This window comes from Ceratotherium simum, chromosome 33 (genome assembly GCF_057802395.1).
Source record: "Ceratotherium simum simum isolate JZ-2026a chromosome 33, ASM5780239v1, whole genome shotgun sequence".
NCBI lineage: Eukaryota > Metazoa > Chordata > Mammalia > Perissodactyla > Rhinocerotidae > Ceratotherium > Ceratotherium simum.
Window position 1 is genome coordinate 2,856,861 of NC_141932.1, and position 72,089 is coordinate 2,928,949.

A 72,089-nucleotide genomic window follows, 5' to 3' on the forward strand; every position below is an offset into this window, starting at 1 on the left:
AGTATCCATGCAGCAGTGCCAGGCCCTCTCTGGGTCTCTCTCACTGTGGCTGGAGTCAGGTCACCCATCAGGCACCCAGGGCTTTCTGCCCCTCTCCTAGGGGAACAACATGGGATCTAGAATATGGAAATTGTAAAGGAAACACAGGGCAGATGAGTGGCCCAGGCAGACCCACCCCACAGAGAAGAAAACAAAAAGTTAATAAAAGAACCTGAAAGGAAAATTTGGCAGAACAGCCCTGTGACCTCCACAAGCAGTGACACGTCAGTACCTGCAATTCCTGGCCCAGTCAGCCCAGGAAATGCCAGCTGGAGGATGAGGGCAGAACTTGGGACACAGAGGTATCATGGATCTGGACAGTCATCTGGCCCAAACCATCTAGAGCCTGTTGAGCAGACTGAAAAAGCCCTGAACCCCTAACCTTGGGCAGCAAGTCTTGGGACTGCTCAGCAAGGGAGGGCTCACTGCACATGGCCCAGCCCCGGTACCCATAGCACCTACTCTGGGAACCAAAGAAGTGAGGGAGAAGAGTCACTGATCTGGCAGAAGAGAAAGAGCTGCCCCAAGGGAACAGGGGAATAACCAAGCCCCAAGGACACTGGAGTGGGCATGAGGGCCTATGGAAGGCAGCTTCTAAGATGGCCCCTGGAATGCCTCCCTCCCAGTATTCTTGCCCTTTCTGTAAACCTCTTCCCTTGATTGTAGGCTGCACTGACTGGCCCCTTTCCAAGGAAAAGAATATGTCAAAAGTGATGGGATGTCACTTTCGAGGTCAGGTTAGAAAAAGACTGGCTTCCACCCATCTCTCTTGCCCACTTGCTCAGAGAGAAGGCAGCTGCCATGTTGTGAGGTACACTACAGAAAGGCCAACAGGACAAGGAACTGAAGGAGACCTTGGGCCAATAGCCAGAGAGGAACTAATACTCACAGTTAAACAAGCTGCAAGAAACTAAAGCTTGAAAACAACCACAAGAGTGAGTTTGTAAGTGGATTCTTCCCAAGACTGGCCTTCAGATGAGAACACAGCTCTCACTCACAGCTCAACTGAAACCTCAGGAGATACCCTAGGCCAAAAGCACCCAGGTAAACTGTGACCAGATTCCTGATGCAGCGAAACTGAGATAATTAATCTTTATAGTTTGAAGCCACTAAATGTTGGCGTAACTTGCTATCTAGCAAAAGATGACTAAAACAGAGACTTACCAAGTGAGGCCACAAGTGCGAAGTTCTCCAGCATCACATCACGGTACAGGAGTCTCTGAGCCTCCTCAAGGAGCTCCCACTCCTCCCGGGAGAAGTACACGAACACATCCTCAAAGGTCACACAGCCCTGCCACGATGGGGACAGTTGAGCCCACAGGCAAAAGGACTCTCCAGTGTGTCTGCTCACATACCCACTCCCAGATCCCTCCCCTCCCGAGTCTCCCAACTCAGAGGAGATACCAGGCTTGACACAACTAGTGCCTACTCTCTCCTCGTGTCCCTTTGATCACCGTGTGCAGCCGAAAGCAGAACCTGTAAGCTACGGGTCTCGCATGAAGGGCACGAAACAGTCTCCTGCCTGCCAGTTCTCTTGTCATCCAGACCACACCTCCCAGACACAACCTGAAGGCGGTCAGGTCACACTCCTCCCAACATGCACATCACTCTGTGAACCACATCTTCTTCATGTCTGGGACCCCCACTACCACTGACAACCTTCTAGTCCAGAGCATATGCACCTACAAGGCACCTCCCGCCATGCCACTCTGCACATGGTGTCCAGGAAGTGCTCACATGATTATGACAGGCACCACTGCCTTCAGGTGCCTAAGCAAGAGACCCAGTCCTCAGTCCCCAGTTTCCACTTTCTTGTTATCAACGGCATTGCCACAATGAACTGAAGATACTCCCTCCTAAACTTAACCCACAGCTCTACTCCATTCCACACATTGGCTGCCACCTTTTGAACTTCAACCAGAAGCCCTCCCTGAACTAAAAACCCGTGTCCAGCTTGACGCCTCAATTAAGGGGTCCCTGGGACTTCTTAAACTAAACATAACTCCCGATAGAGCCACTGAAATCTACTCCTGCCACCACGCGCCCTATCTCAGTTGATGGCACTTCCATCATCCTACCCTCTAAAGCCAAAAATACCCCTGGGGTCATTCGTGACTCTTCCCTTTCTCTCATTCACACTTCACATCAGAAAATCCAGTGACTCTACTTAAAAAACAAACACAAAATCTACCAACTTCTCTCACTTCCACAGCCACCCCTCTGGGCCAGCCACCATCCACACTCATGTGGACTACTGCAGTAGGCTCCTCCCTCATGCCCGTACTCTGTACTCAACCAGAGAGCAGCCAGAGGGAGCCTGTTAAGATCTGAGTCAGATCACCTCTCTCTTCTGCTCCAAATCTTCCATGTCTTTCACCATCCCCAGAATAGAGGCGCAGCTCCTCAGCCTGCCATTCCTGCCTGACTCCTGGCCCTGTTCCCAACAGACATAATTAAGACCTGTGGTTCCTTGAGGACTCCCAACTCAATCTTACCTCCAAGCATTTGCACATGCTGCACCTGAGCCGAATATAACCTTCCAGTCCTCATCCTACTGGCTGTCAGAAGAAGGAATCTTTCCAATAACTCCTGGCCTAGATTCAGGATGCCGGGCTACAAGTGACCCACTGTGAGGGCCCCCACACTCCAATGCTGAGGGAGTGACAGGTGAAGAGTCACAGAAAATCACTGTGTCTCATCAGGAAATCTAGTCCCCCCTACTTTAAAAACATATACAAAATCCATACACTCACTTCTCTAACCTCCACAGCCACCACTCTGGTCCACCCACCATCAACACTCACCTGCACTATTGCAGTCTGCTCCATCATGGTCTCCCTGCCCCCTCCCATGTCCCCCAATCTTTCTTTCCACTCTGGAGGCAGACGGAGCCTATTAACACCTAACTCAGATCACCTCCCTTCTCTGTTCCAAACCTTCTCACCAGACAGAACAGAGACCCGCGGCTCCCGGGTCTCACTTCCAAGTATTTGGACCAGCCGGCTCCTGCGCCTTGGAAACCCTTTCACACCTCATCCCATCGCATCCCATCGATCCTGGGAATGGGAACCTCGCCATCTATCCGCCGGGAGTGACCGCACTCCACCGCCTTTATACTCAAGAGGAGGCAGCGATGAAGGCGAAGTGATGAAGGTCCGACAACACACCATCCCCTACACGCGAGTCGGTGAGGGCTGGAGGGACCCTCCACTCACCCGAGCCCGGTCCATCAGCGCCGCGGCCGCCATGGGATCCTGTGAGCAGAACGCGGCCCGCGAGAAGCGGGCGAACGGGGCGGGCCCGGCGGCCTCAGCCGAAACACCCCACCTCCACTGGGCCGGGTGCCGTCGGGCTGACTGTCGCCTCCGAGCCCCAGCCTCCCGTGTAAAAACCCGCGCAAGGCTCAGGAGGCCGCCTCCGGGGCCCCCGAGGACGGAGGGCGGGCGCGAATGCCTGGGAAAGAGCGTAGCCCCGGCGGACAGCTCCGCGCAGGGCCGCCCGTCCCACGACGGGGATCAAGGGTCGGAACAAACGCGCGGAGAGACGGCCCGTCCTTCTCCCCGTCGTGTGGGACACCGACCCGGCCCAAGACTCGGAGCCGCCTCAGCCAAGCTGGACAGTCCTGGCACAGGCAAAGGACGTCACGACGGCGACGCCGGAAGTCCCGCCTCTGCCGCCCCGGGCAGCAGGAAACGCCCATCCACCGGGCTGTCATTGGCCTAACATGGACGCGCCGGGCACAGACTTCTGGGTAATGTAGTTTTTGCTCTGCAGTCGACCCCGCGACGGTCAGGTTTCCGGTTCTCCATGACAACCGCGAAGGCGACACTGCGCGGAGGCCGGTAGGGGGAGAAAGTTCCGGGAGAAATAGTGTCCTAAGTGTCAAAGTTCCTCTTAAAGGCGACGCGCCCAGATATCCGTGGTCACCTGGGAGAATGACACGTCCTCAGAGGTCTCGGGCAGGTGATCCATTGTTTAATCCTGGGAGAGCTGCTTCACCTTTCTGAGCTTTGGGGACTGAGATTTAAATTGAACAATGAATATACCTCGCTCGTGGGGGCCTTTGTCTAGTAACATTAAATGCTCCTCTAATTCGTTGATTCCCAAATTTGAGTCTCTGATTTACCACTACCAGCATCACCTGTGAACTTATTTAAATGCAAGTCCTCGGACCCAACCTACACGTTCTGCCATGAAACCCTGGGATGGGGCCCTGGCTCAAGTTTGAGAATCGGCGCTCTCTTTCAAAGTCATGACCACCGTCCTCCCCAAAAGTGCAATACCTAAAATGGGAAAATACTACAACCTACCTCATGGGAAGTGAGATGCAAAGTGCTTAACACAGGGCCTAGTGCTAAACACATACAAGCTATTATTTTTATTACTCTTGTCCCCACAGGGTTCTCACATATACTGCTATAGGAGGATGTCAGAGACCCTCTTTGCAGAATCGCTGCTGATATTTTTTAAAATATAAATTACAGTCACTCCCTGACTCAGCGAGTAGCCTCAAAGGTAAGGGTTAAAATTTTTGCATAAAGCACACCTGCATACCTTTAGGCTCATGCAAATTTTTTTTAAACATCACATGCAGGAGAGTTTCCTAAATTACAAGTAGATCTGTTGTCCAAGGCACACATTCTTACAGGCCATAAGATTCAAAAGGTAGGACTATTAAGACTAATTGCCCTTAGGCTTAAGTGGACCGTGGAGTTAACATGGTTTCATATCATGGTTTATTTCATAAGATGACATAGTAATAATTCTATGTAATTATTACATATTAGTAATGTCTAATTCACAGGAACCAAGACTCAAAGGCCTCCTGCCTTCCCCCCTGGCTCTCAGGGCAGGCAGACCCAGGTACAAAGGTATGATCACGAGATGGCCCAGCCTGACACCCAGCAGCTCAAGGTCACCAGGTCTGGTCCTCCTCCTCCTCAAGACACCATCTTCCCATCATGTGAACTTGCAGCTCCCAAGGGAGCAATAATTCCTGGGGAGGTGTGAACACTGGAACCACTGAGCCCCAAGGAGGTGACCCCAGGAAGGGGCACAAATGAGAACATAAAATAAAGAAGCATTTTCACAATCACTCCTGCCCATATTTCCTTGGCCAGAGTTCATTTGCATGATACCAAATTAAGTGTAAGGGAAGCTGGGACAAGCCTGGGAGTCCAGAAGGGGAAAATAGTATTGGTGAACACCTAGCCAGTTTCTAGCACAATCCATTGATATGACCACCAGATACCCATTTTATTATTCATCATCTACATTCTACCCTCTTACACCCTTGTTAATTTGACAACCAAAATCCTATCCATTCATTGACTGCATCTCAATGTTAGGATCTCTGGGTGACGTCTTCTGCAACTCAGGTCCTAATATTGATTCTCAAAGCACAGGAAGCAATATACATATATATATTCTTTACACACACACACAATGTCTCTACTCACACTCACATAACTAAAGTAAAAGTTATGTGTCAGGGACACAGTGGAAGGACACACTGAAACTCTTGAAGAAATAACTGCCAATAGGTTTCTACACACAACAAATGCATCTTTGAAGAAGGAGTGTAAATAAGACTATTTGAGACCCAAAATGAGAAATTTGATGGAAAAAAAATAACAGACACAAATAGCACTAACTTCTGTTGAAGGTTGGAGGAAAGTGATCCCGGGTGATTGGTCTGCAACGATAGAAGGCATTAGGATCTGTGAGAGGGGTGCGTTTGCGGATTAGTACAAGCACTCCTTATCTGTATAAAACATTAGTATTTCCTTTTCGGAGACAGAAGGATGGAATTACCACATGCATATCCTCAATAGCACATAAACTGAGATGAGCAAATTAATGTTTAAATCTCATATATTTTCCAGAAGGAGAACAAAGATATTAATAACTTTATACAGTTGTTACCAGCACTGGTCAGATTGGTGTGGTGGGGTCCCAGGTTCTTGGTCCACAGACACAAAAGAATTTGAGTGGACACACAGCAGAAGTTTTGAAGATCTATTAGCACAGCGAAAGTACACCCCCAAAGGGAGGGGCGGGCAGGCTCGAGGGAGCAACTGCACCAAATTTGTGGTGGTCAGTGGTTTTGGTCTGGACCCTGGTTTGGGTCCAGGGGTGGGTGAGGGTCTTGGAATATGTGCCTATTGGGGCATTGTCTCTACCTTCACATCCTGAGGGGGAGATTTTTTCCTTACATAGGCATCTTCGGATGCCGTGCTGGTGATCCCCCATGGGGGTGGGGGGGGGGAGGGATGTCAAAACCACAATGCAAATGAGGGTATAATGAGGCTTGGGGCTACTCTAGGTCAGGGTTGGGGGGAGTGCTGCACATCCAAAGAGCTGCTGCCTGGCAATTAGGATGCTGCACCTGGTGGAGTAACCTTGCTCCCAGCTCAGATCTAGCTTCCTGCCTCTCTCACTCTAATGTTTTAAATAAGTGTGTTGCCATGTTCAGCCTAAACACTAATGAACAGAATCAGAGTATATACTCTACAAATATACAGAAGAAAAATTTGAAATGTAAAGAAATAATCAATAGAAAGTCTTTAAAAAGAGAGTGTACAGAACTAGTGAAGCAAAGAAAAGCACACCCTCACCCACAGGGGATGTATTGAAACCCAAATATATCAGCTATCTCATGAAATACATATGGAGTAAATGCTGACATTAGCAGTCAGTAATATTTTTTAATGAGGTAACATTGGATCAGTAATTTTTGACATTAAAAATATTCAACAATAGTATGGATACAAGAGACACATCTAAAATACAACATTATAGAAATATATCAAAAAGGTTTTGGAAAAGATACTTGTTACAATTATTTTAAAAATAACACATGAAAAGTGAAATATGTATTTACATCAGAAAAAAATAATTTTAAAAGAGAAAGCATCACCTAGAGGATATACTATTTTAGAGTTTGTATGTAATTTATAACGATGACTCAAATTACAGAAAGCAACAATTTCTAAATAAAAACAAGGATAAAGATACAAATCCATGAATATATCAGGCATTTTTACATCAGCCATCTCAGTAATTAGTAGAAACAGCCAATATCAAATTGTTAAAGCTCTAGTGGATTCACACACCAAGAATGATAAATCTGGCCTGACAGATACTACCCGTACAAATACAGAATGTTCATATCTAGTACAGACTGAATATTGACAGAACCGTCCATATACGTGACCATAAAAAGCATCTTCAATTTAACAGGATGAAATAAGACAAAGAATGCAATCAACAGAGATTAGTGGAAAATATAAAAAGATGTGTTTGGAAATTAGGTTACAAAATACTAAATAACCCATGCATCATGAAAGTAAAGATAATAAAAAATATAAATTATTTTTTTGCCAAATAATTACACCCCCTATTCTTTAGAGATGTGTTTAATAAAATTCTATAGAGACTTTAATAGGTTTAAATACATATATTATAAATTTAAAAAGCATGATAAATAGGAAGTGACACATTCATCTCAAAATTACTAAAAAAAAGAAGAAACAAAAACCCACTGAGAAAAGCACACTGATTCCATTCATATAAATTTCAAAATCAGGCAATAATGTATCTACTATTAGTGATACATATATAAGGTGCCAAACTATGAATTACAAAAGAGAGAGTGAGTAAAACAAAATTCTGGTAAAGTATTCCTCTGAAGTGAAAATGGGATTTGCAGTCTGTGAGGTTCATAAAGGAAGTCTCATCTTGCTATGCTCTTTGTGTTCTGTGGGGCGCACGTTGGTATTTTATTTATCTTTTTTCTATACGTGTAATTTCAATAAGATAAATTGGACAAGTCTTAAGTGCACGGCTTGATGAATATGTGCCTGTCAACACTCACATAAACCCTGCTCATACAAAGTCACAAAACATTCCCAACAGCTCTGCACGAAGGTGACCATTATTCTGTCCTTTCTCCCTAAGGTTTTTAACTTTTCTACAGAACTCTACAGTAGGTACTGCTTTGTCCCTGACTCACATCCCTGTCACTCAATGTCTTTTTCTATGAGCTTCATCCCCAAGGTTGCATGAAGCAGCAGTTTTCATTGCTTGTTTTCTTCCATTTTGTGACTATGTCATCATTTATTTAGGCGTGTTCCCATGGATGCCTATGTGGGTTGCTTCAAGTTCTTGGTTATTTCAATACGGTTGCTATAAACCTTCATGTTGTTAAAGGAAAATGACTGAGGTCAGAGATATCCAGGCAACTGCTAACCTGTTATGGGGTCGCCCCTGCAAAGGCTCATGGAAGTAGGCCAGAAGCCACTGAGGAAGTAAGACACCTGCACGAATACAGCTCTTGCAGACACTGTGCTTCCCGAATTGCTTGCAGACACTGTGCTTCCCAAACTGCTGACTGAATCCTGGAACAAAGCCACATCCTGGAGCAAAACAACTTATGCGGACTTGTGGGTTTTGCCTTCATAACCCCCTGCCTCTTCTGCCTCAGAAGGGTACATCTGAATTTTTCCTCAGATCTGTGTTCCCTGAATTGCAATTCTAAATAAAAGCATCTTTTTCTTTAAAATTTCATTATGCCTCCTAAAGCTGCTCTTTTCAGTTAACATTTCTGGCTACGAGGATGGGATGTGATAAGGCCACCTGATCTCCTCCTGGGGGTAGACTGGACACTGCCTGCCAGCACAACCCAGAGCTCCTTGACTGCTCATCTACAGCTCCAATGGCCTGGGGAGGCTCAAGGTAAGGCCCTCCCACATCCTCATCTCCTATGCTTGGTTGAGGTCTTGAGGATCTTTGCAGAGGGGTTTCCCTCAAAATTCCAGGGAGGAGTTTGCTCCTCGGAGGAGTTTCCCTCAAGTTTCCAGGAAGGAGTTTTCCTCAGAGAATTCAACAGGTATTCACAGGGAGAGATTTCTCCATTCATAATAGGTGCCTCCGATTCAAAGGAGGCAACAAAAGGCTAACCCCCCACCACTACTCCCACGGCTTTTATGTGTAAACATTATGGGCCAAATACTTGCAAGTTTCTTACTATCTGGGTCCAAATTACTAGAGATGATCTAAAATGACATTAGCCACAATGGAGCTCCTTTGATATTCCCAAATTGGTTTATTTGCACACTCAACTGGAAAAGAGAAGATACAAAACCTCTCAGAAATAATGGAATGCATTCTTTGATTAACATACAAAACCTTCTAAAAGACACAATGACTTCAAAAACAGCTTTTAAAAGGATCCTTACAACAAAAAGAAAAGAATTTTTAATAAAAATCTTTGGCTATCTGAGCAGGTCCATCTGCCAGAGAACAATTTGGTTCCAACTATTCTTTTGAATTTTGTGCCTGAGACATGGCTAAAATTTTAAAGATCTCTGTTTGTGTCTATATGTGTATGTTTATGTATGTAAGTATATCTATATTTGTCTGCCTTTGGATGGTAAAATTTCTAAAGGAGCTCCATTTAATTGGCTTAAAGTAAGTGCTATATAAATTATTTCTAAATGTAGTAGAAACTAGCCCAGATGTCTTTCAAGTTAACATGACATAAAAATGATCTTTGGTAAATAAAAACTTGTTTAAATTTGCTGGTTTAGTAAAAACAGACATGTCTTCAAAGTTATCAATATTGAATATAATGCAAACATACAACTTTTTCTACCTGCGTTTACTGGGCAAATGTGCTCAGACTGTTTCTGTTGTGGAAGTTGTCAACAGGGAAAATAACTTGGGATGATGGTTAACTATTTAATGTCCAATCCAAACATAACTGTTAAAAAGAAATGTTTAAATAAATGTAATTAAGATAAGAGCTTATACTAAGTTAAATAATGGATATTGATTACATATCTAAATCATTTCTGGATAGGATGGCATACTAAGACATTGATTGCTAAACATGTTTGTTTAGTTTTGGCTTTCTAACTTATTTTACAAAGACAAACAATACTTGGGTCTGTCAATAGACATGTTTTGTGTCATATTAAAAAGTTTTCTGTAAAGAAAAATATACTTCTAAAAAATATAAAATGTGTTTATGGGCTTGCTAATCTACTACAGGATGCTAATATATGATAGACAGTTCACAACTGCTTGCTTCTTAGTTTTCATTGGATAGCAAAGATTACAAATAATTTTAAAAATGTATTGGAGGGGCCGGCCCAGTGGTGCAAGTGGTTAAGTGCGCATGCTCTGCCGCAGTGGCCCGGGGTTCGCTGGTGCGGATCCTGGGCATGCACCGACGCACCGCTTGTCAAGACATGCTGTGGCGGCGTCCCATATAAAGCAGAGGAAGATAGGCATGGATGTTAGCCCAGGGCCAGTCTTCCTCAGCAAAAAGAGGAGGATTGGCAGATGTTAGCTCAGGGCCGATCTTCCTCACCAAAAAAAAAAAAAAAAAGATAGGCAAAAAAAAAAAATGTATTGGAAAAAGAGCTAAAATGCAAAAAGAATCAAAGAAAAAAATGTCAGAACACTTAGAGTAATAAACATAAATTAACTCTATGCAAACTGAGTGCATTAATACTGAGAAAATGCAGGCGAAACAACACGAGCCCCTTTGAAAGATAAGAAACAATGAAACTCTCATGAGAGCTTTCTCCTGCTATAGAAGGATTTAGTGTAACTTCTTATTTTTCAAACTATGGTCACAGACCATTGATAAATTATAAATAACATTTATTTAAATAAAAAATGTACATGACATCCATATTTATCAATATAGATAAATGGATAACATATATTTTCAATTTTATTTATAATACATAAGTAAATTTATTATAAAATCTGTGTATTTGAAAAATAATAATTTCATAAAATACAGAATAAAATACATGTATGGCATATACTGAAAATAAAAAATACATGTCAGTTTATTAAATTTTTATTTCTGTTACTTACATGATTTTATATATATATATATGGTGGACCATAATATACAGTATATTTCTTGCTATTGAATGATCCAGCAAGTTTAAAGGCTACTGCTCTTATACCACAATAAAATGAACAACAGAAGGGTCTATACAGCCAGATAGAAAAACCAATACAAGGACAATCAGCCTTCCCATCCTGTACACACACAATGATAACTCCTCAAGTCCAAGCTGTAATCACTCTCTGATAGGCTCAAACTCTGTTGCCTTGTCTTTTCAGATTTAGAGCCAAGAAACAATCTTTGTTTAAAAGAACATCTCCCATTTCTTATAACTGCTTGCAGAGCCAAAACTTCTGCTGGTGGATTCCCAGATATTTACAGCTCTGCCATCAGTTTAAAAGTTGTTGTTCCATCTTTCAAATCTTTATTTTGCTTACTCAACCTAGAGAAACCCTCTTCGACAATAATGTGGGGATATTATTGCCTCTCCCTGTTCTATCATCCCTGGTTTGACAAAGCAATGGCAGGATGAACACATAGACACAAGAGAATCTCATACTGTAATTTCCAAAAAGTGTGTAGTTTATTGTAACTATATTATATAAAAGGAGTTTATATTCTTTTAATATAATACATAGACAATTATGTTATTCTCTAAGAGTAAAATCTGTAATTATTCTGTAACAACTGCCTTGCATCATTTCCTTTCTAGATAAACTCTGTAAGTATTAAAATTGAGAAAATAACTGTATATAAAAAATAGACAATAGGATGTATGTTTTCAGTAAAGAAGGTATAAAAATAGAGATATTTCTGTTCATTTTGTTAAGAAAGATAAATTTGTCCTAAAGTACTAGGGGAAAAAAAAAGGAAAAAGACATGGGACAGATTCTGAATGTAAAAAGCAAGTGACAGGTTTGTGGAAGTAAAACCCTGAGGAAAGAGTTTTGTACATGGTCAAGCTGGCTAAGACTGAAATGAATTTAATTAAGTAAATAAATTTCAATATCAAAAATAAGCTGGTACGGGGCCGGCCCTGTGGCTTAGCAGTTAAGTGTGTGCACTCTGCTACTGGCAGCCCGGGTTCGGATCCCAGGCACACACCCACGCACCACTTCTCCGGCCATGCTGAGGCCGCGTCCCACACACAGCAACTAGAAGGATGTGCAACTATGACATACAACTATCTACTGGGGCTTTGGGGAAAAAAAAAGGAGGAGGATTGGCAATAGATGTTAGCTCAGGGCTGATCTTCCTCACAAAAAAAAAAAAATAAGCTGGTACAAAATTAGAATTTGGGTTTCTCTCTCTTAAAAAGGTAATTTTCTTAAACTTTTGCCTGCTCTTGATAAAGAGGTTATAAAAGGTTTTTCTTTACCTTTGAGTAAGTCTACCTGAAAGGCAGAAATGTTATGTTTTGTCAATATAATTTCCTGTGTTCAAAAGCTGAGGTCTCTCTATTAAGCAAATGAAGTCTTTTTCAAATTTGTTTAATTCTCTTTGTTTGCCCTAACATCTTCCATTGTCACTTTGATTAAATGGATAACTACCAAGTGCTTTAAAAGATTTTGATATTTTTGACAAGCTTCCACCCCACCCCCCACCCCCACCCCCCCAAATTTTCCAGATTTAAGGAAATCTTTTTCTCCTTTCTCTTAAGCTAACTATAACTTCTAGCAATTTGGTAAACTATACCTTTGTAAACAGAATTAAAACATTTATCTTTTTCTCCCTACCTGACCCCTCCAGAATTTGGAAACTCTTGATGAGTCAGTATTCTTGTTTTCATGGCAATATAGTTATTTGCATAAGTTCAATGAGAATCTGATCTCCTCATAGCAGGACACAATTGGAAACACTGGTTATATTACCAAGGCTTTGACTGGAAAGTCATATTTGAGAGAAACATGCATAGTCTCAGATGACCAGACAGCTTTGAGGAAGAAAGATTGGCCCTTATGAAATAAAGCCACTTGGAAATATCAGCCTGGTACCTTGCTTACAGGGTTCTCAACAACTTTATTAGGCGAGTAAAGAAGGTCATTTACCTGGCAGATGCAAGTACCTCAGGATATTTTGGGGACCTCAAGAGGAGAGGAATTCACCCCAATCTGTAAGTATTACAGGCAGAGTTTAATGACAAGTCCTCAAGAGGCCTTTAAAGTTCAATCTGAGATTCCTTATAAAAAGTTCCAGCAAAGCAGATTTAAAAGAGCTCATATGATCAATTACTATTCTTGCTGTACTTATGCAAATAATTGGACCACATTTATTAAAACTAAACTTATTTTACAAATTTGGGTATTTTGGGTAAAAAAATGAGGGTAATTATAGACAGAAAAACTGTTTCAGTAAAAGCTACAATAAATAATGGATTCTAGTTCTAGTAATTGTCTTTGAAGGTTTTTTTCTACCCGTAAACTGGACTGGATCCTGAATTCTTCTAGTTTCCTCAAATATCTGGTACAAATCTCAAACTAATGTTTTCCATTTTTTCCATCCTTTTCATTTGAATTCACTGAAAACTGAGGCCACTCTTTTTTTTTCCCCCCTGAGGCCCTGCAAATTAAAATTGGATAACTTGGTATAAACTTAAGAGAGATCACCATAGTGGCCCATAGTTAGACATTCTTCACACCTGTTGCTATATAAGCCACACAAAAGGTTTACCTGGACAGCTGGTTACATCATCAGAGACACTTAAAACTACAAACAATGCTTCAACCCTGACATCTAGAAATCTTGACTGGCTGTCCCCTGGGCTCAAGAATTAATTTATAATTTGCTCCAACCATTAACCTTTTCTATTTGTTTCATCAGATTTCACTTAAATTTCCAGGCTCTAAGCTTGATTGGCTTACCAGCCTCTCCTCCTGGATTCCTCAAGGATTGAGGTCCATTATGGAGGGGATTCTAAAATTTGGGCTGTCTTGCTCCTCCCTCTCCCCCACCTGATACCCAAGATATTTTTAAATAAACGTAGAACAATTTCATTCCTCTAACCCTGATCTTTGCCCTTTCACAGAAGAAAGTAGCTCAAGAGATCTTCCCCAAGACTGAAAAATGATCATAAAACAGTGGGATTAAAACTGAAAATGAAGGAGTTAAAATTTTCCCTGGATTAGGGGTGAAACCACGCCTCATACCCACAAGGTTGACATGGGGAACAAAGTAATCAAAGTTTCTGAGCTTATTTTACAGAACAACAGGAGGACCACTGATAAGAGAACAACTCGCTGCCAGTTCCCCCCTCACCTGATTAAACATCATGCAGTGATATCTGGATGCCACCCCGCCACTGGCAACCCACATCATGCTGCTTCAAGCCACCACCCACATTCATCTGATGCCACCATTTGATGCCTCCTACGTGGGACTAGATGGAACCCAAGCAGCCAAAGATGCACTTGAGCTGTGAGGGACCTAAATTCTTCTTAAATTGATCAAAGGTGCTGCACTGGTGGACCTATAATGAATGGGGGGAAATATTAAAGGAAAATGACTGAGGTCAGAGATAACCAGGTGGCTGCTAAGCTGTTGTGGGGTCACTCCAGCCAAGGCTCATGGAACTAGGTCAGAAGTCATTGAGGAAGTAAGGAACCCACACGAATGCAGCTCTTGCAGACCCTGTGCTTCCCAAACTGCTGACCGAATCCTGGAACAAAGCCACATCCCGGAGCAAAACAATTTATGCAGGCTTGTGGCTTTTGCCTTCATAACTCCATGCTTCTTCTGCCTCAGGAGAGCACATCTGAGTTTTCCTCTCCGATCTGTGTTCCTCTAATTGCAATTCTAAATAAAAGCCTCTTTTTCTTTAAAATTTAATTTTGCCTCATAAACTTGCTCTTTTTGGTCAACAATGTATATATATTTTGGAGGAAAAATGCCCTCATTTCTAATGGGTATACACTCAGAATTGGATTTGCTTTGTTATAATAATATAAATATGTTGGAATTTAGTACAAATCTTGACACATAAAAGAGTTAAAGCAAAAATTAATGAAAGCATTCTGAGAATCAATTGGCTATGTGGAGCTGACAATAGAGACCATTGTATATATTATCATTTGCAAAGTGTGTGCTACACATCCTTTATATCAGTAAAATTTGTAGTGAATTTATGTAATCTATATGCACTTTTTTCTCAAGAGCAGATATTAACCATTTACCACCACATCCCTGTGAGTACAGAGCTGATTAACTGCATTAGGGAATGTTTCCATGATTGTCCGTGTGTGTATGTGTGAGATCTTGTGTGTGTATCTCTCTCTGGATGGCCATATCTCTACATGTCTGACCATTTGTACATCCGTATCTGTCAGTGTGGCTGTATACATGTGTCTACCTTTGGGAATGTACATGTGCACCTCACTCTCAATGTCCCTGCCTCTACGTTGTCGTGATGTTCTCCTGTGTTGCCCCTTTGTCTTTCCAGGAGCTTTACTGTGGATGTCTCCATACTCTTCTGTACGTGTGCTCCAGTGTGTTCCTGTGTGTCTGCATGTACACGGTTGTGTCAATGGGTGCATCTGCCTGTCAGCACTGTTCTTGACATGTGTGAGACTTCTGTGCATAGGTGTCTGGGTGTCCTTCTATGTCTGTGTCTATCTGTCTTCATGGGTGTGTGCATCTCCAGGCAATACAAATATACCCTCTCTACTCTTGTGTCTGTGTCCTGATGGGTATCTGTGTGTGCATCTGCATAAGATTTTGTGTTCCACATGTGTCTGAGTGTGCACATCTGCTGGTACATTTTTGTATAGTCCTGTGTGTGCTGGTGACGTAGAGTATCCTCCTGGCCTGTATGTGCCCCACAGCGTGTCTGGGTCCCCTGCCTGTATCCGTCTCTGGGTGCCCCTGATCATCATGACCACACTTGACCCAAGTCCCTTGCTCTGCACCAGTGCAGTCATCCCTAAGGAGATCTCTGAGTGCCACTCAGGTTCTATTGTGACCAGGGAACCAGGCAAAGAAAGGGTTACTAAGGACCTGGTCAAACTAATATGGTCTGTCAAAAAAACTGTGTGTTCTGTTTTTCAGAAGTTGATGTCCCTGTTTTGCAGATGTTGCTGCCTTGCAGGGAAACTTACATGCTTGCAGCAAGACTCCTGCAAAATGCTCCAGCTCCAAGTGTCCAAAAGTTACCTGAAACTCATTATGTAATGGCATGTTTACCTGCTATGCATGCGCCCTGGTTAAGCACAGTTGTAAAAATAAACCTGTTATCCCGTGCTCTCTTGTGTATAAAGTTTCCACCAGCACTGAGCTCAGAGAGACACTGCTTTTAGGAAATAGCTCAGGTGTTGTCCATTGCTTGTGCAAGGAATAAAGCTTTTCTTCTCCTACTTCTGCCTTGGTTGTGCTTTTCGGCTCCACACTCACTAAGACACGAACCCACTGAGTGTGGTTACACTGCCAGCAGCTGGGCACTCCTGGAACAGGGTCGCTGCAGGGATATCTGTGCCCTCAGGGGAAAGAGGAGATCAGCAGTATCCTGAGGGCCAGGCCATGGGGTTCTCAGCAGCTGCTCTGGCACTCACCTCCAAGCTCTGGGATTCTCCTGTTGAATGTTAGTTCACAGAACACCAACCTCAGTCAAGGTCACTCTGTGACCATGCTAGAGTGAGACAAAGATACCCTATCAAAGACAACGACCACCCTATCATCACGTCAGAGTACAGACCAAAACAAGAACCCTGTGCAAATAACAGAAATGACGAGATAGCCCCCTCTCCTGGGTTAACATGAGTGATGGCTACATCTTCTACCAGCTGCTACTTTAGGGCTGCTTCCTTCCCCTGCCTTGTAGATAACACACTTTGGGATTTTTTGATCATAGAATCAACGCTACTTCCTGACACCATCCAATTCAGACCAAACCTCCATTTCCTTCAACTTTTCTCCGAATCACCAAACACCAGCCCTAAAATCTTTTTACTGAGCGCCCTGTATTTCCCACAGTGTGCAGTACCCCACATGGCACGCAGTGCACTGATAAGCCTCACTGTTCCACTATAGCTGTCAGGGGTGTTCCTGGTGCCAGAGGGCACTGGCACCACAGACCTGCAGACCTGAACGCTCCCCTGAACTTCAGACTTGCACATTTACCTGGATATCAATTTCCTCTTAGACGTCTGGTAGACCTCTCAAACCGAATGAGTACAAAACCTAATTCTCATCTCGCCCTGCCCTGCTCCATCTCAATGCCCACCACTCTCCCCGCTATAGCCATAGTAGCCTTCCTCTGGTGCCTGCACCAGACCACACTCTCATCAGTCTCTGCTTCTTGACACACGCTGTTAACCTTTGCTGGAGATGTTCTTCTCCAACTCTGACCCTGCCTGGGGATCCTGCATCCTTCAGAGGGCTGCATGATATCACCTGTTGCTTCTGTCTGCTCTGTTTTCTGTGCTTTAGTTCAAAGTCCATCTTTCAATTTTACACACGACACTGAACTTCAGTGATAAGTGACATGACCAAGGTTATGTTGTTACTAAGCAAGGGCTCATCTGCTCGCTGCAAGACAAAAGCCAATCCGTCAAGAAGCAAGGTGGTGGAGAGAAAGAACTTAAGAGATGAGCTAGCCGATTGGAAGGTGGCAGACTATTGTCCTAAAAAAAACATCTTAAAGGGGAACTAATTTGGAAATGACTTATATAAGGCAAACGGGGTTGAGGAGGGGGCTCAGGAGTGTCAGGTGATGGATGACCGCAGACCTTTGGGATCCTCTCCGCAGACAAAGTTTTGGATCTGCTGAATGCAACATTCCTGAGGAACCTAAGAAAACATCAGTCACTTCCTTATCTGGCCCAGAAAAAACATTTTTGGGCAGAGAACATATATTTTCTGCTCATAAGTTATTCTTTCTACTGGTTACTTACGAGCTTGCCTACATGCAGTTCAAAGTGTTTTTCCAAAGCGTATTGTGAGAATCAGACAGGGAAGGGGGTCATGTGGTCTTGGGGGCTGAAGTTCTAAGAGTCCTCTACGCAGGGGTGACTTTCATATTTCTTCATCGGTTGCATGTGCAAATTCAGGGGGGTTCTATGGGTTGCATGCAGTAGATTTTTCGTCTGTGACGTGTAAATCTTACAATCATTTTAGCTTCTCAATGTTCCTGTGAGATGCTTAGTCAGGTGGGGTGGCTGTGAGCAAGCTACTCTCTTTATCAGCGGTCCTCCTGCTGTTCTGTAAGGCAAGCTCAGAAACTTTGGTTACTTTCTTTCCCACGTTAATCTTGTGGATACAGGCACAGTTTCTCTCGAATCCAGGGAAATTTTAACTCCTTCATCTTCAGTTTCAATGTGGCTGGGGTTGGCCCAGTGCACATAGGCTGGAATCCCAATCAATCCCAACCCCAAGCTCTTAGCTGCTAGGTCACTCTGCCCCCTCCACACCTGCCCTTCTACCCCCATATTTCAATCCTTCTACGTCTTGTACTAATGGGGTTCCCAGACACATTTCAAAGTTAACAGTTACTTTATTGAGCCTACTTCATTTAACGTGTTCTCCACAGGAGAGGAACTTAAGAGCAGGGCCCACATCTCAGTCACGCATGAGAGGTCTCAACTTCTCATGGTATGCCATGGGATGAAGGACGGGGTCTCTTCCCTCTTGCCCAAACAGCAGCAAGATCACAGCTAGCCCCTCTGATTGAACACAGAAGTGAAGAGCAGATGGTGAGAAATGGGAGATGCGGGAACAAACCTGAGTCTATCCTCTGGATGGCGTGTCAAAATGGCTTCAGGACAAATGCAGGCCCAGGTCTCTGAATGTGCTGTGTTATACTGACGAGCTCCCAGGCATGGAGAGAAACATCCTGTGCAGGAAACAGTTTCCTCCACCCTTACAGACCTAAAAGTTAAGCTACAGGTACAGCCACAACCACTGCACAGACAAGCCCTCCTGAGAGAGGACAGAGGAAGGAGGGGCCCTTGAGAGGCAACTCTCTTTCCCCAAATAGAAAAGTATACATAGTGTCATTAAAAAATTATAAGTATTGTGACTACTGACTCATTGAGAAGTGCACACATAATAATGAAATGCGGTAAAGCACCAGTCTACAACAGCGATGCCAAACTACACCTGCACTCATTTACAAGGCTGAGGAGGGCTCAAAGGGAGGATCTGATGATTTTTATGCTAAAAATGCCTAATGTATATTTTAACGTGAGGTAACGATGATCATCCCATTTAGTTAAACATTTCGCCTCCAAGACAATCCCAAAGGAGATATTCCAAAGCACCTCAAATTTATCTATGTGGAAATAAGGCCGTGGGAGTAAACGTGAAACCCACATTGAGCTGCACCTCCACATCATCTTCATCTTCCTGGTGAGTCTCAATCACTTGTCTTTATAGCAACACTTGACATATTCTTATAAAAGTAAACAATGAGATTCCTTATCCACATTTGTTTTTTTGGAGTTCATCATGAATTTAACTTGAACGTGTGTTTTACTGTTTGTTTGAGCCATAATTCAACCCACAGAAGACTTCTGAGGTGGACTTGGAGAAGACTCTCAAGAGAAGACTTTAAAAAGTGAAAAACCCAGTCAGAGGAAAGACCAGGTGAGTCCCTGGGAAGGCCGTGCGGCTACACAATCACCGTCGTGCCTCAGATAAAATATAGGAAAAACAAACATGTAGTTTGGGATTAAGGAAAAGTGCGCACACTGGATGTTTAAAATGACAAACAGAAAAGGCTTGTTTTTTTTTTTTAATTGACGCCTTCTCTCACCATTCTTATCTAAAATAGTACTGGAAGTCCTAGCTCGAGCAATCATGCAAGACAAAGAAATAAAAGGCATCCAAATCAGAAAGAAAAAAGTAAAATTGTCATTATTTGCAGATATGATTTTATATATTCAAAATCCCAAAGACTAAACTAAAAAACTGTTGGATTTAATCAATGACTTCAGTAAAGCTGCAGGATATAAAATCAATATACACAAATTGGTTGCATTTCTATACACTAACAATGAAGCATTTGAAAAAGAAACAAAGAAAAGTATCCCATTCAAAATAGCATCAAAAACAATAAAAGACGTAGGAATAAATTTAACTAAGGAGGTGAAAGATCTCCACAATGAAAACCATAAGACTTTGTTGAAAGAAATTGAAGACAGAAGTAAATGGAAAGATATCCCGTGTTCGTGGATCAGAAGAATTAATATTGTTAAGATGTCCATACTGCCCAAAGCCATCTAGTGATTCAACACAATGCCTATCCCAATTCCAATGACATTTTTCACAGGAATAGAAAAAGTCCTAAAATTTGTATGGAACAACAGACCCTACATAGCCAAAGCTATCATGAGAAAGAGGAACAAAACCAGAGGCATCAAACTTCCTGATTTCAAACTATACTATAAAGCTATAGTAATGAAACCAGTATGGTACTGGCATAAAAACAGACACACAGACCAGTGGAACAGAAGAGACAGCCCAGAATTAAACCCCCACATATATGGTCAACTAGTACTTCACAAGGAAGCCAATAACATCCAATGAGGAAAGGATAGTTTCTTCAACAAATGGTGTTGAGAAAACTGGATAATCCCATGCAGAATAATGAAATAGGCCCCTATCTTATACCACTCACAAAACTTAACTTGAAATGGATCAAAGACTTAAACACAACACTTGATACCATAAAACTCCTAGAAGAAAACTCAGGGAAGAAGCTCCACAACACTGGTCTTGGCAACAATTTTTTTGGATGTCACACCAAAAGCATAAACAACAAAAGAAAAAATCAACAACTGGGACTATATCAAACGGGAAAGCATCTGTAGAGCAAAGGAAACAACTAACAAAATAGAAAGGCAACCTAAGGAAGGGGAGAGAACATTTACAAACCACTATCAGATAAGGGGTTAATATTCAAAATTTATAAAGAATTCACACAACTCAATAACAAAAAAATTTCAGTTAGAAAATGGGCAGAGGAACTAAATAAACATTTTCCCAAAGAAGACATACAGAAAGCCAACAGCACATGAATAGATGCTCGATATCACTAATCATCAGGGAAATGCAAACCAAGACCACAATGAGATACCACCTCACACCTCTCAGAATGGCTATCATCCAAAAGACAAGAGACAACAAGTGTTGATGAGAATGTGAAGAAAAGAGAAAGAACACTTGTGCACTGTTTTTGGGAATGTAAACTGGTCCAGCCACTCTGGAGAACAGTATGGAGGTCCCTCAAAAAGTTAAAAATATAACTATCATATGATCCAGCAATTCCACTTTTGAGTAAATAGGCAAAGGAAATGAAAACCAGATATCGAAGATATGCACTCCTATGTTTACTGCACCATTATTCACAATAGCCAAGATATGGCAACAACCTAAGCATCCACCAATGAATGAAGATATATATACATATATATATATGTATGTGTATATATATATACACACACACACACATATACACTGGAATACTATTCAGCCATGAGAAAAAAAGAAACCCTGCCATTTGGGACATGGATGGACCTTGAGGACATTATGCTAAGTGAGATAAGTCAGACAGAGAAAGACAAATACTTTATGATCTCATTTGTGTGTGGAACCTTAAAAAAAAAAAACCCAAAAACTGAACTTGAAAAAACAGAGTGGAATGGGGGTTACCAAAGGCTGGGGGATGCGGGAACGGGAGAGCTGTTGTTTAAGGGTACATACTTGTAAATAGTAAATAAATAAGTCCTGGAGACCTAATACACTGTACAGGAATTACAGACAACAAAACTGTATCACAAACATTAAATTTGTTCCCACCACCAGAAGAAATGATAATTTTGTGACACAACAGAGAAGTTGGCTAATGCTACAGGGCAGTCATACTGCAATATAAACGTATCAAATCAAAATGCTAAAAACCATAAACCTATACAGCGTTATATGTCAATTACATCTCAATTAAAAAAAATTGATTAAAGAAATAGAAATAAAATTGAACTCTTAAATGGTCTTAAGTGATGCAACAAAATGCACCCATTCATGTGCATGCTTATCTCCTTAGACATAAAGTACTGTAGGCAACAATATTTTTAGTATTTTAATTTCTCTCAAGTGCTTCATAAATCAGGGCTTCACATTTATTACAAAGACTTATGCTCCTGAATGGTCGAGACAATGTTTTATTAAAAAGAAGGATTTCAATAAATATTTGCAGAGCTGCTGTCAAGTGTCCAGCTCTCCTGACACAGGGTGGCAGAGAGTGTATATGAAGTCAGGTGGAGGGGACGAGGTCCTATACTGCTCCTCCCTGCCACCCAACAACAAAAACAACTGATAACAAACTGTCATGGGTTTGTCACGGACACCTAAAAGACGCCATGAACGCATTTCTTTTTCTGTTACATCTACTTCTTTTCTTCCTCCCCCTTATGCCTCTTTTCTTTACTATTCCTGTGATTGCTTTACAGTGCATACTAAGGGTAGAGCTGTAGCTGAAGGTTTTGTAATTGCACAATAGCCACTGGTTCTCTCTCCTTTATGAATTTTTGGATTAGAGTAAGCTCCTAGGCTGAGTCAATTTTCAATGTGACTCTTTAAATGACAATAAGTGATGCTTTGCCTCAGAAGATTTTCTCACAGCGATGACACTTATGGGGTTTCTCTTTGGTATAATTTCTCAGGTGCTGAGTAAGACATTTCCTACAGCCAAAAGATTTTCCTCAGGCGTTACATTCAAAGGTCTTTCTCCAGTATGAGTTCTCAGAAGTTGACCGACATAAACCCACTTGTAAAAGGCTTTCCCATGTCTCTTACATTCACTATAAAGTATAAGAGACTCCGAGTATGAAGTATGAAGACTCCGAGCACAAGTAAGGGATGAACCAAGGCTGAGGGCCTGTCCATTCACTATACTTGCAGGGTTTCTTCCCAGTGTGACTCCTTGGGTGTTGAGGAGTTAGGGAAGAGCAGTCACAAAACACTCTCTGATATTCTTTACACTCAAAAGGTTTTCCCCAGTGAGGATCCTCCCATGACAGAAAAGAATGAAAGGGTGAATGAAGGCCTTTCCACATTCACTGCACTCAGGGCTTCTCTCCTGTGAGAACCCTCATGTGATGAGAGAAAAAAACAGCCGTCACAAAAGGCTCACCCATGTGTTTTGCACGCCAAGACTTTCTCTAGAGTGGGAAATATTTTGGACAAAAGCAGAGCTGTCACAAGAGACTTTCCCACATTCTTTGCATTGACAAGGCTTCTCCCCAGTGTCAATCTGCTGGTGCTGGTGCTGCATGAGGTCTGACCTGCAGTTGAAGGCCTTCCCACCCAGGAAGCACTCACATGGCTTCGCGGAGTGTAAATCCTCATGTGTTGACTGAGGTCCACCCATGTGACAAAGCCTTTCTCATGTGCACTGCCATCACAGGGCTTCACGTCAGCATGGTCTGCTGATGTCGAACAACAGGCCAACGTTTGTTCGACCCTTTCCCACATTCCTTCCACTTGTGGAGATCCTTCCCTGCATGGACCACAGAAGCTTTACCTGGTCCAGGTGAGTTCTGTTCATGAAAAGCATCTCCTGGAGCCTCGCTCCTGTGAAACTCTTGAGTGGGGATTATCATCTGTCCCCACACCACAGGGTTCAGAGCTCGTCCTCCTGGGGAGACTCTCCTTGGGGGAGTCTCTCGCCCTTTCTGCATCTGGCCCTCCTTGTTCACCAGCTCATGCCAACCAGGAGTCCCTTGAGACTCCAAGGCAACTGACCCTGGAGCAAGGCTCCTTCTGACAAGGCTCCTTCTGACAAGAGGTGGAAGGTTTCATGGCCTCAGGTGGTACTTTCTTGCATAATGAATCCACTACACAAATGGGCCTGTTAGTCACGCCAGCACACAAACGCCTCCCAACACTCAGGGCTCTGTGTGGCTTCACCCCACTGTGAGGGGCCTGGTATGGACAAGTCCAGAGCTGACCAAGAAGTTCTTGGGACCCTCCGTGTGAATGAAGGCCTCTCACACATGAGATCTGCAGCTCTTCACCAACAAGGTCTGGCCCTTCTCCCTTCTGAGGAATTACTCTCAACTCTGCTGCTTCTGCATCCAGTCAAGGTTTACGTTCAACCAGAAGTATCTCCAAATGATTCACATGGTGGTGTATGGGTGCTACCCACATGGTGTTCCCTGTGGCTCAGCCAGATGCAAAAATGTCTCTCAAGACCGGGCTACACGTGTCACAGGGGTGAGCCATTTGGCTGGAAGGACCCCTCCTGGGAGTTCTCATCTGTGACACGCTTACAGAAAAGCCCTGCTCACAAGGTGCATCCTCATCTTCCACTCCATGCCAAAAACCTGAAGGAAGATAAATGCTAGTGAAGTGCATGTTTAATTGGTGGCAAGGGGTATCCCATAACTAATGTGTGTCTGATACAACCAGGAATTAGTCCACGGGTTGTTGGCAGAACATGGGAGCTAGAATCAGCATGAGGAAGGGCTGCTGTGTACTGTGGGCCTCTAAAGGTCACAGAATGGAGACTTCACAGAGTAGAGGGGACAAGGACAGAGCACAGTTTAAGAAGGAGTGGCATGGTCTCCAAACCACCCCTCCGCCAAGAGTTTCCCAGCAAAACCTTGGTTCCTTGTTATACATGAGTGCTGTGCAGAAGGGTCTATCCAGGGCAGAAACACCTGAAACTTGCTTTTTGAACAGAATAGTGATCAAAGAAAATTTAAGGATATATGTGCATCTCATGACATGTTAAATGAAAGCAAATGCTGTAGAGTGCTGCATGGAGAACGGAGAGAAGAGATAAGTTGTGGGGACTAGCCGGGTGGGAGCTAACAAGGACCCGAGGTCAAAGTGAGCAAAGCATCAAAAATGGGGAAGGACAAGTAGGGTAACATTAGCCCCTGGGGTTGACCTCAAAACACCAGTAGACACAGCACAAGTTGCTGGTATAATGTGAAGCCAGCCCCGATATGACTGTTGCCAAAGTTTCTACTCACCAGGCCTCCTCCAGGTCTTCTTTGCTGTGGCTGAGGTTGTGTCTACCTTCTCAGGCACCCTTGGCTCCCCTCTGGCTCCATTTGGGTAACTACATGAGACCTGGAAACTGCAAGTCCTACAGGGAAAGAAGAACTGCTGAGTGGCCAGCAGTGACCCAGGGAGACCCTCTCCACAGAGAAGAAAATTAAATGTTGAAAAAGGAATCTTGGAGGAGGGTCTTACAGGAACAGCTCAGTGTTCTTCACAAGGAGTGACCATGTCATTGCTGGCAATTCCTGGAACCTTCAGGCACCAAGAAATGTCAATTAGAGGAAGGGGGCAGAACCTTCTCTGTATATTCAAGTGGCCACAACTCACATGGTCCCAAATTAAGTGTAAGGAAATCTGGGACATGCTGTCATCCCATGTGCCCAGAAAGAGAAAATGGGGTTGGTAAGCATCCAGCTAGTTTATAGTGCAATCTATCCATTTGGTCACCACATATTTTACTGTTTCTCTTTATGCATTCTACACTGCCACCCTTTTATTATTCCAACAACACAAAATCCCATATAATCACTAAGCCCATCTCAATGTTACAATTCTAGGTGTGTTGTACTTTGCATCAGGGTCAAATACTGTCCCTTAACACCAGGAAACTATCAACACAAAATACATCATCTCTACTCACACACAATACATAGCGGGTCAGGGACATAGTGGAAGGACATACTGAAGATGCCAAACGAACCACCACCAACATAGACTTCTATACTCACCAAGAGTGTTTTTCAAGAAAGTGCATGAAATACGACTATATTATAAAAGGCCAAAATGAGAAATGTAATAGAAAAGTAACCCACACAAAAAAAATCCTAAATTTTTCATTTAAGGCCAAAAGAAAGTGATCCCAGGTGAAAGATCTACAGCAATAGAAGGAATGAAGATTGAAGAGAAGGATGCATCTGTGGATTAATACAGTTATTCACTACCTGTATAAAACATGAACAGCATCTCCTTGTTGAGTAGAACGAGAAAATTACCATGCAATCCTCAATAATACCCCTTTATCTTATGCAAGAGGAGAGTGAAGATATTAATTCTATACTCTGTTACGTGAAAGACATGTTATTTTTAGCTTAAACTTTTTAAATAAAATAGGATATATACATTCCCAACTAAAAGTAAAGTTTAAAATGCAAATAATCTATACAAATTCTTAAAACAGAGTAAAAGAAACAGAAATGAAGCAAAAATAAAAAGATGCATTTTCACACTCATCACTAATCATCAGGGCAATGCAAATAAAAACCACAGTGAGATATCACCTCATACCTGTCTCACTGGCTATTACCAAAAAAGCAAAAGACAAGTCTTGGTAAGGATGTGAGAAACTGGAACCCCTGCACACTCTTGGTAGGAATATCAAAATGGTGCAGCTGCTATGGAAAACAGTACAGAGGTTCCTCAAAAAACTAAAAATAGAACTACCATAGGATCCAGTAATCCCACCTCTGCATATATATCCAACCTAACTGAAATCAGGACCCAGAAGAGATATTAACAGTTCCATGTTCACTGAAGCAATATTCACAATCGCGAAGATAAGGAAACAACCTAAATGTCCATCAAAAGATGAATGGGGGCCGGCTCTGTGGCTTAGCGGTTAAGTGCGCGCGCTCTGATGCTGGCGGCCCGGGTTCGGATCCCGGGCGCGCCCCGAGGCACCACTTCTCCGTCCAACGCGAGGCCAAGTCCCACGTACAGCAACTAGAAGGATGTGAACCTATGACATACAACTATCTACTGCGGCTTTGGGGGGAAAAAATGAATAAATAAAATCTTTAAAAAAAAAAAAAAAAAAAGATGAATGGATGATGAAAACGTGATATATACATAAAGTAGATTATTATTCAGCCTTGAAAAACAAGGAAATTTTGCAATATGTGACAACATGGATGCATCTTGAAGATATTATGCTAAGTGAAATAAACCAGACACAGAAAGACAAGTACTGTGGGATTCCACTTATGTGAGGAATCTAAAACAGTCAAATTCATAAAATCAAAGACTGGAATGGTGGTTATCAAGGGCTGAGAGGAGGAGGAAATGAGGCGTTATTAATCAACGACGTTTCAGTTAAGTAACATGAATAAGCTCTGGGGACCTGCTGTACAACATTATATCTACAGGCAATACTAATGCATTGCAAACCTAATATTGGTTAGATCTCTGTTAAGTGTTCTTACAAAAAAGATAAATCAGTGGTTGCCAAAAGAGAGGAGAGTGGAAAAGGCTGGTACATAGGTGGAACACAGGGGATTATTAATGCAGTGAAACTATCCTGTATCACACTGGAATAGTGGCAATACGACATTATACATGTGTCAAAACACACAGAATGAAGAACACAGAGAATGAACCCTAATGAAATCTGTGAACTTTAGTTAATAATCATCAGTTGTAAGAAATGTACTACACTAAAACAAGATGCCCTATCAGGAAACTTCGGATGTACTTTCTCCTGAATTTCTCTGTCAAGTTAAACCTGCTCAAAAAAGAAAGTTTAATTTAAAAAATGTTAATCATTCTCCTTCTATGACCCTGTCATTCTGTTCCCAGGCATTTAACAAAGAAAAATAAAACATGTATCACTGCAGCCCTAGACTCTCCTGTGAGGTATACATGATTGCTTCCACATCACCTCACACCTGCTTCCCAAAGTTTAGTAATTAGAAGGACTTACAATAACACACTTACATTTAATTTGCTTTTCTTTCTTTTTATTTTTTTTAATAATTTTATTTATTTATTTTACCACCAAATCCCCAGTATATAGTTGTATGTCATAGCTGCACATCCTTCTAGTTGCTGTATGTGGGACGCGGCCTCAGCATGGCTGGACAAGCGGTGCATCGGTGTGCGCCCGGGATCCGAACCCGGGCCGCCAGCAGCGGAGCACGCGCACTTAACCGCTAAGCCACGGGGCCGGCCCTAATTTGCTTTTCTATTATACTCTTGAGTTTGAACATCCATTCATAGTCTTGATAGCCACCTGGTTTTCCTCTGTTGGGGACGATATCCTCATACTTGAGTTCATTTGCAGGGCCTTTGACAATGTATTCTGAAATGAGAATCTAAATCTTGTGCATCTAATACTGAGCATATGTAGCTATTTAAATGTCTTCTCTCAATCCTGCAACTCTAAATTCTGACTGTCATAAGTTTTATGGAACAGAAAATATTAAATTTAGATGTAATTAATCAATTCTTCATCTAATATATGTTGCATGATGGAATTAAAAAAAATAATACCAGGGATTAAAATGTGGGGTTTGTTCCCAGATCTCTAACACTATTCTCTTTCCATTTCCTATATCATACTCCCTGTTGACTTTTCTCAAATAAGCCAACTGGTTTGAGGATGTCCTGAGATGGTGCTTAAGAAAGCCCCTAACACAAGACATGTCACATAATAAGCAGTCAATAAAAATCAAATTTTCTTCTCTGTTCCTTCTGTATCACATTATCTGCCCTTGTTTTATTTTCTCTTTTTCTTCTATCTTCTCATCTTTCAACTCCTGCTGTTTTTTTATTCTCCTTTTTTTGTGTGTGAGGAAGATCAGCCCTGAGCTAACATCCATGCCAATCCTCCTCTTTTTGCTGAGGAAGACTGGCCCTGAGCTAACACCCATGCCCATCTTCCTCTACTTTATATGGGACACCACCACAGCATGGCCTGAGAAGCGGTGCATCGGTGCGCTCCCGGGATCCAAACCCGGGCCGCCAGCAGCGGAGCATGCGCACGTAACCGCTATGCCACAGGGCCGGGCCCCCTCCTATCATTTTATCTAAAGGAAAAAAGAAAGAAAACTAAAGATCCCATTTTCAATGGCAATGATTTCTCGAATATGACAACAAAAGCACATACAATAAAAGTAAAAATAGATAAACTGGACTATATCAAAAGAAAAAGCTTCTGTATATTAAAGGATAAAATCAACAGAGTGAAAAGGCAACGCACAGAGTGACAAAATATTTGCAAATCATGTATCTGATAAGGGAACAGTATCAGAATATATGGAGACTCCTAAAGGTAAACAACAAAACAAATAATTTCAACTTAAAACTATACAAAGTATCTGAACAGGCATTTCTCTAAAGATGATACACAAATGGCCAACAAGCAAGTAGAAAAGATGCTCAACATCACCAACCATAAGGAAAACACAAATCAAAACAATAATAAGACAACACCATACACACATTAGAATACCTGATAAAAAAAACAAAAACTAAAAAGTTTTGGCAAAGATTTGGAGAAACTGGAACCCTGTGCACTGTTGGTGGGAATATAAAATGGTACAGCCACTATGGAAAACAGTCCCTCTATAAATTAAAAATTGAATTATCATCATGAACCAGCAATTCCATTTTGGGGGATATACTTATAAAGAATTGAAAGCAGGGTTTCAAAGAGATATTGCTACGCTCATGCTCGTAGCATTATGCACAAAAGCCAAACAGTGGTAGCCAACTCCTAAGTCCTTTTCCAGTGTGAAGTCCCAATGGCTAGGAGTGTGGAGTTGGATCTCAAGAACTTTCCAAAATGGCTAAACTCCTAAGGCCTTTCTCCACTGTGAACTCTCTGATGTATACTGAGGTTAGAGCTGTCCCTAAAAAACGGTCCATATTTGCAGCACCCGTAAGGGCATTCTCCAGCAAAATGCTTCTATCTTTAATGAGACTGGTGTTGCAACTAATGAATTTCCCCATTCACTGCACTCATAAGGCTCTTACCCAGTGTGGATTTTCCAGTGCTTAACAAGTTTATGTTTGAGGATGAAGCCTTTCCCACATTCACTACACATATAAGGCCTTTGTACAGTATAAATTTTCCGATGTTTATTGAGGCTGGAGCTACATCTAAAGGATTTCCCACATTCACTGCACTCTTAAGGCCTTTCTCCACTCTGATGTTCAATCAGTATAGAACTGTACCTAAAGAATTTCCCACATTCACTGCAGTGATAAGGCCTTTCTCCACAGTGAACTCCCTGCTATTTAATGAGGTATGAATTGCATGTAAAGAATTTCCCACATTGGCTATACTCCTAAGACTTTCTTGCAGTTTGGATTTTCTGAGGACCAGCAAGTGTACTTTTGCTGTTGAAGGCTTTATCACATTTTACTGCACTCATAAGGCTGTTCTCCAGCGTGCATTATCTGATTCTGAAGGAGCTGGGACTTTCTGATGAATGCCTTTCTCCACTGTGAATTCTCTGATGTTTACTGCAACTGGAGAAGTATCTAAAGAATATCCTGCATTCTCTGCAGTTTTTTTGTTTGTTTGTGTTTTGTGAGGAAGATCAGCTCTGAGCTAACATCCATGCTAATCCTCCTCTTTTTGCTGAGGAAGACCGGCTCTGAGCTAACATCTATTGCCAATCCTCCTCCTTTTTGTTCCCCAAAGCCCCAGTAGATAGTTGTATACAATAGCTGCACATCCTTCTAGTTGCTGTATGTGGGATGCGGCCTCAGCATGGCTGGACAAGCGGTGCGTCGGTGCGCGCCCGGGATCTGAACCTGGGCCGCCAGCAGCGGAGTGCACGCACTTAACCACTAAGCCACGGGGCCAGCCCTCTCTGCACTCTTAAGACCTTTCTCCAGTATGATTTCTCTGACATTTATTAACACTGGAGAAGTCTGTAAAGACTTTCCCATATTCACTGCACTCATAAGGCCTTTCCCCAGTGTGAATTCTTCGATGTGTAGTGAGGCTTGAGATGCACCTGAAGAATTTCCCACATTCTCTGCACTGATAATGCCTTTCTCCACTGTGAATTCTCTGATGATTCATGAGAATGCAGTCGGATGTGAAGACTTTCCCACAGTCATAAGGCCATTTTCCAGTGTGGATTATCTGATGCTCAAGGAGCTGGTACTTTGTAATGGAAGTCTTCCCACACTTACTGCAGGCATAAGTCCTTTGTCCAGTGTGAAGTCTCCCATGTCTAATGAGACTGCAATGGTATTTAAAGATTTGCCTGCATTCAGTGCACTCATAAGACCTTTCTCCACTGTGAATTCTCTGACGTTTAATGAGACTGGAGTTGTGCCTAATTTCCCACACTGGCTGCACTTAAAAACCTTTTCTAGGGGCTGGCCCAGTGGCGGACCGGTTAAGTTCGCACACTCCACTTCGGTGGCCTGGAGTTTACAGGTTTGGATCTCGGGTGCTGATCTGCGCTTAACAGGCAATGCTGTGGCAGGCATCCCATGTGTAAATTAGAGGAAGATGGGTAAGGATGCTAGCCCAGGGCCAATCTTCCTCAGCAAAAAGAGGCAGATTGGCAACAGATGTTAGCTCAGAGCTAATCTTCTTCACCAAAAAAACCCACAAACCAACCTTTTCTATACTGTGATTTCTCTGATGTTTAATCAGGTCAGAGTTGTGACTAAAAAATGTCCCACTTTCACTGCACTCATAAGGTCTATTTCCAGTGTGGACTTTCTGGTGCTCCTCAAGTATATGTCTGCAGCTGAAGGCTTTCCCACACTGAGTGCACTTGTAACCATTTTGTCCACTTTCAAAGGCCTCCTTGCACTCCCTGTCCCTATGTGGCTTCCCGTCACTCTGAGGGGCCTGGGGCTGGAGAAAGACTGGGCTGGCTGGGAAGCCCTCCTCACCTTCAGTGCACGTCAAGGTCCCCTCTGTCACGTGAACTCCATGGTCCATGACAAAGGAAAGGTTCTCACTGTCCTTTATGTAAAGTTTACCTCTACTCTGGTTCTTTGGATCCTGGTGCAGGATTGTCCCATAAGGGGATAGCCCTTGATGCAGGTGTGTTATGTTGTGCTGAGGCAGGCGCAAAATGTCTTTCAAGAGTAGGCCACATGTATCACATAGCTGGGCCTTCTAGGTGAATGGACCTGGCTTTGAAGTCCTGACCTGTGACAATCCCACAGAAACAGTTTGCTCAAAAGCTGTCTCTTCATCCTGGGCTCCACGCCAATAAAGACATACTGGTGAAGTGCATGCTGACTTTGGTGGCAGGAAGTAGGCCAGCTAATGACTGTCAGACAATCCACGAATAAGACCAATGAACTGGTGATTGACAACGAGGACTAGAACCAGTGAGAGGAAAGCTCTCTGTGCAGAGCTGGGCTTGAGAAGGTCACAGGAAGGGAAGGAGACAAGGAAGGGGTATAGTGCAGGGAGGAGAGGCAGGGTCCCTAACTCACTTTTCTGAAAATGGCTTTCAACAAGGCCACGGCTCCTGATGACTAGTGAGCAGTGGGTAGCAGGTGTATCCAGATACAGAAATATCTAATTGTGACAGAACAGCTGGTGCTCAAGGACTATTTAGGGACACGTACACACCTCTCAACACCTTCAGTGTAGGTCGAATGTTGGAAAGCCCTGCAAAGGAGCAGTGGAAGAGAATGGGTGAGAGATAGCTGTGTGTCTGTGGGGGAAGAGACAGGGCCAGAAGTAAGAGTAGAAATGACGATGAGGAAGAAAAGGTGGAATTAAGATGTGGCCACTGTGCCTGGCATCATGCAATGGTGGGCTCAGGACATGTTCCCAGCAGTGTGAACTCAGCTCTGACCTCACACCCTTTCCCAGCTCCCATGCACCAGCCAGGACCTTCTGAGCCTCTCCTGCCATTGTTCACCTGCAAGTGTACCACCCTAACAGGGACCAGGTAGTGGCCAATAGGCACCCAGAGCGACCCACCTCATGACATGCCACATTCTAAAATTACAAATTCAGATGAGGGTCTTTAAAAAAACAACCCCAGGGTCCCACAAGTAGTTACTAGGTCATACCTGAAATTACTGGCACAAGCAGGCCCCAACAAATCTCAGCAAGAAGGAGGACAAAGGCCTAGGACACAGAGGTTCCAAGCATCAAGACAGTCACCCAACCAGGGACAAGCTGGTAGGACCTCTCAGACAAACTTCAAGATTTCTGACTCTCGAGCTCTCTCTTGCAAGCTCTTCAAAGCAGCAGGGATGGGGCGCTTGGGGAGACTGGGTACAGTGCACACAGTCCTGCCCTGGCACCAATAACAAACATGCTAGCAAGCCAGGAAAGGTAGTGGTACCCATGGTCTCATGTTCAGAAGAACAGAGGTGCACCCAGAAAAAGAGAAAAACGGAATCTAGCGCAGCACAGTAGGATGACTATGAGGGTTTTACCTATGGGGAACAAAAGTACAACAATCTCCAGCATCACATGATGGCACAAGCATCTCTAAGCCTCATCAAGGAGGTCCCACTCCTGGGAGAAAGAAATGGCCACAACCTCAAAGACCACACAGCCCTGTCAAAATTGGGACAGTTCAGTCCATGAGCAGTGTCTTGTGCTGTGTTTTCTTGACTTTAGCTTTACGTAATTGCCATCCATTAACTACAGAGCCAAGTGCCAGGTCTTGAGGACCTTCCGTTCACTCTCCTCCTCACCTACACATCACTTTTTGGACTGCACCTTTCTCACGTCTCCAGCCTCTTCATTGTTGCAATGCTTTCTGACCAGCTAGGACCACACTACAGACTTCTCCATGTCCTCTGAACATGCAACACTGCAAATGGAATCTAGGCAGTGCATGGCAAATGAAACGAGCATCCTCTTCTGCCCCAGTCCTGCCCCAGGACATCAAAGTCCCCTAACACCTGGGGCAGCCTCTAGCCCTGACTTGAAGATCTCCCCACCTGGTCCTGCTTCTTGTTTTAATGCAGTCACCCAAACCTATGTGAGGACCTCATGATTCTTGGCCCTCTCCCACTTCCGCATTGGACACATTGTCCCATAAGCAGTCAGCACCTTCCTCTCTCCACCTGAACATCATTCAAAGCCCAGTTGCACTGACTCCCAACCACCATCATTACCCCAGGCCTAGCAAACTTCTAGCTCATCCCATTTCCCCTCAAATTCAACTACCAGCCTGAATTAAACAATCCAGGCCCCACCAAGAGTTACCACAAAACAGTGGTGAGTCATTACAGAGACAATGAGACCCACGTTGACCTTACTACCATCTTTATTCCTGCAATGAGATGCCTCAGCATCCATCTCATGACCCTTCTACTCTTGAAAACCTTTCTTACTCCTCCATCCTCCCTCTTACAAGCACGCTACCTCACAACCACTGCACTTCCTCATCTGTCTTTGTAAGCCCACCACCACCAACCAGATGCCCAACTGAGAGACCTAGTCCTGGCCCCCTCCTTCACCTTCTTTGCTCCCTAATGGCATCACATCATAGCCCAAACAGGACCCCTCACAAATCTGACCCACAGCTTCATTCCAGTTCACAGTGGCTACTATGTCATGGCTGTCTCCAACCTGAATGCCTCCCTTATGTGTCTTACAGGGACCTCTGAGTCCAACTGCCAATGGGATACATCTACTTAAAAGTCTCTGGAACATCTGTTATATGTCCAAAACCTGACTCCTCATATTCCTCCTAAAAATGCTTCCCACTTCTGAGTTCAACCATCTTATGGATGGAACGGCTATCCTTACAAACAAGACCAAAAATCTTGGGGCCTACCTGACTCCCCCCTTCTGTCCCACCTCCCAGACTCCCTCACTCACCACATCACAAACTGTGGTCAGTTCTAGTTTGAAAACAGATCCAAAGGCCAAAGTCTCCTCCCATCTCCACAGCCACCACTCTTGCCCAGCCCGCATCAACACTCACCTGCATTGTGGTAGTAGCTTCCTTCCTGATCTCCCTTCCTTCACCCTCACCCTGACATTCTCTGCACCACTTGAGCCAGAGACAGTCTATTCAAATCTGGATCAGATCACATCACTTCTCTGCTCCAAACCGTCCCTCACTCCCATCACCCTGCACATTAGAGGCCCAGGACCTGAGGGTGTCATTCCACGCCTGATCCCTGTGCCCTCCCACCACCCCACACCAGCTCCGTATTCCCAGAAGATACAACACACTTGTAGTTTCCTGAACATTCCAGCTCAGTCTCACCTCCAAACATTTGAACGTTTTGGATCTTGTGCCCAGGACTCCCCGTCACATGCTAACCCAACAGTTGTCAGAAATGGGAACAGCTCCATATAACCTGGGACTGAGTTCAGGACCCTTAGCCTTGTGAAATCACACTCTCTTCTGACCCAACAGTGTGAGACGGACAGATGAAGGGTCTCAGACACCACCATTCTCTATATCGGGATGTCAAAAACATTGAGGTGAGAAGTGAGGTGAGTGAAGGCCTGCGACACCCTCTACTCACCTGTGCAGGATCCATAAACATTTCTGCCACCGACATGGGACCCTGTGGGCAAAGGAAGGCCATGAGAAATAGGTAACCATAGTAGGACCCTACAGGCTGAGCTGACCACCTCCCCTGCCCTGGTTCAAAGTAATCTCAGGCTGATGGTCTAAGCTCAGCTCCTCAGACCTCAGTGCTGCTACTTACCAGCTGTGTGACTCCGAACAAGGACTGAATCTCCCTGAGACTCAGTGCCCTCATCTGTAAAATGGGGTTAGGAACGGTTTCCACCTCATACGGCTGATATTGGTATCAAACCTCTATGACAGACACTACAGATCAGCAATTACTGTCCATAGGATTAACATTTTTGTATATATTGTCAGAGCAAATAAAGTGACAGGATTTCAAACTTCTGGGTATTTTTCCTACTTTTTATATATATATAAAACTTTCCACTGTAAGGAAATACCTACAAGTAAATTAAAGTTCCTACCAATCATTAAGTGTTTGCATAAGTTCACATTAACAGACATGTTCATTTCTAACTGCCTACCAATTGTACATATTTAGAGATATACTGCTTAGCTGGTACTTAAATCAATAACTGTTTCATACGTTTTTAAGTTAATGAGCTGTAAGGAGGAGCTGAGCAGGCAGGTCAACCTACTATTCCTTTCAGCAACTGGCCTGCCTGTACCATAATCCTGAGGGGAGCCTGCAGAGAGGCCTTGACTGGACAGTGGGTCCTCTGCTGCTCTCAAGGCTGGAGATGGTGAGGCTGCAGTGCCCTCATCTGGGACCCAACCACTCCACCAGCCAGGATAACCTTTCCCTTTGTCCACAGGGAGTGGCCTCAGGGTTTGCCCAACCTACAGAGTGAAGAATCTAGACCACCTCACACCTCAGTCTCCATCTCAGGCCAATTCCTTATCCATCTAGACCTTTCTTCCTAGAGACACAGGCCACAACCCTCACAGGGAAGGTTGCTTCGTTTCTGGAGGAAGCAGCAGGGATGCCCACCTCCCAGTCCCTTGTCCTCCAAGTCTCAGCCCTCCTCTGCTCAACACAGGGCCAACCAGAAATAACAGCCTTGGGCCGGCCCCGTGGCTTAGCGGTTAAGTACGCGCGCTCCGCTGCTGGCGGCCCAGGGTTTGCATCCCAGGCGCGCACCGACGCACTGCTTCTCCGGCCATGCTGAGGCCGCGTCCCACATACAGCAACTAGAAGGATGTGCAACTACGACATACAACTATCTACTGGGACTTTGAGGGAAAAATAAATAAATCAATAAAATTAAAAAAAAAAAAAAAAAAGAAATAGCCTTAAGACTCTCCCTCATCAACCTGGTCCCCAAGCCACACCCTGGTCCAGTCCACACCCTCCAGCCTTTCACATCTCCAGCCCAGACCTCTGCCCTGGTCTCCAAACCTTTATGTTGGGCAAGCCCGGAGGCACCAGCAGTTAAGTGCATGCCCTCTGCTTCGGCGGCCCAGGGTTTGCAGGTTCGGATCCCTGGCACGCACCAACGCACCGCTTGTCAAGCCATGCTGTGGCGGCGTCCCATATAAAATAGAGGAAGATAAGCAGGATGTTAGCCCAAGGCCAGTCTTCCTCAGCAAAAAAAAAAAAAAAAAAAAGAGAAGGATTGGCATCAGATATTAGGTCAGGGCTGATCTTCCTCACACACACACACAAAAAAACAAAAACAAACCTTTACATCCACCTACCCAAATAATGTCTCCATCTTCTGACGTCTCCATCTTGAGACCTCTCAGAATCACCACTTCCAAAATACATAATCTTGTCTGTGAAGCCCGCTCCCTGCACTGACTTCCCCATCTCCGTTCTTTCAAATGTTCAGGCACAAATGAACTGGGGATGGTCTTCACTCCCTGCTTTTGCTCACTGCCCCACTGCATGCAGCAGGAAATCCCGCTGACCCCATCTTCGAGATCTACCCAAACCTCCTCACATCCCTCTTCTACTGCCACCGCGCTGGGCCAGCCCCTCCCATCCTTATCCTGCAGTCTGCTGCCCCGTCCTCCTCGCCTTTCCCCTTTAAGCAAGCGCTCTGGGCTCGTGATCCCATTCTCCCCTCCCTCACAACCTTCCTCTGCAGAGGAGACTCCTCCTCACTCACTGTTCCCTGGGGACGAGACACCCCCAGGCGACCCCGAGGCTGCGACTCAGGAGCACCTGCAGGCCTCGGCCCAGGCCACCCTGAGGGAACTCCCTCCAGCCCTCAGCACACTGGCTCAAACGGGAACCGCACACCCGCCGCCCCCTGTTCCGGACACAGAGGCCGCGGCCCTCAATCCGGGCTTTAGCGCTCGGAGGCGGGAGTCGGGCCGGGGGAGGCCGGGGACGCAGTACCCACCTCACGCGACTTCATCGGCGCGGCCTCCGCCACCAACTTGTGGGAAAAGCGGGGCCGGGAGCAAGACCGCCGCGTCCTCAGCCGGCTCTGTTGGGGCTCACAGCCGCCTCTGTGCAGCGGGGACAACATCTTGAACTTTCCCTTGACTTCGGCCCCTAGTCAGAACTCAAAACGGTCTGAACAAGGTAACAGACCGGAGAACGACTGAAACGGCCGACACCCCCCCCCCCGCCCCCGCCCCAAGGAAATCGCCGGAAGTCCCGCCCCCACGCGATGTGGGAGCACGAAAACGTCTCTCTGCGAAGCCCTCATTGGCTCTGCCGGTCGTCGCCGCACGCCGCACAACTTTCTGGGTAATGTAGTTTCCCCACCTTTACCCGCGCCGTCTCAGAATGCAGGTGGTTCCCGGCTTTGGGGATAAAAGCTGAGGGACACGTGAAGTGCTCCAGGTAATGGAGTTCCGAGGCTCCAGCCTGGGAAAGACTGTGCTGGGTCTTACAGGAGTCGTTCCAGATTTCCTTGGGGCGCAGTCTAGGACGTCAGAGAAATGTCTACAGACCTCTTTTTAGACTCCGTCCATTGCAGCACATTCCCAACGGCTGCTCATAGAAAGGGACACAGCATACCGTAATGTTATTCGGCGTCCCCTCATAGCTGTCAGCTATCTTGTTGCTTGTCAAAGACATGGACACTGACGCTCTGGAGTAGTTTTTATGCGCTTCAGTAGGGTCGGTCAGGGACAATAAGAAAAATTCCCAGACAGGGCTATGATGGGGAACTTGGAGGAGGAATGTCAGGAGGCACTGAGGTCGTTAGAGTGACGCTGTGCCTGTGGTTCCCAGAGAAAACAGCTTTCCTGCCTGGATAGTCAGTGATGGTGTTCCAAGCGACAGAACATCTGTATTCAGATAATATTTATTACTCCATATCTGAGATAAAAGAAGAGGGACTTATGACATGTCATCTTCTGCCGGGACAGGGGATGCCTTTCTGACAATTTGACCATGTGTGCAAAGAGGGCATCTTATCCCAGTCCTGCAAGACAGCCAGTCAGTGACAGCCTGGCCTCCTAGACAACAGCCCATCAGCAGGTGCCTCACTTCAGTAACCCTGCTTCTGAAAGTCAACTAGTCAACACTAGCAACCACAGTAACACACCTCGAAGTCCATCAATCCTTAAACACGCCCATTTCTGAAAGCCCACCAATTCTGGAATGCCAGACTTCCCAAAAGCTTAAATGACAGCAGCTCTGCCTTTTTTGAGGAGACTGACTGACAACTAGAACTCTCCCTTGCAGACAAACAGGAAGTTCACTTTTTTCTTTTTTGTATCAGATACCGTTCAATTTATTGTTAGTTCACAAGTTTGCAAACCTTTTAACAGGTCAACCTCTATTTACACTTAGTCATGAGTTTGGACTTGTGAGTGAGAGACGAACTGACACAAACATAAGATTGAAAAGGCAACTCTTCTATTCTTGCTGAAGTTGCTATTATCTACTTTTTGTGTATACAGAAACCAAAATGCAAGTGTAAATTTTACGATGAATTTCCTTAAGAGTGGATCTTTTTTAAAGGTGGTGAAAATCCTCTTCAAGGTCTTTGTGTGGTATGCAATTGTTCAGTCAATCACAGCTATAAATCAACATTACTAACAGTTAAGCATGAGAGTGATTTCCTCAACTAGTATCAAAGCAAGTGAAAAAATAATTGTTTAAGAGAAATTCAGTGTGCAAAGTTGAAATAATAACAGAAGTTGTAAGGCACTTCTACATTGTATATCATCAGTCCTCCAGCTCACACTACTGTTGAGCCTGTCTGTGTCTCATTCGTCAATGTTCAATGGACAAAGGATGAAGATAAATTAAATGTGCCCACTTTAGAAGCTATGTTACATCTATTATAGTTATCATGAAAGTCCCAGTGAGATATGGACTGCACTGCCTGTCACTGCAGACCCCAGCCTTCCACCAGGTGTGGCACCCACAGATGTCCCTTGTGCCTTGCTGCTCAGGACAAGTTGAATCTGCAAAGACGACGTGTCAGCACCAGGTCTAAACTCTGCTCTCTTTGTGTTGAGTTCCTTGGCTTTTGGTTCTCAGTTTGATACCTGGGTTTTGTTATTAGTTTCCACTTGTTTGGGATCCTTGGTGGATCAGGGCATTCCTTTTTATACCTTTTCGCTGTCCTTTAAGTTACTAGTTTTTTTTTCTGTGCTGTCTAAAAGTGTTGTTTGTCATAAGAAGCTGAATCCTAAGGTAAAACACAGGCATTGCCCTATAAGCCTATTGTGCAAGCCAGCCTCACAGACCAGTGGGTTTGCAGTTCTTACTATACTAGCCACTACGTAGACAAACTTTGCTGTGGGTCACCAATAAACCAAATGAGGTCTCTTTCCCTCTTAACTTCTGTATTGAGAGCTGGGCTATAATCTAGAGAGAGAATTCCCTCTGGTTTTCGCAATCCAGGGGCACAGATTGTGGGTATGTGGTGTGAGGTGGCCAACTGTCGGTTGGGGGCCTGAGGTCCACAAGCCTTACATTCGTACCGACCATCACCTGCCCTCATGGGTGGTCTAAGTCTAAATCTTCTCCTCTTCCATGAAAAACTTCTGCATTTTCCATGTATTCCTGTTATAATCCTAATTCTTGTGCCTATCTTTCTAAATAACATAACTGCACCAAGGATGATTTAGGCCTTCAATGGCCACTCTGGGGGGACATCTGATTTGAACAAGTGTTAATTTGAAAGTCACCTTTGAAAATAAGGAAATAAGAATTCCGAGGCCAAATGGGCAGTATTTTTATATTAGTATGCAGAGGGCTCCAAATCAAATTCTGAATCAAAAACTGCATCACTAACAGATTCTTTGACCGAAACTAAGGAGCAATGCAACAAATTTCAGCAACAACAAAGGAGCCTCATTCCCCTAGTAAATCCTCCCTCTCCTTCTCCTCCAGTTGCCTCCCCATACCTAGCTCTCTCTTCCCCCTTATCCTTCTGATCTCTCTCCTTCAGCACCTCCTCCCTCTACTCTTTCCCTTGCCCAGACCCCCTACCTTTTCCCAACAACTCTCTTAAAGCCCCAAATGCCAGTTACCTCTAAAGATTCACTCCTCTCATGAGTCAGGCAAGCAGGAAACTACAGGATTTAAACCTTTGACCTGAGCTGAAATAAGAGGTATAACTAAAGACTCCCTTCAACCCAAAAAAGACCAGCAAATTTTCATAAAAGAATTTAGAATTCTAGGGCCGGCCCCATGACATAGTGGTTAAGTGTGTGTGCTCTGCTGCTGGCAGCCCGGTTTCGGATCCCAGGCATGCACCGATGCACCATTTGTCAGGCCATGTTGTGGCCGTGTCCCACATAAAGAGGAGGAAGATGGGCACGGATGTTAGCCCAGGGCCAGTCTTCCTCAGCAAAAAGAGGAGGATTGGCATGGTTGTTAGCTCAGGGTTGATCTCCCTCACAAAAAAAAAAAAAAAAAAAAGAATTTAGAATTCTTTAGGGTGCATATTACCCCAGGCCACCTGACTCATACAATTTGTATATATGTTGGTTGGAACCTCAGACGCTAATCGTGAATGGCTAAACCTGACTGGACTGACCCAGAGAGGGACCACCGTCTAAAATAAACGTGAGAGTCATAAAAAAGGCCAGAAAAGTACATCCTAGTCTCCTACAAACCATACTTGAAGTATTTACAACAAAAATTGATTGTACAGTAATTTGATCATTGAAACAAAAAAATTTAAAAAGATGAAACCACAGGCGATTTTCAGAATACACTAGAAAAATGCCTTCTTGCAACATTTGGGAGTTACAGAGGTGCCGATGTGACAGCAGCTGTTTCATGTCATTTTATCAATGGTGTTAAGCCTGAATTGGAGAAGAAATTCAAAAACAGAAATCAGAATAATAAATAGCCCTTTTAGTTTAACTACAACACCTGACAGTACATTTTGAAAGGGCTTTAGAATAAAAATGAGACAGGACCAAAAGTAAATTTGTGTCCCTGCAGATCAAACAGCTAAGTGACCCACTTCCCAACAGATCACCTATTGACAAGGACACTTGAATATACTGTAAACAGAAGGGACATTGGAAAAAAGATGGTCCCATCTTATGAAAGAAAAACCAAGACAAAGAAAATCCCTCGATTCAGATCAATGAGGGTGCTCTAAGGAAGGAAAAAGTGCCCAATAACCTGCCATATCCTTAAGCACACAAGAAGAATTAACAACAGACGGTCATTCTCATCAATCCCTGGTAGAAATGGGTGCTACTCTTTCTACATTAAACACCTGACAGCTCTGCTCAAAATATTCTTCAGAGTGGAAGGTATTTCTACTAACTCACAGATTTTCTCCATTTCAAGCCCTTAATTGTAACACTTGGGCCCTTTACTGAAAAATTAAAAGCATTCCTCCCACCCTGGGATAATGGCCCTGCAGATTCAATAGAGAAAGACTTATTAAGCCACACACTGCCGAATATCCTAGGTGTCAAAGGAGAAATTACGAGTTAAAATTTAAAAACATAATTATTTTGAATTAGATGAATATAAAAATGCTACACATAAAAATTAATGTGACAGCTAAATTAAATGATTAGAGGGAAATGTATAGCTTTAAACAGCTTATTACAAAAAAGAAAGATGTCAATAACGTAAGCTTTCACGTTAAGAAACCAGGAAAATAAAACCAAACTAATCCCAAAGCAAGACAAGAAAGGAAATAAAGATTAGAACAAAACTCAGTGAAACAGAAAACAGAGAAACACTAGAAAAGAAAAATCAATCAAACGAAAAGTTGGTTCTTTCAAGAATTCAACAAAATTGACAAACCTTTAGGTAGGCTGACAAAGAAAAGAAGACAAGAAATTAACAAAATCAGGAATGAAGACACTACTGACCCCATGAGCATCATGAGGGAATATTATAAACAATCTTTATCTGCCCAAATGAGACAATTTAGTTGAAATGGACAAATTCCTAGAAAGACACCAATTATCAAAACTGACATAAGTAGAAAAATTTATACAGAAATATACTAAGTAACTTTTATTGAAAATCTTCCCAGGGCCGGCCCGGTGGCGCAAGCAGTTAAGTGTACACGCTGTGCTGCAATGGCCCGGGGTTCACCGGTTCGGATCCCAGGCGTGCACCGATGCACTGCTTGGCAAGCCATGCTGTGGCGGCGTCCCACATAAAGTAGAGGAAGATGGGCACGGATGTTAGCTCAGGGCCAGTCTTCCTCAGCAAAAAAAGAGGAGGATTGGCAGATGTTAGCACAGGGCTGATCTCCTCACAAAAAAAAAAAGAAAGAAAATCTTCCCACAAGAAAATTCCAGGCTCAGGTGGCTTCACTAAGGAATTCTAGCAAACACTTAAAAAAGAGATATCATTAATCCTTCACAAACTCTTCCAGAAATTAAAGGAGGAGGAAATTTCCCAACTTATTCTATGAGGTCAGAATTACTCCGATAACAAAGTTGGACAGAAATATGACAAGAAAAGAAATCAACAAACCCATTACCTTTCATCAATATAGATGTAAAATACATTAACAAAGTATCATAAAACTGATTCCGCAACATATACAAAGAATTACACATCCTGACCAACTGGGATCTGTCCCAGGAAATGCAACGTTAGTTTAACATCTAAGTATCAATTAATGGAATATACCATATAAATAAAATAAAAGACAAAAAAAGCCACACCCACAACGATTATCTCAAGAGATGGAAAAAATTGGAACAGAGTCTAGAAATAGATCCACAGAAATACAGACAGTTCATCTTTGAAAAAGGACGAAAGGCAACTCAATGGAGAAAGAACAGTCTTCAAAAAATGGTGCTAGAACTACTAGACATCCTCATGTTTAAAAAAATGATCTAGGGGCCAGCCCAGTGACGTAGTAGTTAAGTCTGATGTGCTCTGGTTCGGCTGCCTGGAGTTCAAGGGTTTGGATCCTAGGCAAAGACCTACACAACTCATCAAGCCACGCTGTGGTGGCGTCCCACATACAAAATAGAGGAAGATTGCCGGATGTTAGCTCAGGGCAAATCTTCCTCCCCAAAAGAAGATCTAAATACACATCTTACACCTTTCACAAAAATTTTCTCAAAATGGATAACAGACCCAACTGCAAAACAAAATTATAACACCTAGAAGATAACATAGGAGAAAATGTAAGTGACCTGGGGTTTGGCAAACAGGCCAAACCAGACTGAGATCTGTTCTCTGCCAGCCGGCTGACCCCTCTGTGGCACACAAAGTTGGTGCTGACAAAAGGAATTCCTCCCTTCATGTTGGCAGCACCCAATTCTTTTCTCAACCCATTCCACACAGTGAACAGACCCCTCCCAACAGTAAAGACTGCCGCAACACGCATTTATCGCTGCACAAACCACAGCAGCATAGGGCAGGCAGTTCCAAAGCTGGGTGACTTGGAAGCGCAGCTCTTATGTTTACATGTTTATGGTCAACATTGTCCATAAAGAAGGGAAACCTTGTCTGGAAATCCCTGGAAGACTCCAGTTCAGATCCTTTTGGCCAGAACTAGATCAGATTCACTCAGAACCCAGTTATAGGGGAGGAAATGAGGCCTGTCAATGGGCTCCAAACACTCAAGATTCCTCCAGGGAACAGGAGAGAGGGCACAGGGGTCTGCCTTCCCTGAGCATACTGGACTGATGCCACAGGCACTGGTAGAGATATAACTCTGTCAAGAGCCCCGGACAGTTTAGGAAGTGCAACGCACCTCAGGAAAGCTTCCCACCTACGTGGCACTTATTGGAATCTCCCCAGGATGAATGTATAAATGTACAAGGTTCACCTACTGGCTGATGGCTCCCTCACGAAGGGTAGTCACAGACCTTTTCTCTGGTGTGAGTCCTATTAGGTTGAACAAGGAGATAGCACATTTTCTGCATTCATAAGGCCTTTTGCTAGTGTGAACTTTATGGTTCTAAACAAGTTTAAGAGATGCAGCTAAAGGGTCACCAAAACTGTCGCATTCACGATTCCTTTCTCCAGTGTGAACTTTCTGGTGCCGAACAAGATGGGAGTTTCTGCTGTAGGCTTTCCCACATTCACTGCACAAGTAAGGCTTTTCTCCAGTGTGAACCCTCCGGTGTAGAATGAGGCTAGAGTTGCGGCTAAAGAATTTCCCACATTCACTGCACTCATAAGTTCTGGCTCCAGTGTGAACTTTCTTGTGTTTTACAAAGTGGGAGCTACTAATGTAGGCTTTCCCACATTCACTGCACACATATGGCTTTTCTCCAGTGTGAACCTTTTGGTGTAGAATGAGGCTAGAGTTGCAGCTAAAGATTTTCCCACATTCACTGCACTCATAAGGTCTGGCTCCAGTGTGAACTTTCCTGTGTTGAACAAGGTGGGAGCTACTAATGTAAGCTTTTCCACATTCACTGCACACGTAAGGCCTTGCTCCAGTGTGAACTCTCTGGTGTAGAATGAGGCTTGAGTTGTGGCTAAAGCATTTCCCACATTCGCTGCATTCATAAGGCTTTGCTCCAGTGTGAATTCTCTGGTGTACACTAAGGTTGGAGCTATGGCTAAAGAATTTCCCACATTCATCACACTCATAAGGCCTTTCCCCAGTGTGGATTTTCTGGTGCTGCACAAGTGTGTCTTTACGGCTGAAGGCCTTCCCACATTCGCTGCACTCATAAGGCCTTGCTCCAGTGTGTATTATCTGGTGGTGAACAAGTGTGTCTTTACGGCTGAAAGCTTTTCCACATTCACTGCACTTATAACGTCTTTCCCCAGTGTGAATTCTCTGGTGCTGAACAAGGTGGGAGATTTGGCTAAAGAATTTGCCACATTCGGTGCACTTGTAAGGCCTTTCTCCAGTATGAAATCTCTGGTGCTGAACAAGTGTGTCTTTACGCCTGAAGGCTTTCCCACATTCATTGCATTTATAATGTCTTTTTCCAGTGTGAAATTTCTGGTGCATTTTTAGGCGACACAGGTGAATGAAGGCCTTTCCACACTCCTTACACACATGTGATGTTTCTCCACTGTGAATTTTTCTGTGATGAGGAAGAGCTGATTTCTCCCTGGACATATTTCCACGTGGTAGGCATCCTAAGGGTCTCAATTCAGTATGAGTTATCTGGTTGTCAAGGAGAGTGAAGGGATTCTGAAAGGCTTTCCCACTGTCACTGCAATTGAAAAGCATCAGTTCGTCATGGTCTCCCAGGCGTTGCCCGAGACTGGAGCTGTGTGGGAGACACTCCATGAACTCAGTCCTTTTGTATGGACTCATCCCACTGTGAGTGGTCTGGTGCTGGAAGAGGCCAGAGTTGTCCAGCAAGTCCATCACTTCCTCCGAGCAAGTAAAGGGTCTCCCTAACACATGGACTGCACAGCTCTTCACAAATGAGGCCCCACTATCATCCCCTCTGAAGGGATTCGCTCCACTATATCGACTCTGGTGCTGGTCAAAGTTTGGACTGAACAAGAATGCTCTCCCACAGGGGCCACGTGTGTACAGTTTCCGTGTGAAGTGTTGAGGCACACTTCCCTGGTGTTGAGGCAGGTGCAAAATGTCTTTCAAGAGTAGGTCACACATCTCCCACGGGTGGGCTTTCTCGATAAACGAACCTGACGCTGGAGTCCTGACTGGCAACACTCCTACAGAAACGCACTGATCAGAAGAGGCCTCCTCACTGTTGGCTTCACACCAACAACCTGAAAGCAAAGAAATGCTGGTGAGGAACATGTTAACTATGGTAGGAAGCAGCAGCCCCATCACATATGTGTGTGTGACACACCAGTGAACGAGTCTATTGACTTGCTGGCAGGACGAGAGAGCCAGGATTGGGGTGAGGAAGGACCCATGGTCAGTCCTGGCCTCTAAAGCTCCCAGTATGGAGGAACTCTAATGAGTTCTAAAGACACAACGATGGCGTAGGCTACAGGGAATAGACGTGGGGTCTCCAATTCACTCCTCCACAAAAGGGTTTCAGCAGGGCCTTGGCTGCTGATGTCAGGTGAGCTGTGTGCAGCAGGCTGTGTCCAGCCCCAGGAAAATCTGACTGCAAGTAAGTGACTGATTCCTAAAGACTATTTAAAGATATGTGCACAACCTATGACACATTAAAGTGGCCAATGCTGCAGAGCACTGCAGAGGGAGCAGAGGAGAATGAGTGAGACCCGGAGGCCAGAGAAGTGGGGAAACAGCCAAGGGATGAAAGACAGCAGAGAAATGACAAGTGGCCAAAGTACCAAGAATGAGGAAGGAAAGGTAGAAATGAGGTATTGCTACAGGCCTTGGCGAGAAAACACTGGTGAACTCAAAGGAGTCTGAAGGTAAGATCTGAACCCAGCCCTAACAGGACACTCTCTCCCAGTCCCCATTCGGCAGTGCCAGGCTCTCTCTGGGTCTCTCTCACTGTGGCTGGAGTCAGGTCACCCATCAGGCACCCAGGGCTTTCTGCCCCTCTCCAAGGGGAATGACACGGTATCTAGAATATGGAAGTTGTAAAGGAAACACAGGGCAGATGAGTGGCCCAGGCAGACCCACCCCACAGAGAAGAAAACAAAAAGTTAATAAAAGAACCTGAAAGGAAAATTTGGCAGAACAGCCCTGTGACCTCCACAAGCAGTGACACGTCAGTACCTGCAATTCCTGGCCCAGTCAGCCCAGGAAATGCCAGCTGGAGGATGAGGACAGAAACTGGGACACAGAGGTACCATGGATCTGGATAGTCACCTGGCCCAAGCCATCTAGACTCTGTTGAGCAGACTGAAAAAGCCCTGAACCCCTAACCCGTTCCTGCAAGGCTTTGGGCAGCAAGTTTTGGGAGTGCTCAGCAAGTGAGGGGACACTGCACATGGCCCAGCCCCGGTACCCATAGCACCTACTCTGGGAACCAAAGAAGTGAGGGAGAAGAGTCACTGATCTGGCAGAAGAGAAAGAGCTGCCCCAAGGGAACAGGGGAATAACCAAGCCCCAAGGACACTGGAGTGGGCATGAGGGCCTATGGAAGGCAGCTTCTAAGATGGCCCCTGGAATGCCTCCCTCCCAGTATTCTTGCCCTTTCTGTAAACCTCTTCCCTTGATTGTAGGCTGCACTGACTGGCCCCTTTCCAAGGAAAAGAATATGTCAAAAGTGATGGGATGTCACTTTCGAGGTCAGGTTAGAAAAAGACTGGCTTCCACCAATCTCTCTTGCCCACTTGCTCAGAGAGAAGACAGCTGCCATGTTGTGAGGTACACTACAGAAAGGCCAACAGGACAAGGAACTGAAGGAGACCTTGGGCCAATAGCCAGAGAGGAACTAATACTCACATTTGAACAAGTTGCAAGAACCTAAGCTTGAAAACAACCACAAGAGTGAGTTTGTAAGTGGATTCTTCCCAAGACTGGCCTTCAGATGAGAACACAGCTCTCACTCACAGCTTAATTGGAACCTCAGGAGATACCCTAGGCCAAAAGCACCCAGGTAAACTGTGACCAGATTCCTGATGCAGCGAAACTGAGATAATTAATCTTTACTGTTTGAAGCCACTAAATGTTGGTGTAATTTGCTATGTAGCAGTAGATGACTAAAACAGAGACTTACCCAGTGAGGCCACAAGTGCGAAGTTCTCCAGCATCACATCACGGTACAGGAGTCTCTGAGCCTCCTCAAGGAGCTCCCACTCCTCCCGGGAGAAGTACACGAACACATCCTCAAAGGTCACACAGCCCTGCCACGATGGGGACAGTTGAGCCCACAGGCAAAAGGATTCTCCAGTGTGTCTGCTCACACACCCGCTCCCAGATCCCTCTCCTCCCGAGTCTCCCAACTCAGAGGAGATACCAGGCTTGACACCACTAGTGCCTACTCTCTCGTGTCCCTTTGATCACCGTGTGCAGCCGAAAGCAGAACCTGTAAGCTACGGGTCTCGCATGAAGGGCACGAAACAGTCTCCTGCCTGCCAGTTCTCTTGTCATCCAGACCACACCTCCCAGACACAACCTGAAGGCGGTCAGGTCACACTCCTCCCAACATGCACATCACTCTGTGAACCACATCTTCTTCATGTCTGGGACCTCCACTACCACTGACAACCTTCTAGTCCAGAGCATATGCACCTACAAGGCACCTCCCGCCATGCCACTCTGCACATGGTGTCCAGGAAGTGCTCACATGATTATGACAGGCACCACTGCCTTCAGGTGCCTAAGCAAGAGACCCAGTCCTCAGTCCCCAGTTTCCACTTTCTTGTTATCAACGGCATTGCCACAATGAACTGAAGATACTCCCTCCTAAACTTAACCCACAGCTCTACTCCATTCCACACATTGGCTGCCACCTTTTGAACTTCAACCAGAAGCCCTCCCTGAACTAAAAACCCGTGTCCAGCTTGACGCCTCAATTAAGGGGTCCCTGGGACTTCTTAAACTAAACATAACTCCCGATAGAGCCACTGAAATCTACTCCTGCCACCACGCGCCCTATCTCAGTTGATGGCACTTCCATCATCCTACCCTCTAAAGCCAAAAATACCCCTGGGGTCATTCGTGACTCTTCCCTTTCTCTCATTCACACTTCACATCAGAAAATCCAGTGACTCTACTTAAAAAACAAACACAAAATCTACCAACTTCTCTCACTTCCACAGCCACCCCTCTGGGCCAGCCACCATCCACACTCATGTGGACTACTGCAGTAGGCTCCTCCCTCATGCCCGTACTCTGTACTCAACCAGAGAGCAGCCAGAGGGAGCCTGTTAAGATCTGAGTCAGATCACCTCTCTCTTCTGCTCCAAATCTTCCATGTCTTTCACCATCCCCAGAATAGAGGCGCAGCTCCTCAGCCTGCCATTCCTGCCTGACTCCTGGCCCTGTTCCCAACAGACATAATTAAGACCTGTGGTTCCTTGAGGACTCCCAACTCAATCTTACCTCCAAGCATTTGCACATGCTGCACCTGAGCCGAATATAACCTTCCAGTCCTCATCCTACTGGCTGTCAGAAGAAGGAATCTTTCCAATAACTCCTGGCCTAGATTCAGGATGCCGGGCTACAAGTGACCCACTGTGAGGGCCCCACACTCCAATGCTGAGGGAGTGACAGGTGAAGAGTCACAGAAAATCACTGTGTCTCATCAGGAAATCTAGTCCCCCCTACTTTAAAAACATATACAAAATCCATACACTCACTTCTCTAACCTCCACAGCCACCACTCTGGTCCACCCACCATCAACACTCACCTGCACTATTGCAGTCTGCTCCATCATGGTCTCCCTGCCCCCTCCCATGTCCCCCAATCTTTCTTTCCACTCTGGAGGCAGACGGAGCCTATTAACACCTAACTCAGATCACCTCCCTTCTCTGTTCCAAACCTTCTCACCAGACAGAACAGAGACCCGCGGCTCCCGGGTCTCACTTCCAAGTATTTGGACCAGCCGGCTCCTGCGCCTTGGAAACCCTTTCACACCTCATCCCATCGCATCCCATCGATCCTGGGAATGGGAACCTCGCCATCTATCCGCCGGGAGTGACCGCACTCCACCGCCTTTATACTCAAGAGGAGGCAGCGATGAAGGCGAAGTGATGAAGGTCCGACAACACACCATCCCCTACACGCGAGTCGGTGAGGGCTGGAGGGACCCTCCACTCACCCGAGCCCGGTCCATCAGCGCCGCGGCCGCCATGGGATCCTGTGAGCAGAACGCGGCCCGCGAGAAGCGGGCGAACGGGGCGGGCCCGGCGGCCTCAGCCGAAACACCCCACCTCCACTGGGCCGGGTGCCGTCGGGCTGACTGTCGCCTCCGAGCCCCAGCCTCCCCGTGTAAAAACCCGCGCAAGGCTCAGGAGGCCGCCTCCGGGGCCCCCGAGGACGGAGGGCGGGCGCGAATGCCTGGGAAAGAGCGTAGCCCCGGCGGACAGCTCCGCGCAGGGCCGCCCGTCCCACGACGGGGATCAAGGGTCGGAACAAACGCGCGGAGAGACGGCCCGTCCTTCTCCCCGTCGTGTGGGACACCGACCCGGCCCAAGACTCGGAGCCGCCTCAGCCAAGCTGGACAGTCCTGGCACAGGCAAAGGACGTCACGACGGCGACGCCGGAAGTCCCGCCTCTGCCGCCCCGGGCAGCAGGAAACGCCCATCCACCGGGCTGTCATTGGCCTAACATGGACGCGCCGGGCACAGACTTCTGGGTAATGTAGTTTGTCCTCTGCAGTCAACACGGCGGTGGTCACGTTTCCGGTTCCTGAGAAACGCGAAAGCGACACTGCGCGGAGGCCTGTAGGGGGAGAAGGATCCAGGACAAATAGTATCCTAAGTACCAAAGTTCCCCTTAATGGCGACGTGCTCAGATATCTGTGGTCACCTGGCAGAATAACCCGTCCTCAGAGGTCTCCAGCATGTGATCCATTGTTTAATCCTGGGAGAGCTGCTTCACCTCTCTGAGCTTTGGGGACTGAGATTTAAATTGAACAATGAATATACCTCGCTCGTGGGGGCCTTTGTCTAGTAACATTAAATGCTCCTCTAATTCGTTGATTCCCAAATTTGGGTGCCTGATTTGGCAGTATCAACATCACCTGTCAACTTATTTAAATGCAAGTCCTCGGAGCCACCCTACACTTTCTGCCACAGAAACGCTGGGACGGGGCCCTGGCTCAAGTTTGAGAATCGGCGCTCTCTTTCAAAGTCATGACCACCCTCCTCCCCAAAAATGCAAGAACTAAAATGGGAAAATACTACAACCTATCTCATGCGAAGTGAGATGCAAAGTGCTTAATACAAGGCCTAATGCTAAACACTTACAAGCTATTGTTTTTATTATTCTCGTCCCCACAAGGTTCTCACATATACTGCTATAGGAGGATGTCAGAGACCCTCTTTGCAGAATCGCTGATGATATATATATACAGTTTGTTTTTTTTTTTCCGGTGAGGGAGAGTTGCCCTAAGCTAACATCTGTTGCCAATCTTCTGTTTTTGCTTGACGGAGATTAGCACGGAGCTAACATCTACGCCAATCTTCGTCTATTTTTTGTATGTGGATCTCCGTCGCAGCATGGCTGTTGAGTGGTGTATGTCTGCTCCTGGGATCGGAACTATGAACCTGGGCCACTGAAGTGGAGCGTGACAAACTTAACCACTACGCAACAGGGCTGGCACAATATTTTTTTAAAACATAAACTAAAGTCACTCCCTGACTCAGTGCGTAGCATCATAGGTAATGGTTAATATTTTTGCATAAAGCACACCTGTATACCTTTAGGCTTATTTAAATTTCTTTTAAACATCACATGCAGAAGAGTTTCCTAAATTACAGTTAAGTCTGTTGTCCAAGGGACACATTCTTACAGGCCATATGATTCAAAAGATAGGACTATTAAGACTAATTGCCCTTAGGCTTAAGTGGACAGTGGAGTTAACATGGTCTCATATCATGGTTTATTTCATAAGATGACATAGTAATAATTCTATGTAATTATTTACATATTAGTAATGTCTAATTCACAAGAACAAAGACTCAATGCCTCCTGCCTTCCCCCCTGGCTCTCAGGGCAGGCAGACCCAGGTACAAAGGTATGATTACGAGATGGCCCAGCCTGATACCCAGCGGCTCAAGGTCACCAGGTCTGGTCCTCCTCCTCCTCAAGACACCATCGTCTTATCATGTGAACTTGCAGCTCCCAAGGGAGCAATAATTCCTGGGGAGGTGTGAAAACTGGAACCACTGAGGCCCAAGGAGGCGACCCCAGGAAGGAGCACAAATGAGAAAATACAATGAAAAAACAATTTCACAGTCACTCCTGCCTGTATTTCCTTGGCCAAAATTCATTTGCATGGTACCAAATTAAATGCAAGGGAACCTGGGTCATGCCTGCCCTCTTGGGTATCCAGAAGGAGAAAATAGTATTGGTGAACACCTAGCCAGTTTCTAGCACAATCCATCGATATGATCACCAGATGCCCATTTTATTATTCATCATCTACGTTCTACACTCTTACACCCTTGTTAATTTGACAACCAAAATCCTATCCATTCACTGACTGCATCTCAATGTTAGGATCTCTGGGTGATGTCTTCTGCAACTCAGGTCCTAATATTCTTTCTCAAAGCCCAGGAGGCAATATACATATATATATTCTTTACACACACACACACACACACACACACACACACACACACACACAGTATCTCCACTCACACTCAATATCAAGTTATGTGTCAGGGATGCAGTAGAAAGACATACTGAAACTCTTGAAGAAATAACTACCAACAAATGTCATACACAAGAAATGCATCTTTGAAGAGTGTAAAATAAGACTATTTGAGACCAAAAATGAGAAATTTTTTTTTCAAATTTTTATTTATTTATTTTTCCCCCAAAGCCCCAGTAGATAGTTGTACGTCATAGCTGCACATCCTTCTAGTTGCTGTATGTGGGACATGGCCTCAGCGTGGCTGGAGAAGCAGTGCGTCGGTGCGCGCCCGGGATCCGAACCCAGGCCGCCAGTAGCGGAGTGCACGCACTTAACCGCTAAGCCACGGGGCCGGCCCCAAAAATGAGAAATTTGATGGAAAAAAATAACCAACACAAATAGCACTTTAAGGATTCTGTTGAAGGTTGGAGGAAAGTGATCCCAGGTGAATGGTCTGCAACCATAGAAGGAATTACGATCTGTGAGAGGGGTGCGTTTGTGGATTAGTACAAGCACTCCTTATCTGTATAAAACATTAATATTTCCTTTTTGGAGACAGAATGAGGGAATTACCACATGCGTATCCTCAATAGCACATAAACTGAGATGAGCAAATTAATGTTTAAATCTCATATATTTTCCAGCAGTAGAGCAAAGATACTAATAACTTTATGCTTTAATGTGTAAATAAGTGTGTTGTCATGTTTGGCTTACACACTAATGAACGGAATTAGAGTATATACTCTACAAATTTAAAGAAGGAAAATTTGAAATGTAAAGAAATAATCGATAGAAAGTCTTTAAAAAGGGAGTGTACAGAACTAGTGAAGCAAAGAAAAGCAAACCCCCACCCACAGAGGATGTACTGAAACCCAAATATATCAGCTATCTCATGAAATGAGTATGGAGTAAATGCTCACATTAGCAGTGAGTAATATTTTCAGATGAGGTAACATTGGATCAGTAATTTTTGATACATTAAAAATATCCAACAATAGTATGGATACAAGAGACACGTCTTCGGGCTGGCCTCGTGGCTTAGCGGTTAAGTGCGTGCACTCCGCTACTGGCGGCCCGGGGTTCGGATCCCGGGCGCGCACCGATGTATCGCTTGTCTGACCATGCTGAGGTGGCGTCCCACATACAGCAACTAGAAGGATGTGCAGCTGTGACATACAACTATCTACTGGGGCTTTGGTGAGAAAGAGGGAAAAAAAGGAGGAGGATTGGCAATAGATGTTAGCTCAGGGCCGGTCTTCCTCAGCAAAAAGAGGAGGATTGGCATGGATGATAGCTCAGGGGTGATCTTCCTCACACACACACACAAAAAAACAACAAAAGACATGTCTAAAATATAACATTACAGAAATATATCCAACAGGTTTTGGAAAAGATACTTGTTAGAATTATTTTGAAAATAATACGTGAAAATGTGAAATATGTATTTACATCAGAAAAAAACTTTTAAAGAGAAAGCATCAGCAAGAAGATATACTATTCTAAAATGTGTGTGTAATTTATAACACTGACTCAAATTACATAAACCAAGAATTTCAAAATAAGAAGGATAAGGATATAAATTCGTGAATATATCAGGCATTTTTACATCCGTCATCTCAGTAATTAGTAGCAACAGCCAATATCAAATTGTTAAACTTCTAATGGATTCACAAAGAATGATAAATCTGACCTGACAGATACATATCATACAATACAGAATGTTCATATCTAGTACAAACTGAATATTGATAGAACTGTCCATATATGTGACGATAAAAAGCATCTTTAATTTAATAGAATGAAATAAGACAAAGAATGCAATCAAGACATCAAGCAACAACAGAGCTTAGTGGAAACTATAAAAAGATGTGTTTGGAAATCAAGTTACAAAATACTATCTAACCCACACATCACGAAAGTAAAGACAAAAAATGTAAATTTTTTTTTTTTTTGCCAAATAATGACACACCCATAGATTCTTTTTTTTTTTTTTTTTTTGCTGAGGAAGATTCACCCTGAGCTTACATCTGTTGCCAATCTTCCTCTTTTTTTGCTGAGGAAGAGTCACCCTGAGTTGACATCTGTTGCCAATCACTCTCTATTTTGTATGTGAGCTGCCGCCACAGCATGGCCACTGACAGACAAGCAGGGTAGGTCTGTGCCAGGGAACCGAACCCAGGCTGCTGAAGCGGAGCACGCCAAACTTAACCTCTAGGCCACCAGGACTGGCTCCCCATATATTCTCTAGAGATGTGTTTAATGAAATTCCATAGAGACGTTAATAGATTTAAATACATATATTATAAATTTAAAAAGCATGATAATTAGCAAGTGACACATTCATCTCAAAATTACTAAAAAAAAGGAAAAAAAACACACCACAGTACAGAAAAGCACACTGATTCCATTCATATAAATTTTAAAATCAGGCAAAAAATGTATCTATTATTAATGATACATATATAAGGTATCGAACTATGAATTAAGAAAAGAGAATGAGGAAAACAAAGTTATGGATAGAGGATTCCACTGAAGTATAAAATGGGTTTTGCAGTCTGTGAGGTTCATAAAGGAAGTCTCATCTTGCTATGCTCTTTGTGTTCTGTGGGGCGCACGTTGGTATTTTATTTATCTTTTTTCTATACGTGTAATTTCAATAAGATAAATTGGACAAGTCTTAAGTGCACGGCTTGATGAATATGTGCCTGTCAACACTCACATAAACCCTGCTCATACAAAGTCACAAAACATTCCCAACAGCTCTGCATGAAGGTGACCATTATTCTGTCCTGTCTCCCTAAGGTTTTTAACTTTTCTACAGAACTCTACAGTAGGTACTGCTTTGTCCCTGACTCACATCCCTGTCACTCGTCTTTTTCTATGAGATTCATCCGCAGGGTTGCATGAAGCAGCAGTTTTCATTGCTTGTTTTCTTCCATTTTGTGACCATTTCATCATTTATTTAGGCGTGTTCCCATGGATGCCTATGTGGGTTGCTTCAAGTTCTTGGTTATTTCAATACAGTTGCTATAAACCTTCATGGATATGTATTTAGAGGAAAAATGCCCTTATTTCTAATGAGTATACACTCAGAATTGGATTTGCTTGGTTATAATAATATAAATATGTTGGAATTTAGTACAAATCTTGACACATAAAAGAGTTAAAGCAAAAATTAATGCAAGCATTCTGTGAGAATCAATTGGCTATGTGGAGCTGACAATAGAGATCATTGTATATATTATCATTTGTAAAGTGTGTGCTACACATCCTTTATATCAGTAAAATTTGTAGTGAACTTATGTAATCTATATGCACTTTTCCCTCAAGAGCAGACATTAACCATTTATCACCACATCCCTGTGGGTACAGATCTGATTACCTGCATTGGGGAATGTTTCCGTGATCGTCCGTGTATGTGTGAGATCTTGTGTGCGTGTCTCTCTCTGGATGGCCATATCTCTACATGTCTGACCATTTGTACATCTGTATCTGTCAGTGTGGCTGTATACATGTGTCTACCTTGGGGAATGTACATGTGCTCCTCACTCTCAATGTCCCTGCCTCTGCGTTGTCCTGGTGTTCTCCTGTGTTGCCCCTTCGTCTGTCCAGGAGCTTTACTGTGGATGTCTCCATACTCTTCTGCACGTGTGCTCTAGGGCGTGCCTGTGTGTCTGCATGTACACAGTTGTGTCAATGGGTGCATCTGCCTGTGGCCCACATGTGTCCCTACGAGCACTGTTCTTGACATGTGTGAGACTTCTGTGCATAGGTGTCTGGGTGTCCTTCTATGTCTGTGTCCATCTGTCTTCATGGTTATATGTGTCTCCAGGTGATATAAAAAGACCCTCTCTATGCTTGTGTCTGTGTCCTGATGAGTATCTGCTTGTGCGTCTTCATAGGGTTTTGTGTTCTACGTGTGTGTGTGTGAGTGTGAACATCTGCTGGTACATTTTTGTGTAGTCCTGTGTGTGCTGGTATTGCAGAGTCTCCTCCTGGCCTGTATATGTCCCATGGCATGTCTGGGGGTGCCCCTGACCAACATGCCCGCCTGGGACCCAGGTCCCTTGCTGTGTCCCAGCCCAGTCACCCCTGACTAAGGGGATCTCTGAATGCCACTCAGCCTCTGCCAGCAGCTGGGCACTCATGGAACAGGGTCACTTTCTGGGATATCTGTGCTCTCAGCTTGTCCCCACTCAGAATTCACCTCCTGGGGCTGGCCCTGAGGCGTAGCAGTTAAGTGCATGCGGTCCACTACTGGTGGCCCGGGTTCGGATCCCGGGCATGCACCGAGGCACCGCTTGTCAGGCCATGCTGAGGCCGCATCCCACATACAGCAACGAGAAGGATGTGCAACTATGACATAACTATCTACTGGGGCTTTGGGGAGAAAAAGGGGGGAAAAAAAGGAGGAGGATTGGCAATAGATGTTAGCTCAGGGCCAGTCTTCCTCAGCAAAAAAAGAGGAGGATTGGCATGGATGATAGCTCAGGGCTGATCTTCCTCACAAAAAAAAAAAAAATGAGTTAACCTCTTCTTGGAGGCTTCTCTGTCCAGCCCCTCATGTGGGACACCACAGTCCCCAGGCCTTGGCCTCAGATCTCCCCACACTGAACTTTCACTTTCTCAAATGTCCCAGGATCGCTGACACACCCACACCTTTGCACAGGATGTTCCCTCTGCCTGGAGCTCCTTGTGTGGACTACTGTCTATTTGTGTTACAGGTTTAAATTATATACCAGGGGAGGGGTTATGATTGTAAGGGGAAAGAGAAGCTCGGGGGCATCCTGGGGGCCAGGCCATGGGGTTCTCAGCAGCTGCTCTGGTGCTCACCTCTAAGCTCTGGGATTCTCCTATTGAATGTTAGTTCACAGAACACCAACCTCAGTCGAGGTCACTCTGTGACCACTCTAGAATGAGACAGAAAAGACCACCCAATCATCACATCAGAGCACAGAACAAAACAAGAACTTGGTCAAACAAGAGAAATGACGAGATAGCCCCCTCTCTGGGGTAACGTGAGTGAGGGCTACGTCTTCTACCAGCTGCTGCATTAGGCCTGCTTCCTTCACGTGCCTTGTAGATAACACATTTCGGGATTTCTGATCATAGAATCAACCCTACTGCCTGACACCATCCAATTCAGACCAAAGCTGCAATTCCTTTAAACCCTTCTCCAAAACACTGAACACCAGTACAGAGTCCTAACATCCTCTTACTGAGCGCCCTGCATTTCTCATGGTGTGCGGTACCCAACATGGCACGCAGTGCATTGATAAGCCTTGCTGTTCCACTACCGCTGTCAGGGGTGTTCCTGGTGCCAAAGGGCACTGGCACCACAGACCTGCAGACCTGAACGCTCCCCTGAACTCCAGAGTTGCTCATCCACCTGGATATCAATTTCCTCTTAGACGTCTGGTAGACCTTTCAAACCGAATGAGCACAAAACCTAATTCTCATCTCGCCCTGCCCTGCTCGATCTCACTGCCCACCTCTCTCCCCGCTATAGCCATAGTAGCATTCCTCTGGTGCCTGCACCAGACCACACTCTGGTCAGTCTCTGCTTCTTGACACACGCTGTTACCTTTGCTGGAGATGTTCTTCTCCAACTCTGACCCTGCCTGGGGATCCTGCATCCTTCAGAAGGCTGCATGATATCACCTCTTGCTTCTGTCTGCTCTGCTTTCTCTGCTTTAGTTCAATGTCCATCTTCCCATTTTACACACAAGGACACTGAACTCCAGGGAGAAGTGACGTGACCATGGTCATGTGGCTGCAGATGGCCCAGTGCACATGGGCTGGAATCCCAATCAATCCCAACTCCAAGCTCTTAGCCACTAGGTCACTCTGCCCACTCCACACCTGCCCTTCCATCCCCACATTTTGATCTTTCTATTGTTTGTACTTGTGAGTTCCCCAGACACATGGCTGTGAAAGCGACAGTTACTTTATTGCGCATGCTTCATTTAATGTGTTCTCCACATGAGAGGAGCTCAAGGGCAGGGAGCTCAAGAGCCCACATTTCAGTCACCCATGTGTCTCAATTTCTCATGGTGTGCCATGGGATGAAGGACAGGGTCTCATCCCTCTTGCCCAAACAGCAGCAAGGTCATAGCTGGCCCCTCTGATTGAACACAGAAGTGAAGAGCAGATGGTGAGAAATGGGAGATGTGGGAACAAAGACCAGTCTATCATCTGGATGGCATGTCACAACAGCTAGGGACAAATGCACACCCAGGTATCAATGTGCTGTGTTATACTGACGAGCTCCCAAGCGTGGAGGGAAATGTCCTCTGCAGGAGAGGGTTTTTACGACCCTTACAGACCTAGGAGCTCGGTTACAGGTACCGCCACAACCACTGCACAAACAAGCCCTCCTGAGAGAGGACAGAGGAAGGAGGGGCCCTTGAGAGGCAACTCTCTTTCCCGAATAGAAAAGTACCTATGCTGTCATTAAAAAATTATGAGTATTGTGACTACTGACTCATTGAGAAGTGCACGCATGATAATGAAATGTGGTAAAGCACCAGTCCACAACAGCGATGCCAAACTACACCTGCACTCATTTACAAGGCTGAGGAGGGCTCAAAGGGAGGATCTGGTGATTTTTATGCTAAAAATGCCCAATGTATATTTTAACGTGAGGTAACAATGATCATCCCATGTAGTTCGACATTTCACCTCCAAGACAATCCCAAAGGAGATCTTCCAAAGCGCCTCATGTTTATTTATTTGGAAATAAGGCCATGGAGGTAAACATGAAAACCACATGGAGCTACACCTCCACATCATCTTCACCCCCTGGTGAGTCTCAATCACTTGTCTTTATAGCAACACTTGACATATTCTCGTAAGAGTGAACCATGAGATTCCTTATTCACATTTGTTTTTTTGGAGTTCATCATGAATTTAACTTGAATGTGTGTTTTACTGTTTGTATGAGCCCTAATTCAACCCATAGAAGACTTCTGAGGTGGACTTGGAGAAGACTCTCAAGAGAAGACCAGGAAAAGTGAAAAATCCAGTCAGAGGAAAGAATTAGGACTCATCTGGGAAGACCGTGTAGCTACATGATCACCATTGTGTCTCAGAGAAAATATAGGAAGAACAAATATGTTGTTTGGGATTAAGGAAAAGTGAGCATGCTGGATGTTTAAAATGACACAAAGGGCCAGCCCAGTGGCGCAAGCGGTTGAGTGCACGTGCTCCGCTGCGGTGGCCTGGGGTTCGCCGGTTTGGATCCCAGGCGTGCACTGACGCACCACTTGGCAAGCCACGCTGTGGCAGCGTCCCATATAAAGTGGAGGAAGATGGGCACGGATGTTAGCCCAGGGCCAGTCTTCCTCAGCAAAAAAAAAAAAAAAAAAAAAAAAAGAGGAGTATTGGCAGATGTTAGCACAGGGCTGATCTTCCTCACAATAAATAAATAAATAAATAAAATGACACAAAGAAAGGACTTGGTTATTTCTTTCTAATTGAAGTGTTCTCACACCACTCTTATCTGACATAGTACTGGAAGTCCTAGCTAGAGCAATCATGCAAGACAAAGAAATAAAACGCATCTAAATTGGAAAGAAAAAAGTAAAATTGTCATTATTTTCAGATATGATCTGATATACTGAAAATCCCAAAGACTAAACTAAAGAAACTCTTGGATCTAATCAATGGCTTCAGTAAAGTTAAAGGATATAAAATCAATACACACAAATGTTGCATTTCTATACAGTAACAATGACACATCTGGAAAAGAATAAAAGACCTAGGAATAAATTTAACCAAAGTGAAAGATCTGTACAATGAAAACTATAAGACTTTGTTGAAAGAAATCGAAGACACAAACAAATGGAAAGATATCCCATGTTCATGGATTGGAAGAACTAATAGCGTAAATATGTCCACACTGCCCAAGGCCATCTAGAGATTCAACAAAATCCCTATCAAAATTCCAATGGCGTTTTTCACAGGAATGAAGAAAACAGTCCTAAAATTTGTGTGGAACAACAAAAGACTCCCCACAGCCAAAGCAATCATGAGAAAGAACAAAACTAGAGGCATCACACTTCCTGATTTCAAACTATACTACAAAGCTATAGTAATGCAACCAGTATGGTACTGGCATAAAAACAGACACATAGACCAAGGAACAGAAGAGAGAGCCCAGAATTAAACCCCCACATCCCCAGTCAACTAATATTTGACAAGGGAGCCAAGAACATCCAATGGGGAGAGGATAGTGTCTTCAACAAGTGGTGCTGGGAAAATTGGATAACCCCATGCAGAACGAAATAGGCCGCTAGCTTGTACCACTCACAAAAATTAACTTGAAATGGATCAAAGACTTAAACATAAGACCTGATACCATAAAACTCGTAGAATAAAACTCAGGGAAGAAGCTCCATAACACTGGTCTTGGCAGCGATTTTTTGGATAGGACACCAAAAGCACAAACAACAAAAGAAAAAATCAACAAGTGGGACTACATCAAATGGAAAAGCTTCTGCACAGCAAAAGAAACAATTAACAAAATAAAAAGGCAAGTTATGGAAGGGGAGAGAATATTTGCAAACCATGTATCAGATAAGGGGTTAATATCCAAAATTTATAAAGAACTTGTACCACTCTATAAAAAAATCCAATTAAAAAATGGGCAGAGGAACTAAATAGACATTTTTCCAAAGAAGATGTACCCATGGCCAACATGTACATGAAAAGGTGCTTGATACCACTAATCATCAGGGTAATACAAATCAAAACCACAATGAGATATCACCTCACATCTGTCAGAACTGCTATCATCAAAAAGACAAGAGATAACAAGTGTTGGTGAGGATCTGGAGAAAAAAGAATGTGAAGAAAAGAGAACGTGTAGAAATGTGCACTGTTGGTCAGAATGTAAACTGGTCTAGCCACTTTGGAGAACAGTATGAAGGTTCTTCAAAAAGTAAAAACATAACTATCATATGATCCAGAAATCCTACTTTTGTGTAGATACCCAAAGGAACTGAAAACAGGATTTCGAAGATATATGCACTCTCATGTTTATTGTAGCATTATTCACAACAGCCAAGATATGGAAACAACCTAAGTGTCCATCAAAGAATGAATGGATAAAGGAGATGTGATACACACACACACACACACACACACACTCAATGGGATACTATTCAGCCATGAGAAAAAAGGAAATCCCATCATTTGCGACAACATGGATGGACCTTAAGGACATTATGCTAACTTAGATAAGTCAGACAGAGAAAGACAAATACTGTATGATCTCATTTGTATGTGGAATCTAAAAAGAAAACAAAAAACTCACTCGAAAAAACAGAGAGTGGAACAAGGGTTACCAAAGGCTGGGGGGTGGGGGAATGGGAGAGGTGTTGTATAAGGATACATACTTGCAACTAGTAAATAAGTCCTGGAGATCTAATACATAGTACAGGAATTACAGACAACAAAACTGTATTACAAACATTAAACTTGCTAAGAGACTAGATCTTAATTGTTCCCATCACTAGAAGAAATGAAAACTCTGTGACACAATAGAGGTATTGGCTAATGCTACAATGGCAGTCATACTGCAATATAAATGTATCAAATCAATGTTGTAAACCTTACACCTACACAATGTTATATATCAATTATATCTCAATTAAAAAAAACAGAATAAATAAAAAAATAAAAATTGAAGCCTTAAACAGTCTTAATGGTGCAGTAAAATGTACCCATTCTTGTGTGTCCTTATCTCCTTACATATAAAATAATTTTAGGCAACAATATTTTTAGTATTCTAATTTCTTTTAAGTGCTTCATACATCGGGGCTTCACAAGTAATCACAAAGACTTAAGCTCCTCAATGGCCAAGACAATGTTTTATTACAAAGAAGGATTTAAATAAATATTTGCAGAGCTGCTGTCAAGTGTCCAGCTCTCCTGACACAGGGTGGCAGAGAGTGTATATGAAGTCAGGTAGAGGGGACAAGGGCCTATACTGCTCCTCCCCTGCCACCCAACAACAACAAAAACAATAGATAACAAACTGTCATGGGTTTGTCAGGGACACCTGAAAGACGCCATGAATGCATTTCTTTTTCTGTTACATCTACTTCTTTTCTTCCTTCCCACTTATGCCTCTTTGCTTTACTATTCCTGTGATTGCTTTACAGTGCATACTAAGGGTAGAGCTTAGCTGAAGGTTTTGTAATTGCACAATAGCCACTGGTTCTCTCTCCTGTATGAATTTTTGGATGTAGAGTAAGGTCCTAGGCTGAGTCAATTTCCAGGATGACTTTAGATGACAATAAGTGATGATTTGCCTCAGAAACTTTTCTCACAGCAATGACACTTATGGGGTTTCTCTTTGGTATAATTTCTCAGGTGCCTAGTAAGACATTTCCTACGGCCAAAAGATTTTCCTCAGGAGTTACATTCAAAAGGTCTTTCCCCAGTATGAGTTCTCGGATGTTGACTGACATAAACCCACTTGCAAAAGGCTTTCCCATGTAGCCTACATTCACTACAAAGTGTAAGAGACTCCGAGTATGAAGTATGAAGACTCCGAGGCCGAGTGAGGGATGAACGAAGGCTGAGGGCCTGTCCATTCACTATATTTGTAGGGTTTCTTCCCAGTGTGACTCCTCGGGTGTTGAGGAGTTAGGGAAGAGCAGTCACAAATGCTCTCTGATATTCTTTACACTCAGAAGGTTCTTCTCCAGTGTGGATCCTACTATGCCGGAAAAAAAAGAAAAGGTGGGGGCATACCTGGTGGTGTAGTGGTCAAGTTCCTGCACTCCATTTCTGGCAGCCCAGGGTTCACAGGTTCGGATCCTGGGTGCAGACCTATGCACCGCTTACCAAGGCATGTTGTGGCAGGCGTCCCACATAAAGTAGAGGAAGATGTGCACAGATGTTAGCTCGGGGCCAGTCTTCCTCAGCAAAAAAGAGGAGGATTAGCAAGAGGTGTTAGCTCTGAGCTACCATTCCTCACCAGAAAAAAAAAAAAATGAAAGGGTGAATGAAGGCCTTTCCACATTTGCTGCACTCCGGGCTTCTCTCCTGTGAGAACCCTCATGTGATGAGTGAAAAAAACAGCCGTCAAAAAAGGTTCACCCATGTGTTTTGCACGCAAAGAGACTTTCTCTAGAGTGGGAAATATTATTTTGGACAAAAGCAGAGCTGTCACAAGAGACTTTCCCACATTCTTTGCATTGACAAGGCTTCTCCCCAGTGTGAATCTGCTGGTGCTGGTGCTGCATGAGGTCTGACCTGCAGTTGAAGGCCTTCCCACCCAGGAAGCACTCACATGGCTTCGCGGAGTGTAAATCCTCATGTGTTGACTGAGGTCCACCCATGTGACAAAGCCTTTCTCATGTGCACTGCCATCACAGGGCTTCACGTCAGCATGGTCTGCTGATGTCGAACAACAGGCCAGCGTTTGTTCGACCCTTTCCCACATTTCTTCCACTTGTGGAGATCCTTCCCTGCATGGACCACAGAAGCTTTACCTGGTCCAGGTGAGTTCTGTTCATGAAAAGCATCTCCTGGAGCCTCGCTCCTGTGAAACTCTCGAGTGGGGATTATCATCTGTCCCCACACCACAGGGTTCAGAGCTCGTCCTCCTGGGGAGACTCTCCTTGGGGGAGTCTCTCGCCCTTCTTGCATTTGGCCCTCCTTGTTCACCAGCTCATGCCAACCAGGAGTCCCTTGAGACTCCAAGGCAACTGACCCTGGAGCAAGGCTCCTTCTGACAAGGCTCCTTCTGACAAGAGGTGGAAGGTTTCATGGCCTCAGGTGGTACTTTCTTGCATAATGAATCCACTACACAAATGGGCCTGTTAGTCACGCCAGCACACAAACGCCTCCCAACACTCAGGGCTCTGTGTGGCTTCTCCCCATTGTGAGGAGCCTGGTGCTGGACAAGTCCAGAGCTGACCAAGAAGTTCTTGGGACCCTCCGTGTGAGTGAAGGCCTCTCACACGTGGGATCTGCAGTTCTTCACCAATGAGGCCTGGCCCTTCTCCCTTCTGAGGAATTACTCTCAACTCTGCTGCTTCTGCATCTGGTCAAGGTTTACACTGAACCAGAAGTGGTTCCAAATGCTTCACATGGTGGTGTATGGGTGCTACCCACATGGCGTTCCCTGGTGTTCAGCCAGGTGCAAAAATATCTCTCAAGACTGGGCTACACGTGTCACAGGGGTGAGCCATTTGGCTGGAAGGACCCCTCCTGGGAGTTCTCATCTGTGACACGCCTACAGAAAAGCCCTGCTCACAAGGTGCATCCTCATCTTCCACTCCATGCCAACAACCTGAAGGAAGATAAATGCCAGTAAAGTGCATGTTTAATTGCTGGGAAGTGGCATCCCATAACCAAGGTGTGTCTGCTATGACCAGGAATTAGTCCGTGGGTTGTTGGCAGAACACGGGAGCCAGAATCAGCATGAGGAAGGGCTGCTGTGTACTGTGGGCCTCTAAAGGTCACAGAATGGAGGAGACAGAGCAGAGGAGACAAGGACAGAGTACAGCATAAGGAGTGGCATGGTCTCCAAGTCACTCCTCCGCCAAGAGTTTCCCAGCAAGGCCTTGGTTCCTTGTCACAGGTGAGTGCTGTGCAAAAGAGTCTGTCCAGGGCCAGAAAAACCTGGCTGGAATGGAAAACTTAGTGTTCATGGAAAATTTAATGACACATGCATGTCTTGTGACACATTAAATGAAAGCCAATGCTGGAGGGCGCTGCATGGAGGGCCCAGAGAAGAACAGCTAAGCTGTGGAGAGTAGAAGAGTGGAGGACTAACAGGCACCTGAGGTCAGAGTAGAAATGACAAGTGAGCAAGGCATTAAAAATAGAGAAGGACAAGTAGGATGACATTAGCCCCTGGGGTTGGCCCCAGAACACTAGTAGACAGCGCTCAGGTTGCTGGTGTCACGTGAAGCCATCCCCAATGTCACCTTTCCCACAGCTTCCACTTACCAGGTCTCCTCCAGGTCTTCTTTGCTGTGGCTGAGCCTGTGTCTACCTTCTCAGCCACCCTGGGCTCCCCTCTGGTCCCATGTGGGTAACTACATGAGATCTGGAAACCGCAAGTCCTACGAGGAAAGAAGAGCTGCTGAGTGGCCAGCAGTGACCCAGGGAGACTCTCTCCACAGAGAAGAAAATAAAATATTAAAAAAAGAATCTTGAAGAGGGTCTTGCAGGAACAGCTCAGTGTTCTCCACAAGAAGTGACCACGTCAGTGCTGGCAATTCCTGGAACCTTCAGGCACCAGGAAATGCCAATTAGAGGAAGGGGGCAGAACCTGGGCAGAGTGGCCAGGCCAGCTGGGATCTGTTAGGCAGCCTCCTGACCCCCAAATCCTTCATTTCAAAGCTTTGGGGCATAGAGGTTGGGGTTGCTCTGGGAGAGGAGGAGGTGATGCACACTCCCCAGCCCTGGTACCCCAAGCACCTACTCCAGGGAACCAAAAAGGAGCTGTGTCATCACAGAACTGTGAGACAGAGAGAGCTGCCCCTTGGGAAAAAGGAGAAGAACAAAACCCAGCCCAGGAAACTAGGAATCATACCTACCCCCCGGGATCCATGCCCTTGTTAAGTCCCTCCAGCTGCGTGTGGGCTGGACCTCAAAGCTCTTCTAGTGAATAGAATATGGCAAAAATGATGGGATGCCACTTCTGAGAAGACCTTCTAAAAATACCAGCTTCTCTCTTGGATGCTGTCTCTTGCTCATGATCATGGAAATCAGCCCCCTTGTTGTGAACTGCTTATGGAGAAGACAACATGGCAAAGCAACTGAGGGAGGGCTCTGGCCAACAGCCAGCAAGGAAATCCAACAGCCTCCTGCTCATGTGCATGTCCTTGAAAGGAGAGTCACCTCCAGCTGAGCCTTCAGATGAGATAGCAGCCCTGGACATCTTGACAACAAGGTCATGAGAGACTTTTAGCTAGAAGTACCCAAGTAGGATATGCCTGATTCCTGACCCACAGAAACTGTGAGATAATAAACATTTGTCTTTTCAACTCACTAAGTTTTGGAGTAATTTTCCACGTAGCAATAGATGACTAATACAGAGACTTACCCAGCGAGGACACAAGCGCAAAGTTCTCCAGCATCACATCACGGTACAGGAGTCGCTGAGCCTCCTCAAGGAGCTCCCACTCCTCCCGGGAGAAGTACACGAACACATCCTCGAAGGTCACACAGCCCTGCCACGATGGGGACAGTTGAGCCCACAGGCAGCATCTCTCCACACAGGTCAAGCTTCTCACATACCCACTCCCTGGTCCCTTTTGTCCCCCAACCTCCCGACTCACAGGAGATACCAGACTGGGCACCACTTGTGCCTGCTCTCACTTCATGTGTCTCTGATCACCGTGTCCAGCCCACAGCAGAACCAGGCAGGTGTCAGATACTACGTAAGCTCTGGGCCAGGCATGAGGGCACCACCCACTCCTGCCAGCCAGTTCTCCTCCTGTCATCCAGACCATGCCTCCCAGACACAACTGAACTTGGGCTCAGCCTTCTCCAAGTCCCCAGTACTAGGGCCTTAAGGCTAGTTCACACTCCTCCCTGGTCTCCCTGCCCTCCCTGCCTCCTTCACTTCCAGTCTCCACTCCGCACGCAGAGGGAAGCTGCTGAATGAAATCTGTGTTAAATCACCTCCCTCCTCGGCTCCAACTTGCATAAGGTATGCCTAGCTCTTCGGGCTGCCATGCAGGCCTGACTTCCGCCCCGCTGCTCTCTGTTCCCATAGGACACAATGGAGACCCTGGCCACTCCCAACTCAGTCTCACCCCCAAGTATTTGCACATGCCTGTTCCGGTGACTGGGACACCCTTCTGAACGTTATTCCATTGGCTGCCCGTAACGGGAACCCATCCATATAATCCTTGGCCTGGACTCTGGACCCTGGATGACTCCCTCCAGGGACTGCACGACCAAGAACCCGGAGAAGGAAAGGTAGAGTCCCAGGGCACCACCATCAGCTGTAACGAGGAGCGGTGACCATGAGGGTGTGAGAGGGCTTTGCCCTGGGTGACCCTCTGCTCACCTGCGCCGGATTCATCGGTGCTGCCGCCCCTGCCACCGCCACGGGACCCAGAGGGCTGAGCGGGGCCCTGAGAGGCAGGCGACCAGGGCGCGTCCCGAGGGTTCAGCCTGGGCGGGGTCGCCTCCGGCTGCGTGTCGCGCTGGGAGCTCCGCTATAAAACGGTACTGAATGCTCACAGGCCGCCGCCTCCAGGGCCGGAGCGCGGGCGCGGAGGCCCCGGAGAACGCGCGGTCCCGGCGGCGCCTGGCAGACACGAGGCGCGAGGGGGCTTGTCCCACAGCCGGGGGCACAGTCCCAGGGAGAAGGAGCGGGGGCCGGGGCGTCACGGCTCCCACCATGCGCGGAGGTGGCCCCGGCCACGTCACTCTCCCTCCCCGCTCGGCCGCTCGGAAGCGGCCCCCACGCGGCGCCTAGTCCACGTGGTCGCGGTCCAGCCAGCCACCGCTCACGGAAGGATGTCCTCGTTCGGCGAGGCCGGAAGTCCCGTCCCGACGCCGCAGGAAACGCCCCTCCCGGGCCGTCATTGGCCACCCGCTCGGCCGGAAGCGCGGAGCATCCCTCCTGGGTAATGTAGTTTAGCCCGCCTGTGCCCACGCGCCTGTGCCTCTTCCCTTCTCCATGGCAACGGCCGAGCGGCTCCGTTAGAACAGACTGGGAAATGACGCTCCTCCAGGCTTCGGAGCACAGGGGCGGGGCTTCGCTTCTCGTGAAGAAAAGTGCCTGCATTTCCGTGGGCGTGGGGGCAAGGCCCCGCCCCCAGGAAGCGTGCATCCGCGGGACCTGGGAACCTGTTAGAAATACTCTCTCTGTGCCCACTCAGACCTAGCGAATCAGAAACTGCGGACGGGGCTCAGCACTCTGCTTTAAGGACTCCTCCTGCGGCTCACTCAAGTTTGAGAACCACGGCTCTACTGTGACTAGAATGGGAAATACTAAGTCCCTCATGGGAATTCACATGAAAAGTGCCTATCATATAGTTAGTGCTCAAGAAATAAGAGCTATTATTATCACTGTCATTAGCATTAACGTCATTAGCATTAACGTCACAATGCCTTCAGTACACTGCTGTGGGAGGCTAAGTCGCGGATGCCTCTTTGCAGGATCCTTGGCATTATATGACTCCTGGGCCGACCCCGTGGCTTAGCGGTTGTGTGCTCGCTCCACTGCTGGCTGCCCAGGTTCGGATACCCCGGACCCCGCACTGACGCACCGCTTGTCCGGCCATGCTGAGGCTGCGTCCCACATACAGCAACTAGAAGAATGTGCAGCTATGATATACAACTATCTACTGGGGCTTTGGGGGAAAAAGTAAATAAATAAATTAAATTAAATAAAAAAAAAAAGAAAATGACTCCTGAGGCCGGCCTGGTGGCGCCAGCGGTTAAGTGCCGGCGGTTCACTGTGGCAGCCCAGGGTTTGCTGGTTCGGATCCCGGGTGCGCACTGACCGGCTGCTTGTCAGGCCATGCTGTGTCGGCCTCCCATATAAAGTGGAGGAAGGTGGACACGGATGTTAGCCCAGGGCCAGTCTTCCTCAGCAAAAAAAAGAGGATTGGCGGATGTTAGCACAGGCCTGATCTCCTCACACACACACACAAAAAAATACGACTCCTTGTATTATTTAAATGTTTTACATAAAAGCACCAATTTGTATGCACATTTGGCTTATCAGTTATTTCTTAAACAGGGCAGCAGGAGGTTTTCTTTTTATTTTATTTTTGTGTGTGTGTGTGAGGAGGACTACCCCTGAGCTAACATCCGATGCCAATGCTCCTTTTTTGCCGAGGAAGATTGGCCCTGGGCTAACATCCCTGCCCATCTTCCTCTACTTTTATATGGGATGCCGCCACACCATGGCTTAACAAGTGGTGCCTGGGTGGAGCCCAGGATCCCAACCTGCAAACCGGGCCCTGCAGCGGAGCGCGAGCACTTAACCACTGTGGTACCCTCCGCCACCAGGCCGGCCCCCACAGCAGGAGGTTTTCTTAAACTACAGGTAGGCATCTTGCCCAAGAAATGCATTATTACAGGCCACACGATTCAGATCTTGGGAACATCAGGACTAACTGCCCTCAGGCCTGATTGGAGAGTAGAGGCGACATGATTTAAAGTTTGTGACATAAGATGACGTCATCTAGTTCACATTAACCGGGACCTCTCTCTCCTCCTCCTGTCCTCCCTTTCTGACCCTCAGGGCAGAGAGACCCACGTACAAATATATGATCATGAGATGGCCCAGCCTGAAGCTCAGAGGCTTCAGGTCATCAGGTCCCATCCTCATCAAAACACCATCACCATCAGCCCATCACCTGAACCTGCAGCCCCCGGGGAGCACTAAATCATGGGGAGGTGTGAAATCTAGAACCACTGGGGCCATCCCCAGAATGGTGCACAAATGCACTAACAAGACACAATTTCACAATCACTTCTGTGTATATTCAGTTGGCCACAACTCACATGGTCCCAAACTTTAAGTGTAAGGAAAGCTGGGACATGCTGTCATCTCAGGTGCCCAGAAAGAGAAAATGGGATTGGTAAGCATCCAGCCATTTTATGTCACCATCTATCAGTTTGGTGACTATATATTTTATTGTTTCTCCTATGCATTCTACACTGCCACTCTTTTATTATTCCAACAACACAAAACCCCACCTAATCACTGAGCCCATCTCACTGTTACAATTCTAGGGTGTATTGTCCTTTGCATTAGGTTCAAACACTGTTCCTTAACACCAGGAAACTCAACACAAAATACATCATCTCTACTCACACACAATATATAGTGGGTCAGGGACATAGCAGAAGGACATACTAAAGGTGCCGGAGAAATAACTGACAACATAGATTTCTATACTCAACAAGAGCATTTTTCAAGAAAGAGCATGAAAGAAGACTATACAAGGCCAAAAAGGAGAAATGTACTAGAAAACTAACCCATACACAATGAATCCTAAAGTTTTCATTTAAGACCAGAGGAAAGTGATCTCAGGTGACAGGTCTGCAGCGACAGAAGGAATGAAGATCCAAGAGAAGGATGCATCTGTGGATTAATAGTTATTCATTACCTGTATAAAACAGGAACAGCATCTCCTTGTTGAGCAGAACAAGAGAATTACCACGCAATCCTCAATAATACCCCTTATCTTGTGCAAGAGGAGAGTGAAGGTATTAATTCTATATTCTGTTATGTGAGAGACATGTTATTTTTAGCTTAAACATTAATAAAATAGAAGTATATACATTCCCAACTAAAAGCAAAGTTTAGAATGTAAATTATATAAATCTTTAAGAGAAAGTACAAGAAACAGAACTGAAGCAAAAATAAGCACAAAATAGGAAGAAGCATTTTAACCCAAATATACCAGCTATCACACTAAATGAGTATGGAGTAAAAGTTTGAATTAGTCATCAGAAGGTTTTGGTGAGTTGAAAAATATCCAGCAATATTCAGTTTGTAAGTCTCATTTCTAAGATATAGTGTTATAGAAATAGATGAAATAAAAGTTTGGAAAATATATACCTTATAATTATTAAATAAAAACACACAAAAATGTGTATTTGTATCTGAAAAACAGATATAAGGAAGGAAACATCAGCAGGAAGACATACTTTAAAATTTGTATACAATTTTTAACGTCATTTCAAATTATATAAAACAATTTTATTATAAGAATAAAGAGTTAAATCTATAAACAAACCGGGGTATTTTAATATGTTATCTCAGTAATTGATTTTTAAAAGGCAGGAATAACATTGCTAAGGTTCTATTAGATTCACACACCAAGATGCACAAATCTGGCCTGACAGATACATATACAAGTGTTTGACGCAGGATGTTTGCTTTTTAGCACAAACGGACTATGTATAAAACTGACAATACATGGGACCATAAAAATATCTCTTTGACTTGCATAGAATGAAATAAAACAGAGAATGCAATCAGGATAGAGATCAGTAACAGAAGATACCTAAAAAATGTAAAGATGTGCTTGGAAATTAAATTACAAAGTACTAAATGACCAATGCATGAGAGAAGCAAAGATAATCAAACCCGGAGAATATGTTCTTTGAGAATGATGACAGCCCCAGTGCCGATTTGATAGGCCTTTATAGCGAGTCTAATGGACAGTATTCCGACAGGTAAGGAGACACAGATGGGGTCTGCCCTTAAGAGTATGGGCTTGGGGGGCTCGCCAGGTGGCGCAGTGGTTAAGTTCGAGCGTTCTGCTTCGGTGGCCTGGGGTTCGCAGGTTCAGATCACAGGCGTGGACCTACTCACTGCTCATCAAACCATGCTGAGGCGGCATCCCATGTAGAAGAGCAATAACTCTACAACTATGATATACAACTATGTACTGGGGCTTTGGGGAGGGAAAAAAAAGAA

The 72,089-nt window shown here is 44.9% G+C and overlaps 2 protein-coding genes and 1 long non-coding RNA gene across 6 annotated transcripts in view; all 3 read right to left on the reverse strand.

The window, feature by feature from the left end:
* Window positions 1–3,683, reverse strand: part of ZNF304 (zinc finger protein 304) — an 8,240-nt gene extending 4,557 nt beyond the window's left edge. Inside the window, exons 1-2 of one of the 2 annotated variants that reach the window (XM_004439114.3) lie at window positions 3,255–3,681; window positions 1,204–1,330 (exon numbers count right to left, since the gene is read on the reverse strand). In XM_004439114.3, coding sequence (XP_004439171.1) covers window positions 1,204–1,330; window positions 3,255–3,287 — 160 coding nt within the window. In that variant the 5' untranslated portion in view covers window positions 3,288–3,681. Of the gene's footprint in view, window positions 1–1,203; window positions 1,331–3,254 lie in introns of both variants that reach the window. The other variant, XM_087421002.1, reaches the window with a different exon arrangement.
* Window positions 3,684–13,392: 9,709 nt separating this feature from the next.
* On the reverse strand, window positions 13,393–37,683 carry LOC147912697 (uncharacterized). 3 transcript variants are annotated; one of them, XR_015549410.1, is made up of 5 exons: window positions 37,476–37,683; window positions 36,527–36,645; window positions 35,117–35,158; window positions 24,874–24,989; window positions 13,393–24,219 (listed from the first exon to the last, which is right to left on the reverse strand). It is a non-coding gene; the product is annotated as an uncharacterized LOC147912697 (long non-coding RNA). The 3 variants fall into 3 exon arrangements; XR_015549409.1 differs by having other exon boundaries at window positions 36,527–36,705; XR_015549411.1 differs by lacking the exon at window positions 36,527–36,645.
* A 36-nt stretch (window positions 37,684–37,719) lies between these two features.
* Window positions 37,720–50,548, reverse strand: LOC147912698 (uncharacterized). Its single transcript, XM_087421046.1, has 3 exons — window positions 50,123–50,548; window positions 48,076–48,202; window positions 37,720–46,198 (listed from the first exon to the last, which is right to left on the reverse strand). Exons 1-3 carry the CDS (start codon window positions 50,153–50,155, stop codon window positions 44,451–44,453), a joined length of 1,908 nt encoding a protein of 635 aa, XP_087277172.1. The 5' UTR covers window positions 50,156–50,548; the 3' UTR covers window positions 37,720–44,450.
* Window positions 50,549–72,089: the final 21,541 nt, after the last annotated feature.

What these genes read in the sequence shown, in the direction of transcription:
- LOC147912698 (XM_087421046.1), bottom strand. Translation starts at nt 50,155, where the DNA reads ATGGCGGCCGCGGCGCTGATGGACCGGGCTCGG. An exon ending in CGCTGATGGACCGGGCTCGG is followed by an intron (nt 48,203 to 50,122) that starts GTGAGTGGAGGG and finishes CCATCGTGGCAG; the next exon opens with GGCTGTGTGACCTTTGAGGA. An exon ending in CGCACTTGTGGCCTCACTGG is followed by an intron (nt 46,199 to 48,075) that starts GTAAGTCTCTGT and finishes CTTTGCTTTCAG; the next exon opens with GTTGTTGGTGTGAAGCCAAC.